Consider the following 72,089-nt stretch of genomic DNA (forward strand, 5'->3'; position numbering starts at 1 on the left):
CCGCCAGTTAGTTTTTTACCTTGATGTTGGCCACAAGCTGAAGAGAGAGGGGGGGGGAACTGAAATTCTATCAGGTGATCTACATGAAATAATCTTGGCTTTATCCGCGTTGTGAGTTTCACCACTTTCCCACCCCCCAGTGGGACTCCAGGTAAGTGGAACGAAATCTCATTTGATCATTTACAAGCTGGAATCAGTTATGTCAGAACGTTTTTTTTATTGCTATTTATCTAATAGTTATTAAATTCAGATTTGTATTTTATGAAAGAAAAAAAATTAGTAAGAGAGAGGCGTGATGTAGGCTGTGTGGAAGAAATCTTAACCTAATTACAAGAAGTCATCTGTTGGCCACAACTGGGCAACTGTTGTCTAATTGAAAAAATAGATGTGCTGCGACTGTTTATGTATGATCTTTTGTTTTGAAGTACAATTGGCAACTAATGAGAACTATTTTCACAATTATTATCTTCTACTGTTTTTCAACTTTTATAATCATTACTAAATTGAGAAATAACCACCTTTGATTTACAAACCAAGTGTTTTATATGAATGTATTAATATGTATAATAATAATGCATAATTGAAACAGCAAAACAACTATAGAATATGTTTTTTCGTATTTATTTTTTGTGGAGGATAATTAAAGAGTTGAGCCTACAATGCGTGGAGAATTATGTCTAAGAAATAATTCTGCGTGCAGCTGCTACTCAGGAGACCCGGTAAAAATCTGTCAATATTTTTTAAATATGGATATAAGAAAAAAAGTGAAATTTTTTAGGGGTTTAAAAGCCACAGTAGATCTTCTGTTTTTAAATTCTAATTACATTCTAGTTTAAATCCCGCCTTCTTTAGGCCAGCTATACCTTTTTAAGTGGATTTTTATTTTTTGTAGTTTGCACCGTTCTGATCCAGTTTATAAAAATGGAAATAGTTAAAAAAAAAAAAAAATGAGGCTGCACGCTGTGCTGCCCAAATTCGTGATTGTCTGCATTCCAGCACTGCCACTGAGGAGAAACATGTCCGAACCACAAAAGGACAAAGCCGCGTTACTTACTGACTGCTTCTCCCGTTCCTTGCGCAAAAAAAGGTTGTATCCTCTCAAATTTACCATCCAGCTCATTTACAATTTGGATGGAGCACTCAGGGACCGGAGGGTTAAATAACTCAACCGTAGCCTCCAGCTTTACGCATGACTTCCCCGCGCGTGCAGTCTTTGTACCGGTGTCCTGGTCACATCGCGTTGAGGCATGGAATACCAAAATCACAGCTAAAACAGAGACAGAGCTCAGACCAATTGTATTTCCTGCCCTTTTCTTATCAAATAGAGGTTTTGCGCTCATAATGGCAATTACGTGCGCTCTGGGGTTGGATTGGAGAAAAAGGTGAGAGCTTTTTTTTTATGCAAGAAATTCAGACTGTAAATTCGATTCGTGCATTTCTTTACTCTTATTTACTCGGTTAAATCTAACAGAAGACTACAAATACGAGAGCATGCATCAATTTATCCGCGCGGTGGAGAGATAATGACTGATGGGTTAGCGCCACGACTACAGGCACACCAATGGCTCATGTGCAGGTTCGCAATTTCTATATGCAAATTATTACCTTCAACTTGAAATACATGGGCAATTAGATATCGAAAAATGGTCAGATTAGACCCTCATCTCTCCGTTTCCAGATATGGCAAAAACAGAATAAAAAATAAATATCATAAACTAGGTTTCGATTTTCCATCACGAACATCCAGGCTAAAAAAAACATGAGAGAGAGAAGAGCAACTTTCTTTGTTGGGTTTGGCTCATTAATTGCTGCTTTGTTCTCAAACGTTTGTTCATTTCAAAATTGCTCACAGTGGAAACTGATTTAGAATGGTAATCTATGTTAGTTGTGTTCTCTAGTCTTTAAATCAGTGAAATGTGTCGTATCCTCTGTCATCTTCTGTACATTTTAGACTTTTAATAAAACAGCTGTATATTATTTAAATGATCTATATGTGCTTATATTGCCATTTGAAATTCCACATAATCGTGAATCCAAAGATATAAACTATAACAAATGTAAATAATTTCTTGTGTCTTTTGTTCTTCTCCCTCTGCCTTCTTCCTTTCTTCTCCTTCTTCTCCTTCTTCTTCTCCTCCTTCTTCAGGTGCTTCACCTCCCTCCTGCCAGTTCTGCATGGTCATGACCTGTCATCACGCCCCTTCCACAGCCCACCTCATTCTATTGGTCCTGCTCATTGTCACTCCACATCTGGCTGGCACCGCCCCTGCGTGGGGTGAGGGAGGGGTGGAGGGGCGCACCCGGACAGACCATAGAGAGGACAACCTCGCCCCCTTTCTCTCGCCCACACCTAAGAGTCTCTCCATCCCTGACAACAGTTCGCTAGACCGGGGCCAGGGCCCGGGTCAAGACAACAAATCAGATAAAGTGATGGACCCTGCGCAGGTGCTGGTTGTGCTTTTGGAGGCCTTGGACCACCCGGGGGAGAGTGCAATCCAGACGAGCAGAGACAGAGTTTGGGAAGAGGATGAGAGTCAGAAACCGCCCTCCATTGAAGGCGGTGGTGAGATAAGAAGAACAGGGAAGACAGAGGGAGAGAAGGGGGTGGAGGAGGAAGAGGAGGAGGAGGGGCGAGGGGCTGATAAGGCTATTGAACAGCTAATTGTAGGCCATTTGACAGCTGCTGAGGGTGAGGACTTAAAGGAAAGGGATGAGGAAGATAAAAACACAAGGTCAGAGGAGAATCAAGGGTGGTCTGTGGACGATGGGGGAGCTGATAGTGTAAACGAGAAAGAAGGGAAAGAGGAACATGAGGGGCAGGAGGGAAATCATTTAGAACGTTTCTTAAAGAATGCCAGACAAAGTTCTGCCTCACAGGGAGATGATCCATCGTTGCAACGCAAAATAAGAGGCTACTTCCAAAACATTGACTTGGGTCTCCAAGATAATGAGATCCTGCCTCCTCTAAAGGGCTACAAAGCATACAACACTCAGCTCGCACGAGCCGGAAAGAAGCACTGGGAGGAGAACCAGGATCGCAACCGACCCGTCAATGGGGGCAACTTCATGGATGACTTTGATGATGAAGGAGAGGAGCTGGAGGAGGAGGTGGAAGAAGAAGAGGAGAGCCTATCCCACATGGAAGAGGAGGCGAGAGCGCGCGCAGAGAAACAGGAGGTTCTTCGGCAGCAGGAGGAGGCGGAGCAAGCCAGAGAGGAGGAGCAGAGGCTGGCAGACATTGCCTCCGACATGCTGCTGCAGTACATGGGGAGGAAGCAGCAGTCCTACATGAAGCCCCGGCAGAAAAGCAGCATGGGGCCCGCCAGCAACACTGCTGAGGACAAACGCTCCGAGGAGGTCATCCCCGACGAAGACGACGTGGACCAGCAAATGATCGACAGGCTGATTGAGATCAGCAGCAAGCTCCACCTGCCTGCTGATGATGTGATTGAGATTATCAGTGACGTGGAGGAGAAGAAGAAGAAAAGGAAAGAGCTGCAACAGTTGCCAATCAACAGCAACCCTGTGGCCCCGCGCTTCAGGCCTCTGGTACCTCCTCCTCTGGCTGCTCCGCCTATCTACCACTACACCGCCTCAAAAAACCCCAAGAAAGCCCCTTATAGATACAACAAGTCCAATAAGAAATGGCACAAGGACAAAGTCATGTCATATAAGCAGGACTATTGGTATAAGCCTCAGAAGCAGCTTGACTACTGGTATAAACCCCAGAAACAGTTTTTAGCCTTCCCCTCCTACCCATACTACCAGAAGCCATATCGAGCATACTACCCTGTTTATTTCCCATATCCCAAACCACAATATTATGGCAAGCCCTCCCCCTCCAGAGACCAGCCGTTCGGCCCCCAGGAACTTGACCTCCAGCCCCCAAGGCGCAGGCACCGGGCTGGGGGTAAGAATCGTGGACAGGGCTGGAGGCAGCAGCCAGCACCACGCCTGCCTCCCACCCCTTACATCTCTAACTATATCCTTCCTCACCCACGGACCTACCAACCCCTACCTCCGCCCAAACCAATAACCCCACCTAGGAGAGGAAGGCGACCCCCTTTCTACTATCAACAAGTCACACCGAGAGATGACTATGAGGAAGATGGGCTGGTGCCTCAGTTGGACAGTGAGGAGGAACTGGAAAACTTTATTGAGAGGATCTACATGAAACGCAGAATGTATTGAGAGACTTTTTGGACATTCGTCAGATCAGATGGACTGACAAGAGGTGGGATAGATATACAGTAGCTGGAGAAAAGCTAAAAGAGAGGGCGGGAAAAAGACTCGGTGGAGATATGTGTATTGAGCCTGATGGAAATTGAAGGTTCCTGAAGTAAAATGTTCGAGTTATGTTGTTTTAATCACTGTATTTCTTTGTTGATTTTCTCGGTCAGGGAGAGGATGGAGCGGTCCCAGTTTAATCTCCCTGTAACCACATTCAGCCTCTTGCTCAGTTTACATTTTGAAACGGAACATACCATGGTGTATGTCTGCCTCCATTCAGGTCAATCTCTGAAGCTCTTGCATTGTTCAGATTTCTAGAGAACACACACATGCACACGCACGCACACACACACACACACACACACACACACACACACACACACAATCACAATTTTGACACATTCACAAGCAGTTGTGCCCATTTTAAGAGAACCATGTTTACAACATCACTTTGTATCTTGTATCACTGTCATATTTCAAACCTATAGTAGTTAAATGACTTCTTAACTACACAAATATAAAAAAAGAACACTGCTATTGTCAAATGTTCAATAACAGTATATTTTTGTTGTATTTGATGTGTGTAGTTGCCCGTCTTATTCCAGATTGGATCTACTTTAAACAGCTGCAATTTTCAAAGGTGTCAAACACACATTTCAGTTTTTCAAAGTCAAGATTCAGATTTTTGCCTTACAAGCAGCATGGTTCTATAAGGGAAATATCATACTGCATAATATTATCATCACAACTGATCATAATGTAAAAACCCTGTGGACTCCAAAAGCACAAACTTAAAACACTAAACACTTCCAACCTGGTGGTCAAAGGGTTTTCAATCATTTTGGGATCTAGATATTTATGACACATCCAACATAATCAAACTCATTGACCTTGTAGGAGTCCTTTTTTATCTTCCTGATCTTTTCTCATTGTTCATCTCCAATTCACATCCTCGCTCACCTATTTAATTTTTTCACACGTTGTTCTTTTGCCATTTTTCTTGCATCATCCATAATCTCTGTTTTTCCTTTCTTTCCAAAAAAAAAGAATACTTGAAATCACACTATATACTGCAGCTTTTTTAAACAGATTGCCACCAAGAGGCTACAAACATTTTGTTCATTTTCAGAAGAAATTCATTGAAAAGTTTCAGGCTGGGGAGTCAGGGATTGTGCTTAAAACCGTTAAATGCACGTCTTTCTACTTGCATCTTAAAAAAAGAACAAAAAAAAAGAACAAAAAAAAGAGAAAAAATAAAACAGTAAAGGGAAATCTAGATGGTTGTTTTCTCTCAATAAACTGTGAACATAAAAAAGAAATCTCAAAAAGGATGAGGGCCACTGTGAGCACAGTGAAGCCATCTGTCTTGTAAAAGGAGAGTGTTGTTGTTGATGTCACCTTTAGCATTGTAAGATGTACAGTGTGAAATAAATATGCCCGTGCAATGTGTAAATAACAGCATGATGATTAATAGTTTTGCTATATGATAAAAAATAAAAGCAATTATTTTATTAAAGTTCAGTTTTTTAATGGCTTTTTGGCGAGTGCTATGTTGTACTTGTATAGCAACACATATAAGAAGAACACTTGATGCTTGAGTAACAAATCCAAAAACACAAAAGAGGAAGACAATCACTTAAAGCTGAGCGACAGAGCGACTCATATAAGTTGCATTAATATAGAGGCCAATCAAGAAGACCAATAGAGGGAGTTTCTTCCAAGACAGCCAAAAATGAACATGAGAAAAATAGCAAAAATGGAAATGAAAAGAAGGAGGAATAACGGAAAAATTTAGAAGGAGGCAGGGAAATGGTAACTGCAGTGATTGATGAGTCATATGATTGGTGGATGAGTCATCCATCTTTATACTTTACTGCGCAGGAACATGCACACACACACGCACACACACAAAAGCACGCACACATGCGCATACACACACACACACTCTCTCTCTCTCTCTCTCTCTCTCTCTCTCTCTCTCTCTCTCTCTCTCTCTCTCTGAGCTGTATAGTAATTTAGCTGCTGGCATTCAAGATAAAGATTGAGTTGTGTTTGCCTCTGCCTCCAGCCAGCCAATCAGATGGTGGAAAGGTGTTTAGTAGATATATATATATTTTTGTACCATATCTTGTTTCCACACCTCCTCTTCACTCTCACTTCACACAGGCAGCATGCCCTTCTGCTATAATTCCTTAAAGTGCTTCTGGCTGCAGCTTATTTGGCATCAAAACAAACCTGACATATGCATTCAGTGTACAAACACTGCAGTGATTAGCAGGCTGTCAATATGGTCAAGTCGCATGTCATCTTGCCAGCTTGCTCACCAGTTGATTGCAACTGTACCTTTCATTGCTGCATCTTGACTTGTTGACTGATTCTTCGACACAATGTTATGAATGAAGATTTATAATTACAGCTTGTACCTTCTCTAAATATCCTATCTTGATATTCATGACTGATTGTCAGAATGAAATGAAATTGATTTGTTGTGGCCATAGTGATTTCATTATTAAGAATGTTTGAGCTCTAAAAACAGCAACGGCAGCCTCATCAACAGAATAATGGGAGCCACTGGCAGCTACGCGAGTGTGTCTGTATCATTACATATGTTCAGCAATGTAACATGTTGCTGTATTGTTGGTATGGAAATGCAAAGGATTAGCTTGACATCGTGGACATTTGCAGAGTTGGAGAATATCAACACCACTCATGTCTGTAGCAGACAATTACTGCACTAATGTGTCTCCAGGCTTGCTGTTTTGTCTTCATATCATGCAAATAAACGGTTGGTGAAGTCAAGTAGCTTCAAGCATCTAGCAAAAGGTACCACAATGAGAAAAACCATTAACGCTTTTCAGTTCTCAGTAAATTTTCTTCAACTCAAGGCATACGAGGTGCTAAGCAATGCAAAACAACACGCCAAATGTTTCACTCTCATTGAAAACGATGACTAAAAAAGCCAACCCAGGCCCAATATGATCTCTGATTTGGTCTCCACCAACTTCTGAGGGAAATAGTTGACTCTAGGGCTGTTAAATGCTGCATTATGTTCACTGGCTAGTTGCTAACGTTAGCAACTGAAAGCACTGCCTGCTGTGTCCAAAAACAGGTGAAGCTGAACCGAAACAGGTACCTGCTAAAAGCTCTGCACACAACATCCAAACACTGCCAACTTTCGATGACTGAGTGAGTTGTACTAAATACTGCTGCCATTAGGAACGTCCAAACTTAAATCACGTTTATCCACATACTGAGGTACCTCCATCAGCTATCATCTTTAAGCTGTGATTCTACAGATCTAAAAACATAGAGAGGAAACATCTGACACAGAGGACTTCACTACGTCTCTACGAACTGCTGTAGGTCATGTGTTACATTGCATCAGTGATTTAGAAAAATTGTAATAAAGTGAGTTCATTAGAATCAAATCAGCTCATCAATAAATCAATAACACCCGCGATGACGGTTTGTATAACACTTTTTGTTTTAATTGGTAATTCTTTAATCAAATCCAAACTAGCTCCTTTTTATGCACCTATATATTGATCAATATTTCATGTCACATTCACTGGCGCAGACAGGTCACCTGTCAACCAGTCATTGTGGACAACAGAAGTGAGTAGTGACTAAATTGATTCAGACGCACGATGTCTTCTATAGCAACAGGGGTCAACCCCACCCCATCTCTGCTGTCCCAGATTATTTCTGTCATCTAGCAACCAGACACCAATGAGAGTCTTTGTGACTGAGCAGTCGTGACTGAGTAAGAGACTTTTGAGTCACTACATCAAAACAGAAGACTTCAGAGTAAAAATTAGCTCTTTTTCATTTGGGCTTTTCTAAACACAGTATAAAACATCAAATGAAACATTACACATTGCTGTAAAGCTGTTCTTTAAGGCTAGTTGTCAGATATTTAAATAACATGAACTAAAAATGAACCCGATAAAGACTGCTAATCTTCTCGATGAGTGTTGCATATGTCCCCAGTTGTTTTAGACTCAAAATTGAAAAGGTTGATGATTTAAAGATGGTAATATGCTACATGTTGGACTTCTAATGACTGGCACACCCAGTCACGGTTGGAAGGCCCAATAAAGAAAACAGGAACTGGACCCAAATGCAGACAGTAGTAGTAGTTTTAATGACATAAGAAACGGTTTGCAGAGTCTAAATGAAGCACGTCCAGCAGGTAGGCAACAGGAAAATCCAAAGAACTGAAACAAGGAAAAAAACAGGAACACAACTCACTGGGAAACACTTAACGAAAACAAACACTAGGGAAACGGCAGCAACACTAGACACGGATGTACTAAGACGAACTAGCAAAGAATAAGGAAACTGAGCTGGTGTAAATAGTGAATGACTGATTAGGGAAGTTAGAACAGGTAAACACACACAAGGCAGAAAGGGGTGAGTAACAAAATACAAAAAGAAACATTAAATATGAATAATGTGAATTTATGAAACAAAGAAAAACATAACCTGAGACATACAACACAATTAACAATTGTGTGTCAACCTTTAGATCATATTACGTCCTTATAGTAATCATTTATAGTTGCCTGGTGGGTGCGCTATAATTAAAATTGAATTAGAATTTTTCAAAAGCCTCCAACTCTCACAGGCACACAATTTGGTATACATCCAGCTCCTGGCACAAAAGGGTCTGACAGCAAAGCAATTCATCAGTAATAGCCCCAAGAAGCCCATGCATTTACAAATGCAGAACCAAAAGAAAAAATGTCCACCATTAGTAGTGTGAATATTAAATTAATACATCTATAAGACCTTCAAAATCTGATTAAATAATAATCATGAATTTCTAAAGCAGTGGGACTTTGGCTCAACCTTTAACTTGAAATACCAGTGGGATATTAGCTAATCAAAATTTGCTATGCATATAAAGTATAGTTACACTAGTTTACACAGTAATACAGAACATTACACACTGAAAGTGTGACATGGCTTAAACTCCCTCCTTCATATTTCCTCATTCTCTCTACACGTGTTGTGGACTCTATTGGGTTCTGTGGCATAATTAAACCATTTTGGCTATTTCGCCACGTCAAAAGAGAGAGATTTTGAGATGATTCAGGTGAAATTGAGATTAAATTAAAACTAACACTGTACATACATGCCATCATACCTTTCTTAGTTGGTTTTAACATCACTGTTCCTCTTTTTCCCCATCAATTTGCCTGTGTTTGCCATTATGTTGATGTGATTTGACTTGATTCTGCAAAGTTTTGGACTGAAGTACCTGTTTGGTCTTGTCAGAGCTGTGTTGCCTCACGTCGCTTTGGAAAACTGACATTAAAGTGCTTATTTCCACCCCTCCTTTGTAATTGAGAAATGCTGCTAATTGTTATCTAACCTGGAACTTTACCCAGCTTTGTGACATTGTTTTTAAGACCATCAAGGCTTACCAGGAAAAAATGTCGCTCTAAATTCACGTTCGGTCACAGTTTACAGTTTGATTTAATTGTTTAACGTGTATTGTGCATTACTGCAGGATTTGAGAATATAAATGTCAATACATGACATTTGAAAGTATTCAACAAAAATGAAAAGTGGAAAACATTTAGAAATAAATACCTTTCGACCAAAAGGTTTAGTTCTGGTAAGTCTCACAAAATTACTTGAAATGCCATAAAACAAGAAAGACCTCAGAGAATGTCCCACATGTAATGCTTTGCGTGCATACTGTTTATTTTACTGAGTCATTGAGCAAGTACATTGCTGAAACATGAATATATAAAATATATTATTTAGATATGAAAGCTGCTGAGACAGTTAAGAACTTCCCCATTCAATGTTGCTCCTGACCTCAGTTTTTAAAAAGAAATCTGAACCTTGTCATCGCGTCACTCTCCTCTCCATGTTTGTCACATTTTTTGTTCTTCATTGTTAAACTACCATTGTTGGACATAATCTTTGCCACATAATATGCTCCATCAACCATGCTTTCACCAGCCATTAGGACAACAGAGGCAGAGCTGCAAAAAGGCCTCTCCCCTGAATAAGCATCCTTTGTTTATGATCTCTGCAACCCTTGTCTTTTTGCTCTCTCCTTTCATCTTGTCTTCCCCATCTTTTATGTCGCTCTCTACCCTCATTCCCATCGTCTCCCTTTTTTCCTTCAATTATCCATGCCCCCCACTCCTTCTTAATGCTCCCTAACACCCAATCTTCCTCTCTTTTTTCTGTATCCTCTCTCCATTTCTTGTTTTGTATGCAAGCCCCAAGGGAGCGAAATGGGTGAAAAGCACTCTCTCTGCACCACTGTCACAAAAGACTGGTGAGTCATCGCCACTTATGTTCCTGTCTCCCTCCTCCCACAATAAAACTCACATACAGGAAAAACACTCAAATTACTCCTTACCTGCCGTGCATTTAAAGGAAGACATGACAGACACACACATCAGTGCTGTCACACAAACAAACAAACAAACACACACACACACACACGCAAACGCACACGCACACGCACACACACACACACACACACACACACACACACACACACACACACACACACACACACACATTCCAAGGCTCTTTAAAACGACCCTGAAATTAAAATCCAAGTCACATAATTTAGTTGGTAATTGTGGTTGAAAATGGCATTCATTCATGTGTGCTGCCTATCATATCTTACAGGAGTATGTGGAGTTTGTATAGTGGAAACTCATCAATGGAGAGTGAAAGAGAGAGCTGTTCATGCAAGAGATGCTCCTGAACTATACGGGAGACAAAAAGGAAATAGCTGGTGAACAAAATGGACAAAAGAGAGAGAGGGAAAGAGGGAAAGAGGGAAAGAAAGACATTCCCCGGGGTATTGTTGTGGTTTTTGGTCTTGATTGTCCACCTATGGTTTATGAACCACAAAGCAAATGCTCTTCCTCCATCTGCTGGACGAATGTGTAATTTACAATGCGGTCATGTTGCTGCTGTGTGCACAAGATGGCAGTCCTGGATGAACACAATGTCGCCTACAACTCGGGAAATTTTTAGAGACTTAGCGAAATTACATAAACAAATGGTTTGGTTGACTAAACAATATATGGACTTGCCTAATTGTTTCAGCTGTAAACCATTACATGATTAGACAATATACAACAAACAAAAAGAAAATGCATGGAAAGACAAAGATCACATGTTAATTGATTAACTCATCCAGAATTTGAAGTGACATTTTGAGTGTGAAAAGAAACATATTTTACTGTGACGTTGTAAATAACATCAACAAGCAAGTCTCTGTATCAATATCTGTATTCTTGATGTAAGGATGCGATGCCGTGGAGTTTTCAGACATTTTCTAAGTGTTGAATTTGTATTTAGTGTTGGTCTTAACAGGCTTGTTTATGTCAAAACGGACTCCACCGCAGAGACATCAGGGTCCTCACGTGATTACTCTTGACAGAAACCTGCTTGTGAGCTATTCAGACACATCAAATATTGAAAGCCTGGAGTTTCCGTTTCACACACAGACAGGGAGGGGAGACGGCAGAGGCAGACAGACAGGAGGACAAACGGGGGCCGAGGAAGAGAGAAAGAAAAGTCAAAGAACGGTGGGATTAAGGGGAAATAACACATCAGGCACCCTGGGAGGGAGACACATGAGCAGGGATGGAGGGAGAGATGGAGGAACAGGGAGAGAGCACCCAGAGGTAAGAGAAGGAGAGTGTGAATGTTTATGCCTAATCAGGTGCTCGCCTTGAGTGTAACAGTAGAAGCTGCACCAGTGTAATCGGCTGCAGATTGATTGGCTGATAACCTTCTGGACAGGCGGTTAGGAAGACACGTTTTTTTTTTTTTCAGTGGGACGACTTCTTCCCAGGCTTACACACTGACTCAGAGCTGCATTGAGGAAAGCGACGAGCACCAAAACCTCCAGGAACCAGGGGAGGACGACCAGGCCGAGATTGGAGCCTGTAATGGAGAGGTAGAGCCAAGTCAGGTCAGATTTGACGGGAAAAATTCATACTAGACCATCAGAGGTTCTTTAACTCAAAGACAATAGTAACGAGGGAAATTAAAGATTTTTGTCCATATGATTGGTGTGATTGATGAAGGTCGGGGAGGATCTATGTATCAGTGATGCAGAGACCTTACCACAGGAGACACTGATAGCCACAAACACACAGGATGTTGCTGACTGCCTCCCATTGTCCCCCATGCCAACAGAGGAAGAGTGGACCCCCCCTTCACTGTCATCTCATCCCTCCAACACACAAAGTAAGTCTCACACAGACAACTGATGTATTGTGTCTGTAAAACCAGCACATGAGAGGTTATTTAAAAGAAAACAGTGGTGTCGTACTTTTGTCTTTGTGTTCTCACAGATCGCCTGTCTGAACCCTGCTGGTATTGCCTCAGGTCTCTTGACTCAGAGTATCGTCCTGAAACTCCTGAACAGGTTTCAACATTTCTAACTACACACATTATTTCACTGAGTGCTCGTCTTTCTCCTCGCTGCAGTGCTAAACCAGAAGAATAGCTGTATGATTTACTTAATTTCGCTAACACAAACGGTAACAACGATGTGAAAATTAACATTGGCGCCAAAAAATGCTACCATCTTAAGGATATGATAGCAACTGGAAAGGTACACTCAGTAGAGTGCCGATCTCCGCCAGCTGTGTCTGCAATAACCCCGGCTGTATTTTGTGGTTGAATAAATGCAACAGAAAATTGGCTAGCCCCACGTCCCCATCACCAATGGCTCTAGAACAAGTGGCAATGTATGCAGGCAATTGGCTCAAACTTGTCGTATAAGACATGTCATACAATATTATCAAAAACTAAATTAAACTGCCTGCCTGCTGAGCAGCAAAAAGTATGTGAACTCACAACCGGTGTTGTACACAGCCAAGGAGCTAAAGAAAAGTGTAAAAAAACATTTCAAGTCAAAAAACAAGAGGTGATGAATGCAAGCAATCGGCTCGAAGTTACCATATAATATTCCCAAACTGCAAACTATCTTGCCAGCATCTAAATTAAGTTGCAGTGAGGTTCAGCAGTATGACTTGTTCATCCAAAACAGTAAAAGTGAACCGCAGAGCTGCAGCTGAGAGATACACAGAAATGTGTGTACTGGTAGTTCTGTTGGCTGTTTGCCAGACACACTGCAAACTGTTATCCACCCACTGTGGGCACAGAGTAGTGAATCAGGGGTCGAAGATGCATTTAGCTGTGTTATCACTAGTGGCCCCTTAAGAGTAGTGAGTGAGGAGTCAGTAGACAGTCAATAGCAATATAAAACAAGCAATGAAAGGTGTTTTGAGAAAGTATGAGTAACCGCAACCATGAGAGGTCCTTGAGCATGCAGCCATAACTAGACACTCAAAATATAAAGCGGTTTGCTGCAGCAGAATATGAAATTAGCTGTGCACACTTATTCACTCACAGCCCGACATATCGCATGATTCTTTTGGTGGAGATAACAGAAAGTGGCCTGATCTTACAAGGAAGCTATAACTTCTTTAAGGAAATAAATAAAAAAATGTCAGTGACCTGTTGAGATCAGAGGAAATACTGTTTGTGTGGTAACAAAAATAAAACATTCATTCATATTTATTTATATGAACAAAAGAACTATAGTTTAGTCCATACTATTGTAGGATGTGTATAAAATGCATTAAAAATCCTTTAAAAGGACAATATGTTATAAAACACAAAATAAAGGCCCAATGAGAAAAATGTAAATGAACTAAGTGTACAACATAGTGTATATGGAGTAAATGATTTATAACTTAGACATGTTATACTAAATGTGGCTGAAATACATCAATTGTTTGTGTTTACATTAGGATACATTACATTTCCAACTATTCATAAATAAATCAATAACTCCAAGAAGAGAAATATGACTCTTTAAAACTGTGAAGCAGAGAATCATGACTAAAATTCATGATGACATAGACTAGAGTAACATTTTCTGTTGGTCCATTGAGACAGAGTTATTGTAATGAATCTGTGGGTTGGTAGAACTGCTTAATATATCCAATGTAGTTTTCTGATGCTGTTAGGATTAAAATCAGCATTGTTCATTCATGTAGTGTCTGTGGAGTAGCTCCATTTGTCATCACAAAAATCTGCCTCATTGCTGTTAAAGACTCAAATGAATATCTTAAAACTGAATTGAAAAACATGTTGTGGAATCCTGTTTATGCTGTGTTGCAGGAAGACTCGGGTCCTTTGTCACCGACGCCCTCTAGTGGCCAGAAAGTGAGCTACCAGACAGACCCTCGACCTCACTTTGGCGTGGCTTGGTCCTCCCACTCCACATGTCGCCCCCTGTGGGGCAGTGAGGGGCCCTGCTGTGGGCAAAGGAACCAGGACATGCCTGATCAGACACACACCTGCCCTCACTGTCATCTGGGGATGCCCCCTGACACACTGCGTTGGCATGAGGTTGGCACAGAAACATGTAAACACACAAAGGCATTAATGGAGACACACAAGGTCACAGTTTCCACTAAACATACCACAGCTTATGTCACCCTACAGAGAGCCTCTGACTATTTTCTTTTTCTCTGCACAGGCAAAGTGTCTACTGTATGAAGGGGTGAGGAACCCAAAGACATAAATGGAGTCAACATCAAAAATGTAGTTACTTTATTTTTATTTTTATGATACTGTCTACTATTAATGCCCTCAGAAGACTTCTCACCTGTGATGTACAATACCTATTTCTGCTCTTAAACAACTCTGTTTACACCTATGTTGATCTTATATCATTTTAAGTTCATGTTTAATTTCTGTGATATTTTCAATGATATGTTATTACAAATAAAGGCATGTGAACAAAGTCAGTTTTTTTTTTTGTTAAATGAAATACTCTTTCTCCCTATTCCGAGTGAAGGATGTCGTATCTTTGGACAGAGAATGACCATATAGTTATCAATGATTCCACACATCCTCTAAGACTTACAACTAGGATGCAAGTGTTTTATTCCAAAGATAATCTACCAACAGATATGCCACTGTCCTGATTATTTGACTTTTAGGGTCTGAGGAACTTCTATCCCTAGTGTTACATCTCCTGTTTGGACTTGAAGGCGTTGTTTTCTGGTGATGTGTAAGTCCATCGTAACTCCAAAGTGCCCTGCATCCTGCGCTACCAGCTAGGCCTCACCAACCTCAGCCTGAGTTAAGTTAGATGAGCTGCTTACATCATTCCAGCACAGACAGGCAAGGATGGAAAAATGTCAACCCCTTTTTAACATTTTCACTGCAAGAGCCCCATGAACAGGTAAGCAAGAAATACATATTAACAGTACTTGCTGAATTGCCAAGATAGATACATCAGCCATTGGCCAAGTGGACTACCCCCAATGACCACATCTTAACTACTTAGATGGCCTGAAGGCTATCATTGAAACATCATAGATGACACACACAAGCTAAATGTTCCTCTTAGTGTAGGCGCTGTGAGATTAATGTTTAAGTCCTGGGTGTGAGTACATGCTGAAACAGCAGAAAGTGAATAAATAAATAAAATACCACTGGTGAAAATGAAACCCCCTCAGGTTTCCTTTGTCGATTTCTGTGTCTGCTTCATCTTCTCCGTCAAGGTGGTTTGTGGTGACTCATGGGCAACTTTGTCATCGAGCCTCCCGGGCCTGAAAGCCAAGCTTACATTGTAGAAAATCATGAACACTGACCGGCTAGCAAGGAAACTGCAGCCTGAGATTCCCCTGACAGAATACACCATGACAGCTTTCTGCTCCCCCAATGAAATCTCATAGTGCTAAGCCTCGTCTCATGCCGCCTCAGTCTGCAGGTCAGGGTGCTGAGCAGGCAGCAGGACAGAGTGCAATGTTTAAAGAGATGGTGTTAAGTAGAAAGTTCAACCATAAATACATGATGTGATGTATATCACTTATATCAGGAAATTGTAAACAGATAAGGAGGTGGGCAGGGAAGGTCAGGTGACTGGGACTGGTGGAAAAGTCTCTGAGCATCTGGTGATAGAGAATAGCAATGAAGGGGTTTGGGCAGGAATGTAGGACCTAAATGTGTCGTAGGTAACTAAGCTTTATCTTGTCTGCCTGTTGTATGAACACAGTCTCCTGACAGTTCATGAAATAGTCACTTATCTTTTTAAATCTATTGATTTGTGCACACATGTTTTCCATATTCTTTTTGTGTTGCTCAGCACAACTTTCAAACTTATGTATTTCAAGTGGAGGTTTACCTTTTGTGCTTACACCAACTTTGTTTCTGTCAGTCTGGACGACATTATAGAACAAAATAGGTTTAGGAAACAAAACCACAGAGTTAGGTTTGGGAAAAATGTAATGATTGGGCGTAAAATAAGTACGTAGACCTAGGTTTAGAAACGACACAAACCCATCTCTTCACAGAAACACTGGTGTCTGGTTAATAGTCTTACAGTATGTTGTATGACCCATCTGTCTCCTCGCCTGGCCGGCCTAACTATTTGTTGGACACAGTTTACTATTTAAATTCCGTGACTATTTATCACAAACTTCAATGAAATAGACACAAAATTGTAATCTATAGATTTGTGTACATGGACACAAATGTTCCTTTTTCAATGTTCCTGACACAAAGGAGCTTTTGGAAGATCAAACATGCACAAGAGCCAGGAGACAAGTGGTCACCAAGAAATAAATAAAAAACATAGCAAGCAAAATAAATTAATCAAATAAACAATAATTGATCATTGTAACTTGGACTCTTTCCACTGACTGTCTCTCTCTGTGTCTTTGTATATTTTTCTCAAAGGGTTGGGGCTTGTGGGTGGAAACACTGACCTAGTTTCATAGGGTGATTGGGGGAGGCACTGTGTGTGTGTGTGTGTGTGTGTGTGTGTGTGTGTGTGTGTGTGTGTGTGTGTGTGTGTGTGTGTGTATGTGTGTGTGTGTGTGTGTGTGTGTGTGTGTGTGTGTGTGTGTGTGTGTGTGTGCGTGTGTTGGCATGGCATGGCGAGAGCACTATTTTAGGGATCAAGGATTAAGAGGCAGAAGCAACATACCAAACTCTTGATTGCGTGGGGCACAATACACTATACTATTGTATGGTTTTAATCTTATTCGTACAATATTCTATGCCTCTTAGAGTATAATTAATAATGTAAATCTCTTTCATGAAACCTCAATATCTTTGTATTATTACTTGCGCGCACATGCACGCACGCGCACGCACACGCACACACACACACACACACACACACACACACACACACACACACACGCACACGCACATATCTGCATAGTATGTCACTGCTACATGTGCAGTGTATTATTGGGTACTGTAAAGTGTGTTTCTTTAGGCACATATTTGGCTTTTATCAGCTGAGTTTTAATTAAATCTTTACTTAGATTATTTATATTATTGTCATATATTTTATAATTCACAATTTTCAAATGTGATATGGCTTTATATATCTTACAGTGTGCAATAATGTTGATTCACCCTTCATAGATTTAGATACACGTTTATTACACAGAGCACATCATAAAATTATCTGACGAGACAAGATATTATTTAATAATGAGAAGTTCAACTTCACCCTGAGGTCGACCCATCCTCTGCATAAAGAACAAAAGAAGAAAAAGGGTAAGGCTGAGAGATCCGAGCACATTGTTCTTGCCAGATGAGCACTGCTTCATCAGTTTTTGTAATGTGCTGATAGCTTAAAAAGTCATCAGAGATGAGAGAACAGGCTGCTGCTGTGCTGTGATTGTAGTGCCGCACAGCGGTTAGAAGTGAGGAGGGCGGTTTGATCAGAGGACGTTAACGTTAACGTGTTCATGTTCACTTTTCTACACAATAAAAAAAACTACATTATTTTATTTATTGACAAAGATTAGTCCTGGCTGATTAAAAATTGTAGATAGCGTTTTGAGCCATTTTCAACCATGTAATGAAGATTTAAGGGGTTTTTTTTTGGTAAGAAATGCCAAAATTAACATTGTGTGTCGTCTTAATATAATTTAGTTTACAGCCTAAAAATACGTTTAAATGTGAAGTTACACTTACAATTTAAAACAAAATGACTATTAAAAATAATATAATACCGGTTGATTGGTGTTTACTGTTTTATCATATTTCGTATTTGACGACGAGGGTCAGATCAGAGTCACGTCAGTAAAACATCCTCCATGTTATTGGTCGCCAGAAGCCACCCACCATCACGTGACTGAGTAATGGCACTAGGCAGCATGGCGAGCCAATGGCCTGCCCCATCACCTGATATCTATTTGAATATTGACGCTCCTCCGGCCGCCACCTTCCTGTGTTGTTATTGTCTGACATTGTCCAAGCGGGACCATGCCTCCAGCTGGGGATTTCTATAACCAAGCCAAGACGACCGACATGTCCCCATTGCTGAAGCCGTTCTCGGTGCATGAAGGACCGTGCGGGAGCTGCTGCGCCCGGAGAGGACGCCCGCGCGCAGCTCTCCATCAGCAGCCTTCACCGCAGCGACTGTCCGCTGCTGTCGCCGCGACGGGGCTGGGCTCTCTGCCGGCCCACCAGCACTCGTACGCGGCGAGAAGAACCTTCGCGGCTGCTGCAGTCGGTGGGAGGAAAATCACGCATCCCGGAAAGGCCATCCTTGCAGGTTGATTTCGCAGACCAAATATTTGTTCAGCTCGTAGATCCCCCACTATCCTCATATTGCTTTCTGCACAGCCTAATCTCAGTCTGCCTGTCGCCCATTAAAGCTATCCATGCAGAACTGGGTCAAAACGCACTCAGCCAGCAGTGATGCAGTCGCATGATGTAGTTGTAGTCCTCTCTGTATTTAGTTATCACTGCGCTCACAATTAAGTCATTTGCATTGATCTAAAAGTGACTATAAATATGCTAAAAAGGTTTATGCTGCGTGTTGAATAGAAGCAAATACATATTCAGCAGCCCTCAGCTATTATTTCCAACTCAGTGCAGTCACTGCTGTGTAATTACACCACATTAGCATGTTATTCAAACACAAAGTCAGGAATGATATAGCATCAGCACCACTCGGCAATTAAGCCATCTCACTTTTTTTTTAACTGATACAAGTGCTGGTGAGTTCCTCCTGCTCCGGGCACATTCAAGAACAATTCTGCAAAGTGAGTCAACAAATCCTCACAGCAGTGTTTGTCTCCTTTCCTCACTCAGGTGGGATTGCCGGAGGCATAGAGATCTGCATCACCTTCCCCACCGAGTATGTCAAGACCCAGCTGCAGCTAGACGAGAGAGCCAACCCGCCGAGATACAGAGGAATCGGTAGGTCACTGGGACAAGTATGACTGCTGACTCCACGTGTGTGTGCTAATCGTCTGCTGGATTACTCACTCATGGATGCTCTGTGTGTGTGTGTGTGTGTCTGTGTGTGTGTGTGTGTGTGTGTGTGTGTGTGTGTGTGTGTGCGTGTGTGTGTGTGTGTGCGCGCACGCAGGTGACTGTGTGAAGTTGACTGTGCAAGATCACGGGCTGAGAGGCTTGTATCGAGGTCTCAGCTCTTTGCTCTATGGATCGATACCCAAGTCTGCAGTGAGGTAAAGTTGCACACATGCTATATTGTAGCTTAGTATCATAGATTTGATGTAAAAAAAAAAAAAAAAAAATGGTGTTGAAATGCCCCTGTGCATCCTTTTGGTTTATAGCATCACAGATCGGCCGGTTTGTTAACTTGACATTAATTTTAACAGTTGACTGATGCCAAAGCGGTGACGCAGCATTTGTTGGTGCTTAAGTCAGCTTTGATTATTTTCATTATCGATTAAGCCGCTCATTATTTTCTCACAAAAATTGTCTAAATGTGGCCATCACAATTTCCAAGAGCTCAAAGTGATCGGAATCCATCACACCAATGTTCCTCTCTGTTTATTTTGTCCCTTGTTGTTCTTGAACGTTTCACCTTCCCACCGTTCACAGGTTTGGCACATTTGAGATGCTCAGCAACCCAATGCGAGACGCCACCGGCCGGCTGGACAACACACGCAGCCTCGTGTGTGGTTTAGGAGCCGGTATAGCGGAGGCCATCGTGGTCGTCTGCCCCATGGAGACGCTTAAGGTTGGTGAAGCTGGATGCCGTTACACATTGGTTGGACATGGACATTGATCTGAGTAAACAATGGACACTTCACCTTCACCCCCATCCTGCAGGTGAAGATGATCCATGACCAGTGTTCCCTCAGACCTCGATACAGAGGATTCTTTCACGGAGTCAGTGAGATTATCAGAGAACAGGGTATGAGAGCAGTTTGGAGCTTTTGTTCTATTTGAGTGGTTTGTGCTTCGTAAAGAAACACTATTTATTTGATTCATTTAGGTGTGAGAGGGACGTACCAAGGTCTGACAGCGACCGTGCTAAAACAAGGAACCAATCAGGCCATCCGATTCTACGTGATGAACGCGCTGCGCAATTGGTATAAAGGTAAGAAAGCCAACTGTCTGCAAAACTAAATCTGATTACTCTTTATGACCAAACATCGTCCTTTTTCTGTCCAATGGAATGATGCGTTCTCTTCCTATTTTCTTCCATTCGCCATGAATCCAACTTTTGGATTTGGCCTCTAAGGTGATGACCCCAGACGAGACATGCACCCGATTGTCACTGCAATGTTCGGAGCAACGGCGGGAGCTGCCAGTGTTTTTGGAAATACACCTCTGGATGTGGTGAAGACCAGGATGCAGGTAGGGAACACACACACCCGGTGCTGATTTTATTACTGCCATCATCAGGTGCCATTTCTAACTCGCTCTGTGCTCGGTAGGGTTTGGAGGCCCACCGCTACAAGAACACAGTCGATTGTGCCTTTCAGATCTTGAAGCATGAAGGGCCACAGGCGTGAGTAACCCTACACCTGATGCACGCTGTGTAACAGTTGTCACAACTGTAGAGAAACCGTCTAACCTCTCTCCTCCCCAGGTTCTACAAAGGAACCGTTCCCAGGCTTGGCCGCGTGTGCTTGGACGTGGCCATAGTCTTCGTCATCTATGAGGAAGTCGTCAAACTACTCAACAACGTGTGGAAGACCCAGTAGAGAGGCCAGACGCCGGCAGAAGTCCAGAGGGAAGCGCAGACCAGTGCCTCATGCTGCGCACAAGTGAACTCCTCTATTGTACTTCTTATTCGCTTTCTGCAACGCCCGGAGCAGATGACCCTTCATAATGACCTTTTTCCACTCTGTCTTTCTGTTTTTTTTTAGGACGTATCCTAAAAAAAGCAGCGAACAGGAACTGAAAGAGAGTAGCTGCTTTCCCTTTTGCATTTCTCCGCTCTCTCTCATGGTCAGACTAAGAAATCAAGAGAGAACATTGTATTTTGAAGAACAGGTTACGGCAAAGACAAATGAAGTACGTACTGAACTGATCAAACGTGGAGACAGTTTTTTTAGTCTTATAACCAGAAACATCGGTGTACGTAGAGAAGAAACATACATATTATGAAGGTTAGAGGGAGGACTTTACACGGTTAAAAAGAGATATTAACAGATGTCTAATGTTTTAGCTTTATATGACTGTTATGGTACATTGTAGAGTGAACACTTTGTACTGAAACCATAAACGTGTCTTTTGATTCACTGAGTACTTATTATACTGAGCGAAGCACAGAGATGCTACTGGACACTAGAGCTGCCCTCTTTCTCAGTGTACTTATCGATTAGTGATTTAATTAACTTATTTGTAAAACTGAGTGTCTCCACAAAGAACAATGCTTAAGCACTTCTGTTAATCTTGTGGTTACCAGAGATGTGCTCGCAATTTTTTCGGGGAAATAAGCATAAGAAATGATGAATGGACTAAATAAATCTTAGTCGACGAGGGCCAAAACAACCATTTAGTCTACTTATCGACTAAGAGGGGGCAGCCCTACTGGGCACAACTGAGCTCGCTTCAGTACTTTCAAATGTCTGTGCAGGACTTCGACACATCTCCGTGTTGTAACTGCTTACCCGACTGTGCTTGTGGAGTCGTCGCACTAAAACATCCGCGGTATCTTCTGGCTGTGTCTTAGCGATGAACTTTAGATATTGTTCACTGTGCATTTCATGGCCCGCCGCCGCTGCCTGCTGTGTACGGCTGCGTGGATCTTTATGTGACATCTGTTACTCGCTGACTTGTCGAGGCAACACAAACTGAACATGGAGTCGGTACCTCTCTCTTGTTTCAGTGTTTTAACCTGACGCAAGCACATATTATGGGAAACAAATCCATATGTAGCACAATCTTCACATGCAGTCTTAACGGGAGGAGATGAGTCAATAATGGAAGTTTGTGAGCTCATTGTTGCATTTTATCATCAGTAGGTGGCTGAGTTCTCTACAGTTGCATGTGGAAGCTTTGTTTGGGCATATTTGGCCTGTGATGCTTTATTCAGACCCTCAGTCAGGTTGCTGTTTCCAAGCTGCTGATGTGCATCCTGAAATATAACCCAGAATTCACTTGTACTTAAGATGACAACATGACCGCCCATGTAAGCCATATGACTTCAGTGCACTTTTCTTGTGCTTATTGATTCACTCATCCAAAAGACTGAGTGAAATCTGCGTCAGATATTATGTCACTTTAACATTTTGTTTACCTCAAGCTAACCTGCTTCGAAAGCCTTTTTGTACGCTAACTGATGAAATAGTTTATTAGCCCTCTTTAAATTCTTGTCTTGGTGTTTACATATGATGAACGACAACAAAAGGGACAGTAGATGTGTCAGAGGCTTGATAGCATAGGTGACTAGTACTGAAGCAAGGGTTGGTTTTGATTGACGTAGCTGCACCACACAAGCCTTGCACAGAAGCCTTTTACTCATCTTTGCCAAACTACTTGCATAGAATCTCCATATAATATTCCTGATAGGAGCAAATGTGTATTGCATTACAAACCAAGAGCAACAGAATATTGCTTGATCTTTGTCTCTACCGTTTTGTTTTCATTCGCTAAAGTACATTTTTATTGTGTGTAACCTTCTTTTTATGCCTGGCTGCTTTTCATACAGGCCAAAAGCGTGTGGACGTCATTGTACAGCTTATCAGATTTGATCGTTCACGTTTCAGAAGATGCTGTTGGGCAGAGGGAAGGATTTGTGTGAAATAACTTGGTATGACATCAGAAAATAATATGGGTTGAAACATCAACTATGATTTACAAGATCAGATGTGAAAACCTCTGGAAAAAAGATTTAGACACATTATGAATCACTGGTTTCAATAAACGGATTGATAAACCCGATCTGTGTGACTCATATGTGACTAAGTCCCTGTAATCGAGATACAATTCATGATACGGGTTTACTTTTATTTCTGTTTTTGTTGTATTCTGTCACTGAAGTGGCACCTGGACTGGAGAGAGAGAGAGAGAGAGAGAGAGAGAGAGAGAGAGTTGTATCTATTTCACACTGACTGAATAGTTATATTTCTGTAAATTTAGGCTCCAGTAAATGTGCAGTAACATAAAATTGCTCTAAAAAGACTGTTTATTGTGGCCGGCGAAAACTCAAAAGTATGACCTACAATACCTTTATGTTTTTGTACTGTATGCAAAGAGAGATGAAGCCTTTACTGTGGGCAACGGAAAAGTAGTAAGACAAAGTATCAAAAAGCTTGTTAAAAACTGAACATTAAGATTTGTTTTTCTTTCTTGTAAATTTAGATTTTATTAATAGAAATCTGTTATGAAATTAATTAGCTAACATAAACAATGTTTTGAGTTGTTGGTTTCCCCCACCACCTCAAGCATTTGCAAACAATACTTATTTTAAAGCTGCTTCTTTAGACAGCGGGGACCTGTAAGGTCAAGGAGGTCATGTCAAATTATGTAAAAACTATTTCTCTGGTTTTGGTATGTAAATATTTATTTGTATCAATGAATGAAAGTATAGTTATTTTTTTCCCAGTGGATGGAGGATCAGGAAGTTCAGAGCTGGTGACACTTGGCTTCACCTCAGCTCCGGCAAAAATCAGCCGGCTGAGGCTTTGCTGACCGCAGGACAGGAGATTAAAGGCTGAAGGTGCAGGGTGAGTGTGGTCGGCATTAAAATCGCAGAGGAAGGTATTAAACGCTCCCACCTGTTGCCGCACTGGTCCACCCTGCAGTATATAGTTCATTCAGTAAAGTTACGTTTTTGTAATCTCTCAATGTATGCATCTCATTATATTCTCTATTCAGAAATGAATTTGTTGTCTGTAGTTTCTGCATGTGGGCGTGGCACTATAACAAGGCTTTAAACTTTAAGATCTTTACATGTCAGAGCCCCTGATATGCACAAAACAATTTGTACATGAATGGAAACCCTTTCAATTTGAGATGCCAACACTGACATAAATTGTACAATGTAGCTGTTTTACGCTCTCATTCCGCTAAACACCTTGACAGTGTTAATATTCCCACATGAGTTTCAAACCTAGGGAGGGCATCTGAATCATCACTCAGTTAGAGCTCCTTGACACAATGACAGTGTAATAAAGCCAAATGGGGGATTAGGTACAGCCTAGCCGCCTTTGCTCCAGCTGTCACGCTTCTTGATCGTAGAAGATCTGTGTCTATCTTCTCCATCTGGAATTATAACACAAGGCCAAAGGGTTACATTACAACATTGGTATTCAACTAAATGACAAAAAGATAAAGATGGTTCATCAGAATCTCACTCACATTCGGAGACATTTGTCTTTCCCGCCACTGACCACTCTTTGTCCATCAGGACTCCAGTCTACTGCATAAACCTACACACCGAAGAAACAAGGCAATTAGACACAAAAATAGAATCACAATCAATACAAAACTATCAGGAAGCAGCACCTCTCGCCCTTACCTCATCAGCGTGGCCAGGCAGGTCCATGTTCAGCTTCCCTGCCTTAATGTCCCAAACTTTAAGTGTGCTGTCGCTGCTGCCACTGACCAGCAGCCTGCTGTCTGACGACCACGCCACTTGATACACTGATGCCACGTGGCCTCGCAGGGAAATGAGATATCTTTGGAAAAGTGGACAAGCAGGCAGATACTTAAATACTCAGTCACACACACACACACACACACACACACACACACACACACACACACACACACACACACACACACACACACACACACACACACACACACACACACACACACACACACACCTAACGTCCACAGCACCATTGCCTGGACAACAGCAGTATTACACAAATTCATTCAGGATAAGAGATTTTCTTACTTTCCAGTGCGTCCGTCCCAGATTTTAATGGACTTGTCGAATGACGCAGAGGCGAGGAGCCTGGTGTCTGGGGAGAAGAGCACTTGGTTGACCAGAGCGCTGTGTCCAGTCATCCTGGCTAGAGGCTTCTTGTCTTCGGCAGGGTTCCACATGAACAAGGTGAAATCATCGGACCCGGACACCAAGCGCTCTGGAGCTGAACCCTGCAGCACGACAACAAGAGTAAGGGTACTGACACAAGAGACACGCAGACTTGAACACATCAGCACAGGCAAGAATCAGTACTTACCCTAACTGTATTATATCTCTGCAAAGCTTTTTCCTTCAGCTCTTCCACTGGGGAAAGACAAATGCTCGTTACATGAAAGCAAAGCATCAAAGCCAGAAAACCTCTTCTTCAAAGACCAGCAAATGATCACACTAGCCCCATTTCCTCAAAGAAAGTTACATGATCCTTACATGATCCAGTGAGGTCCTGGAGGTTGATGGTGGCGGTTGCGGGTTCAAACGCTCCAGTGCGCAGGACATAGTCTGTGCTGAGAGCCAAGGTGTTCACCCAATGCGCGTGACCCTGCAGAGTCCTGCACTGGACACCCTATCCCCTCAAACAGAAGTAAACACACATTAAGTCTGGCTAACATCTATGGATGTCTCCTCCATCACAATCAACTCATTCTGTCTGTGGCAATAAACAATTAAAGAAGTGTCTCTCTCACACACTTACATCTTTGGCTCTCCAGACTTTTATCGTTCTGTCCTGGGAGGAAGTGTAAAGAAGTCCATCTCCTCCCCACTTCACACAGGTGACTGACTGAGTGTGTCCAGTCAGGATCTTCTCACAGCGCCCCAGCACTGTGTCCCAGACACGTATTGAGCCGTCCTTTGAGCTGCTGGCTAGGTACCGACACTCTGGGTTACTGAAGGGAGAGGAAGATCAGAGAAGCAGTGAATCAGGACAGAATGCTTAAAACACACACACACACACACACACACACACACACACACACACACACACACACACACACACATATATATATATATATATACACATACATATATATATATATATATATACATACATACATACATATATATATATGCTCTGGAGTCATTTTATCTCCTATTCCACTAGCTTCTGTTACTCAATGCATTCTCTCATTGACCATTTGTTTCATAGATTGTTTGCTGGAGTCTACTTTGCATATTCTACGACAAATCAGCATCCATTACAGCATTTGCTATTCCAAAAAGGTGACATTTTCCCAATTTGAACAATGTTAAACCACGGTTAATTTGTTAGCATACAAAAAAAAACTACAATTTACCAGCATCGCAATGCAGGTACTTTTGTTACTTCAATTTGGTTTGATCCATATCTCTAATAGTAACCAATGCTCTCTTCTCAAGTCAAATCATAGATTAAAGGTTATGTGATACCATACATGCTTTAACCATTAAGTTCAGTCGAATACCGCCGTATTAGATCCTTTTTTAGTTAAAGATTATGTTCCAAGACTGGATTTTTATTTTTCTGGAACCAATATAACAATGTTTTATTGTTTTGGGAGTTGGTGTAGTACTAGTGTATTTTTGACTTTTTACAGAAGGGAAAGTACAGGTGTACATTATTAAATGAATGATGGCTATAATCCATTGACCTGCTTTGATTTCACCGTCCCTCTATTGTGCATGCTGGCTCACTGTTACTCACTTGAATAGGACTTATAACACCTGTGCTTTTCCTACAGTACAAGTCAAAATGTCTTTTGTACCATTTAGTACTAAAGGTCTGCACTGAATCGACTGCGTGCACAGGTGTTGTTAATAACATTAGCGATGGCTCCTTTCTATTTTAGTGTCCCAGTTAGTCGTGACCATGTGGCAGCATGCACGAGAATAGGAAAGATAGAGTTAGACCCTAAATCTTAAAGCAGCTAAATTCAGCAGTGAAATAGGCAGCAATTTACATAACCAATTAAGAAAAGGTGATGAATTAAGTGCTCACATATGTAGAGGTTCCCAGCTGAGCCAAGTGATCCACTTGGTGTGTCCGGTCAAAGTCTTCCCCATCTGTGTACCCGTCACTGGATCCCACAGACAGATCTACAGAAACAGTGCCACAAAAAGTAAATCCAGCGTACAGAAGATACAGTAAGTCTTTATATTTAAGATGTATGTGTCTTGGAAGCTCACCTGACTGTTCTTGCACCCTGAAGCCAGCTTCTTTCCATCGGGCGACCAGGCGATGCTCAGCACCCAATGTGTGTGTCCTTCAATAAAGTAGATCACAGCGCAATTGTGTGTAAAATCCTGAATCAATCAATGGTATCTAGAAGCATAGCAGTTCATGCTGCCTTTTAGACAATATTTGTATACCTCTGGCAGTGTGGTGGGGCGTTTCAGTATTCAAGTCCCAAAAACGTACTGTGGTATCACCTGAACCGCTGGCCAGATATCTGAAACAAATAGGGACAAATTAATTAGCAGCATGTCTAAATCTACCCCTTGGTGGGTTCAGAACATAATTTATAATTTCATCCCCTCTTAATTGTTGTTACATCGCCAGAAGAGCATGACAAACAGGCAGCTGTTGAACCAGCATTTTAGTTACTCACTTGCCAGTGGGGCTGAAAGCAGTTGAGATGACAGCTTCTGTGTGTCCCTGTAGTGTGCTGGTACAGCGGGCCACCGCTCGAACCCTGAACACAGCCTGAGGCTGGTAAACCACCGGCACAACTTGCTCCGTCTCGAGCCCAAGAGCCAGCAAACACGATCCCAGACTGGACACCACTTCAGCCTCTCCACGCACAAAAAATGCCAGTGGCACTGGCTCATCCTACAGTGAATACAAGCAAAAAAAACAAGATAGTCACTGGAATTTAAATGTCAGCTTTAATATGCATATTTAATAATTGACTGTCTAAAATAGGTTTGAAACAGAAACCAATGTATTTGGTTACCTGAATACCTTTACTTAAATATGGGATTTATCATTTTACATTTACCATGATAACAGTGATAATGGGGCTCAAGACTACAGCATGTGATATTGTCATTGTAGCATAAAGACAGTAATACCTTTCCCCACTTTTAGAATGATAAATGTTACACTCTGATACATTGAGGCACATTGTTAAGTGAATATTGTAAATGCCTGGCTTAAACACATACTAGTGAAATGCCTTCACGTGCAAATATGTACAGCGCAAATTAAACGTTTTTAAAAGGATTACCTTTTGTAGCAGTGCATTGCAGACGAGCTGCAGTTTGTCTGGAGTGATGTCTATAGGCACATCGAAAGGCGAGCCCAGGACCTCCCCTTCTTCATCCTGAAACTGGATCAACAGCCGCTCCACGTCCTCGCTCTTCATCCTCAGATTTGGATCTGAAAAACATTAAGTCCCCTTTACATATAGCGTTACGTATACTCACGTATGTTATACTTATTTAGGTACATGGAGTGGTCAAATCTCCATTTTGTCATGAAGGCAACATTATACCCAGTTAGCAAACGTAAACTAACGTTACCTGACGGAATAACCCTTACGTTAACTCATTAACGTAACCGTAGACAACAGGGCAAAGTGCAACACACTGTATAGGCATGTTTAACATTGTTATTACAAAGTTTTAGACCAAATCGTAGCACCTGAAATTAATTATTAGCTAGCTAGTCAACCAGTAACCCCAAAGCTAACCCCGCTAGCCTGCTGTTAGCTCACATTTTGGACACCTCGTTTCTTTTAGCAGCGATCGCAGAGCAGTAAGATAACCGCCATTTGCTAACACAGCTGTGTCTAGTTGTATGGCATCATATCTGCGCTAAATATGCTAAACATGTACCTTGAGCGAGAAAGCGACGTGTTCAAACTCCCCACGTGTATATCAGCGAAGAGCGTTTACGGGAGAGATACTCCAAGAACACGGAGTAACGTGTATATCAGCGAAGAGCCTTTACGGGAGAGATACTCCAAGAAGACGGACATGGCACTCAGCGGACTCGCGCAATGGTTCATGGGAAGAGATTAATGAAGGGAAGAGCCGTTGTTGTTAGTTTGCCAGTCTATGGCCGTACAACTGAGCTATTTTTTACTTTTTTTTATTCTGTAAATTCTGTGCTCGATATCAACTTTCAGGGATGATTGTTATTAGTGTTTAATTATAACAGTGAATAATATTAATAACAATGATGATGAAAATAAGACTAACAACAATAATATTAATATAATACTAATGACGATGATACAAGTAATCATAATAATAATACATATTTTATAATTATTATCTAAACACCCAGATGACCTACAATATACACACACACACACACACACACACACACACACACACACACACACACACACACATATATATACATATATATATATATATATATATATATATATATATATATATATATATATATATATATATATATATATATATATACATACAATCTTCCTCTACAATGAGTATATCTAGATGCAAGCTCCCTAAATAATAGTTGTTAGATTGTTAGATATGTCTATAGTATCATTGATAATGGATTTGAAAATAGGTTATATTATTTCCATGAGTACAGTCCCAAATTAATTCCTTCATATGCCAGTGAACTCACAGCTTCTAATTTTTAGTTTTAATTAGACCTGACTTTTTTGTGGGGGGGTGTAATGCATCAATTTCACCCACAGACATCTTTGACACAACAATCATCATATTTGCATTGAGATATAGAAAAAGTGAGAAAAAAATGAGAAACTACAGTTAAGAGGTTTAGAGCAAGATAGATACATAATTTATTCAAAATACAATGGTATCATGATTCTGTTCACTGCGTTTGACATAATACACATTACATTTATTTGTGATAATAACATAATTGTTATAATGCTGTATATGACTCAAAACACCTCAGTGTAGAAGTTTGCATCAACATCCACATCTACATGTTCTGCATGTGTCTATTATATTTTGAAATATCTTCCTCCCGTGTATCATTTCACTCGAAGACACCGGAGTTCAATAAACCATAGCAAGAATTTCAAAAACTAAATTATCAGATGCATCCTTCTGCATTAAAGTAACAGCAAGCATCAACATATCATTTCCCATACAGTTCCCTATGATTGGCAGATATTTCTTACATACTTAATGTCAAACCTTGCACTGACACTAACATAGACCAAATCAAAACATAAAAGTGGACTTTCAAATATAACTTGACCAAGGACTTTATTGACCTGCAGTGTGTAATCCACTACAATTACAAACAAAACTTAACTTGTTCCTTTTGTGTTCTTCTCTCTAACAGGCAGAAAAAGGCCTGTGGATAAGCTGGACAGCTACTCGTTACAGCAATACATCTTCTTTGTGGAGAAAGTGCTCCAGGGAGAGTGAATCTGACTTAAAGTGAACTCCTTCAAGGCAAAGTTGGAAAGTCCAGTTCTGTGTCCATGTGATAGCACAGTGTGGAGGCCATTATTTACTGACTGAATCAACTTATCTAGATGATTTACTTGATCGTGTGGCATTTAAAAGACACACAATACATTATGTTTACATTTACAGGGGAGAAGAATATGATCATTTGGCACTGTGGTCAATTTCTTCTTTTTAGTTGAGTCCATTGATATTTTCAGGAACAAGACCTTCCATGACGGCACGCTTTGACTCCAGGATCTGCAAGATCGTAACAAAGAAGAGATCTTTAAACTCAACAGACCACTGCCAAGCACATTTCCTACAGCAAATATTCACTTAATTACACATAATTAGGTACATATGTACACTCCATCCGCTCCTTCTTCAAATGCATGAAACTTTTTGGATAAAAAACATTTTATTTTTTTAACAATTACTCACAAACTGTGCTTTGCCTTTTCTTTTTTTTATACTTTTTTCATCATATATTTAAGTGTTAGACAAATGCTTTCTTTTATTTCTGGAAGTACAACAGTGGCTGTTTAAATGACACAATCCTCTCCTAAGTAAACAACATAAATAAAGTACATCAAGTATTAGTAAACAGCACTCACCTGGAAGTTAGCACTGAGGCCGATGATGCTTTGCATGTTTGTACTGTAATAACCCAAAACATAATGTCCACCCAGCAGAGGGATCTCGTCCTTATCAACAGATAGCTGGAACCAAAACATACACATTCACATGAAGCAAACATTCTTATATTATTTGTCCTAACATTGTTCAAATGTCTCACTTGCACTTTACCTGAATTACTTCATTGGTTTCCGGCAACTCTTCCTCTCTAACCCAAACAAAGGTTTCATAATCAAACGCAGTCTTGAATCCCACCTGCGGGAGAACAACCCCAAGAGTTCAAATCTGTCTTGTATTATATTGTTAGTTAGTTTGTTTGTTTTCCTCTCGCCGTCTGTCCCAGTACCTTGTACAGGCCGATCCAGTCCCACGTGGAGGACATGAAGTCCTCCTGGATGGTGTAGTTAAGAAGTGCATCCTGGTCGGCGCTCCACACACCCAGAGGAGATACGTGCACCAGTGGTGTGTCAAAGCACTTCCTCACCTGGGGGAGGGACAGGAGAAAAGAGAAGGAGCTTTAATAATGCAGGGAGTTGTGGTTGAATCAGAAGGAAAGAAGCAAACTTATACAGTATGCACTGGTTACACCTTTTTGCAATTGCTAAGACACAAAACTGGTACTTGTGACACAAATATTGAAACCACCAACTCATGTGTGTCCTATCTATTGTTCACTTATGCTAAACCATGTATATTGTCTGCGTTACACTAAGTTTGAAATTCTAAAACACACTTTTTGCAAATAACTGAACACAGTGTTCTATGTTACACACTTCAGTCAGAAACTAAGCTTGTGCGTGTTGCTGGCTAAACACTGCCAATGAAATACCACATTCAATTACCAATCCTCCTCCACCCATAATGCACCTGTGAAAACACCTGCAACCAACTGGATCACTTAGAAATTAGAGCTTGAACACTAGGATTCAGGTTTGCTCTTTGGTTGGCACAACAGTGAAGCGCACTTTTGGAGAGAGTTGGAGGACTGTTATTGCAATAGTCTGTTCTGTTTTCAGTACAAAACAGTAACTATGTTCATATCATCTTCAGTTGTGTGATATTGTTGAGTAGATGAGTGTTAAGAATAAACAAGTTAGTTTGTTTTCCCCCTGCATTTGTGTCCATAGTCTGTATTGATAGCATGCAACGAATGAAAATGACAAAACATCTGTATGCAGTTGGCACTGTAGGATGCACTTTGCTTTTGCAAAAGAATGTAAGATATTTCGTATTTGTGTGTGGAGTGCCGACAACAAGGGTCCTAGTTTTTCGAAATTGTGTTTGAGTCCTAGCATCCTACAGTGAGTCTGCTCTCACCTCCAGATTGAAGGTTGCAATGACAGGCTTGTGGTCACTGACTCCGTAGCTCATGTCACTGGTGTAGTTGTCCTGACTGACCAGGAGAGGATACTCATCGAGACTATCATCGATAGAAGTTGACGCCTTCTCATCATCGTCCTCTGATGGCAGGGTTTTGGGTTTGATGCGCCAGAGGATGCGATCCGTCCAGGCCGGTTTCCTCTTCTTGCCACTGAGCAAAGCAACGTTTCTCATGCTCACTGGATATGTCACGTTTCCAACAATTCTCATTCTTATGCAAAAATATTAGAGACACACAAACTACACACACATGCAGTGCAGGGCTATGCCTACTGCATGCTGTGGAGAAATATTGGTTGCAAGGAGACATGGTATTACAGCTTGTGTAGCACTATAAAAACAACACGTGCATTATGCAAGAACAAACAATGGGATGCTGGGTGAAGGGGGAAGTTGTCTCAGGGATAATGAATTTGTAGAATATGTCTGAAATTCACGAAGGTTATTATATTCACTAAACCCCATTTGTGTCCTCTCATTTATATTAGTATATTTTGTGATTATATTAAAGCTTCAAGATGCCTATATCCTATAGTTTAGGGCCCGCTCGTACAGCCCTACAGGGTATATCTATGGAGACACCCACCTTGGCGGGTCTAGCTCCCTGTGCCAGGCTCCCAACCACACAGAGAGCAGCCCCCAGGTGAGGGAGGTGAGGAGGAAGAAGAGGGTGGTGCTGCAGCGCTGAAGGGGCCTGGGTCTGTACATGGCTAGGGGCAGCAACACTGCAGTGCTCTTTCTGAGAGAGACACATACATGGTGCTGGTGTCAGGGATGGATATGACTCTCAGAAAGAGCTGCTCCCAATATCACCTGTACATCAGGGTTTACTGCCCTGGCGGCTTTGGGTTCCTTCGTAGTGTGTCTCAGGGGTTACATGGGATGTTTAGAGACACATTGAACTGTCCGGAAAAAGATAGAAGGGGCTGTGGCTAAGAAATATGGGAATGTGGGGCATGCAACAGAAAAGACAGACTGCTCCTTACGTAAAACCCAACCATGTCTTCGGAGTGCTGTGCAGAATTTAACCGGAAACAAGAGAACAGATGTTTGAGAAATGTGTTGAGTATTTGTGTGTTGTGTATTTGTTTGTGGCATACGTTACCTGGTGTCATAGGTTTCAGAGTTACGGTCAAACTTGTAGGTGGGTTTAAAGTTTAAAGGCCCTTCGTCAAATTCCTGCAGGAAAGCTTCCTTTTTCTTCATCATGGTGAGCTGCAGGAACATGAAATAAATGAGTGAGGGTTCAATATTGTGTGTGTGTGTGTGTGCGTGTGTGCGTGCGTGTGTGTGTGTGTGTGTGTGTGTGTGTGTGTGTGTGTGTGTGTGCGTGCGTGCGTGCGCTTATTTCGGTACATCACCTGGTCTTTGTTCCATAGCAAATTAACCCGTCCACCGTTGATGGCCGAACGGAGGAAGTGCAGGCCGTGGTCTGCAATACGGAAGTTCAGGTCGCCAAACCAGAACACCACCCTGTGTGAGAGGGATGGAGAGCTTATTTTTTACCAGTTACACAACAAGTATTTCAGAGTGTGTGATTATCAACATGTCGTGTTTGTGTGCCTCGGCGTAGCTGCACTGACTTGTGATCCCGGACATGTGGGGTGTCAGAGATGTCAAAGTCTTGTGTCTCCAGGATGTACTCAATCTCATCAACACGCTGCAGAGCATAGTTGACGTGAGCTGCTAGGTGGCAGTTAAGAAAGCACACCATGTGGCCATAGAAAGAAAAACGGACGGTCACTCCTCCTTTATTACCCTGGAACAGATAAACAGAGGAGCACGGTTATAGCATTGATTGATTGATTTCCAAAGTCAAAACATATGTATTTATTTTGTAGGAATAATGATGCAGTAAAAATATGGATATATTTTATTGCAGTAGTTACAAAAAAGTTAAATATACTGTAGTTTCAGCCAGATTATGTTTTCCCAATGTGTCTTGAAAGAGTTTGCCCCACCGCACCAGTTCTACGCTTCTTTGTTAGTGATTTCATTCAGTCAAAGCTGTTGCACATTCCACTACACAAACACAATAGGCCTTACATAATGTATTTAAACAGTATCTGATGTCGATGGGATTCCTGTGTGCAGAATTTAACAGTGTTGCTGTTTATAAGGTCCATAGATAACCAGCTTCATTTATGTAACCTACCCAGTAACCAAAGAAGCCAGTACGAGTGTAGGTGGTCTGGATGTTTCTGATGAAGGGGACATGACATTGTTTGGCAAAAACCAGCAGCAGCAAACCCTGCATTCTCATTGATGTGACCTAGACAGAGAGGGAGATACATTTCATTAATCCTTTTTTATTTAGTGTGTTAACTTTCTTTCCTATACATTTTTTTAACTCAGTTATGCATAATATTATGAGGAACACTGTTTTGCATTAGAGATAAAAGAGTATTTGAGGATGTTTTAGCATCATAGCCCCATGGTTATATATGTTTTCTGAGACAAACCGTAGCCTTCAAAACACTAATTTTCACACCAGCTTAATGGATCTAAATGTGTAACTTCTGCTTATATCAGTCCACACCTCACTATTTCCCTTTTTCTCCCTCCGTCCTCGCTCACCTTGACGAAGCCTCTGGGTGCCAATGTGTCCATGAAGACGTGGCTCCAGGCGTCCTCCACTAACAGGTCAGAGATGAACCTCACAGGGGAGGCATTCACCTCCTGGAGGCTGACACACACCAACACAAACCAATGAAAACATACAAAAACACTCACGTTTGTGACCTTTTCCTTCTTTTCTTTACGAAGCAATAATGAGACACTTTCATCCTTCAGTCCAATTCCTGGCAATGTTTTAAATTCCAGTTTCCATATTGTTATTTCTCACCCAATCACATAGAGGTCTGTGGGGGGCTGGACATCCAGCTGCAGCAAAGAGGTGACGTCTTCCGGGGGCTCCGCTGTGGCCACGTTCCAGGTCACTATGAGAAGCCTGTCAGTGTTTGATTTGAGAAGAAATGACCAAAGTCATGGAAAAAGAGAAAATACTGACAAATCAGTTGCATTCCTATATTTGCCTTGTTGTAAATACACTAGTCTCAGAGTTATTGTCTACTATTGGAGGTCTACAAATGTAATATGATAAACTTGGAAAACAAACCATTTAGATCTTAGCCAATACGTTTATTTTTTATTACTTTAATTCGATTTCTACTTTCAACAACTTATAATACAATATGTTAGTTAAGGCCCCGGGCATTGGAAAATACGAAAGTAAAAAAAACAAAACAGAAGAATACAAACTACATATCAACTTTTTTCAACATCCACATTTTCTTTAATCTCATAATAGGCATTTGTGCAAACTCCTGCATGTGTATGCATGTGTGTATGTCAACCTGAATGCATCTGTAGGAATGTAGCGCCCGCAGAGCTGAAACGCATCGTCCAGAGTGCGTGACACTTCTTCACTGGCTTCGTCGTCAGAGCTCATGTCCTCTATGCAGGTCAGCAGCTGAGACAAACGCTGGCGGAGGAGCACCTTGGAACTCGAGCCCTGAGACATTGAACTACTCATGCTGTCAGAGCGCACGCGTGGGCTGTTTGTAAAGGGGTCCATCTTTAAATCCTGGTGTTCGCTTTGTTACCTGTTTGTCCTTAAGGTCAGTATGGTTATATACAATGTCTAAAATAGAAAATATAGGTGCTGTCCTTTCAGGGCAAACAAGCAAAATCCAGTGGAAGAAGTTCCTCTCGCTTGATTTCTTCTCAGACTTCTTTGGTTGGTTTGGTTGCAGCCATTATAGCGGCTCACTCTGCTCAGACCACTGGAAGTAACATGAACTGATTCCTAGTTAGTCAAATCTCTCTTCAGGCATCTTCTGATTTACGTCCTCCTAACTGGCCCGTATAAAAAAACTGGAAAGCAGAGGGTGAATTATGTCTGCCGCGGTGCAGTCCTCTCTGTGGCAGAGTCCCGTGTGGTCATGCAGCAATCGGAGCAACGACTGACAAAGCAGTGGGGTCGACTCAGGAATGTGGGCAAGAGGGAGTCAGATTTGGACGATAATCGCAAGCAGGAGACAGGCATGTGAACATGTGTGTGTGTGTTTGTCTGTGAGTGTGTGTCGTCACAGTAAAAGTGTAAAAGAGAAGGACTGGAGGCTGATCCAACATCATTGTGAGTATGTTGCAAGACTTAAGTGACCCTTTAGGTCCCTAAGAGGTTTATTACCAGCACTCTCTCTATCAGCTGAGGACACTGAACAATGCATCTAACCCCACAATTACAGTCATGCATTAGTGAGGGGACAACAGCACACAATAGCATTAGCTTCTTTTGGCCTTAATCCAGTCCCTCCTCATGTAGGTGAAAGGTTATCGTTGAAACCCAGTGAGAGATGGGGGGTTAAATTCTGTTTTGTAAACTCTGACATGGATGGTTTTTTTTTCTGAGAACAAAGGTTTAAATTATTCTCATCAACAAGTGTTATAGCACAGTTAATAGTCGACAAATTGTATAATAGATTCATGCACACAATTTATGAAGCAATCTACAAAGTTTAGTTCCAGAATAAAGTATTCATATATTGGAAAATGTGTCTCTTTATGATAAAATAGGAGGATTATAAATAGGAGGATACTGTTTTGCAGTTGCACACACTGGCTTCAATAGTTCAAACTAAATACATTACATTACAACAATGATTAAATTAAATTCAATGTCGCTTCAATGTTGACAAAGCATCAACTAGCAAATATTCTCTTCTGCATTTGCTTGTACTCAAAGAAAACAGTCTTGCCTTGTTGGATCGACTCTAAAACTATGAAAAGAATAATATAGTTCCTGTGATAATTCATAAAAAACACATTGTAATAATTTAAAATGTTATTTAAAATAGACATTGTGTAGGTTGTTGTCACAGGAGTAAAGTATTCCAAAAGCAATGGAAATGTAATTATATTGCCCTATTGGGATTACATAATTGAATCAAGTTTTGGAGTCCTGTATCTAACTGGCAAACACCTTTACAGTATACTCTTTAATCTTTAACTACTCATATGAAATCATTTCTGGTTGAGTCACTGGTAGCAGTGTTCAAACAATAACTCATGGCAGTAAGTAAACAACAGTTTTACATTTTGGAGAGCTGTGGGGGACAATTAGAAAGAAACAACCAGACGAGATTTCCACTTATAAAAAATGCTAATCCTGGGTGCCCCAGTTCTCCCTGCCACTTCATGTAACAGTGTCACATGCAGAGACTTAAGGCACATTCTTTAGCAAGCAGAAGTGTTAAGTGGATGACCTGAGGGGTTCACCGGTCCAGTGAGAAATGCGGAATTGGAGGCTATTTAAGTTTTATCACAAAGCTCTGCAAAGACTCAGCGCCTGCAGCCACAAAGCTACTTATTAAGGTTAGGCAATTCAGATGCCGTACAGGTGGGTTATGCCCTGTTTCTGGACTCTCTGGGTCTCTACAACCTTTTCTGCCTGAAGTCTGTGCTTCTCTCACGATGACTTTCACCACCATTTCCTCTCTCATGCTCCGTCCTACTCTTTACGGCCATTAGAAGACAACAAAGAAGGATTCGGTTTATTCGGGATTCTGATTTTACCTGCACTTGTCTCTCCCACCACTTTGGATTCTTCCAGTGCTCATTTTCTCCCCTGTAGGAACACAGAAACACATGTATCTAACAAAGAGGAAACACACATGCCAAGATAAAATACGTTCTTCTATGAGAGCCAGTTGAAAAGGAGCACAGCCCACTGCCCAATAAAAGAGACCTGACAGGGATGCCTGAAAGTCATTTCTGTAATGGCTTTGTAATCATGTCAAATCCCGGTTAGCTTCATCCATGCTAAAGTGGAAATGCCCTGAAGGTCATTGGTAATATCAGGTAAGCTGTGTACAAAAGGTGCTTGTTCTAGACTAAAAACTTAATTAGTGTTAATGGAATTTTTCCATTTGGGAGGCAGCAAGACAAGCTAAAATCACATTGGAATATTATCACTTTATGGCTAAAATGGCATTAATTTGGAGTTGTGTCTTTGGTCACCTGTACAATACAGAGTAGTGTAGAAATTAAGTATTTTTGTAGGCCAACTCTGGAAATTATCATCGCACTGGCTTCTTCAAAAAAGGCCAGTGGAATTTTTCCATTGGATTTTTGTTTATTGCAGAAAATAAGCTCTGTAGAAATTACAAGTTTATGATACTTATTTTGTTCAGCGAGATAATCTTCTAACCAAGACGTAATACTAAAATAGTGAGCTGAAACATGCTATAATGCTGAGAGCTGAAGGACTGCAGTCACATGATAATTATCTGAGGGTTCGTAATCATAACTCCAAAAGCTTGCACATTTTTAAATCTTAAAATCTTGATTAGTGTAGCTTTACCATTAAACGGCTTTCTACCTCAACCTGACCCCCCCATATGTTATAGTGCTAAACTATCTTCATTTGGGTCTCCAGAAGCTAAATACAAAATGTACACATATATGACGATTATCTTTTAACACGGATCTATTAACTTCCCTTATTTTGTATGAACTGTATAAAATCCATCATCAAAATTTGCTTGATTAAAGATTAACCTAATCTTGGACATGCACATGCAGGCAGGCAGACACACACACACACACACACACACACACACACACACACACACACACACACACACACACACACACACACACACACACACACACACACACACACACACACAGCCATACAGGCACTTAGAGTGGAAGTATGACAGAAGGAATATCCGAATTGTCAACTCTAAAAATGTACCAACTAGATTTTTCCTCAAACCAATTCCCCACAGTAGGTTAGGCTTAATATTGTCCAAATAGTGCCATTTTAACCACAATAAACGCATGTTGGAAAGAAGAAACACATTTGCCCCCTCCACAATGCCCTCTAACTTGCAAAATATCAATGTAATGAAAAAAATCTTAAATTAAAACAAAAACACCATAATCTATATAGTACCTTTATCCGTGTGCCTTTCTTGTGGTGTCCGGAAAAAGCCGCAGACTCCGTGAGCGCAGACGACGTAGGTCTCCAAAGTGGAGTCAAGAGCCTGGGTCTGCTTTCCTCCGGTGAGCCCCGTTATTTGACTTGTCTGTTCTCTTTTTGGTTCCCACTTTGTTCTCAGCTGCTCCCCTTCAATCTCCCTCGCACAACCTGCTCTGGACTTTAAGCGTAACATCGGATCAAGCTATTATCCCAGGTTGGTTAACAGCCCGCTGAGAAAGTATTATCTTATTCATGAATGGACATGTCTGTTTATTGAATGTCGCCATGACGCATGGCATTTGTTGCACCAAAGCCCTCATTGTATATGCAAAAATAATCCTAACAGTATGGAATGTGTATGGTGCTCTGCTATTTCAGTCAAAGCACAGAAACTATAGGTGACTTTAGAAAGTGCCATGCTTAGAAATAATAAACAAGAGTTGTTTTCTTATTTACATTATAAACTCTGGACTTAATAACATTAGATAGGAAAATCCGGAATAAAACACATTTTCTAAAATGCTGAACTGTTACTATATTGTTTTGTTTTTTTACATTAAGAAGACCAATCAGACACATTTTCATCATTCATTACCACCAGTAGGCTATTCATTTTAAAAGTAAAGGATGCACCCCTTCACTGTTTTATTCTCTTAACCTGGTATCAGAACTGAGTCATTAAAATATCCTTGACGGTCTTGGTGGGAGAGGGATACGAAGTATCAGTCGTTTGGCCTGTAATCAAAAGGAGTGGAGTCCGCATTAATGTTGGACACAATAATAGGAACAGGACATGGACAACCCCCATATTCTCATGTATTCTCATTTATGTATTATTTTTGTATTGATTGTTAATTGTTTTGTTTATTCACCTGGCATATGTTCATCTGCAACTGAAATTGTTTAGAAGGTTAATGTTTGGTTACAATGAGTAAAGCTCATACAGGCACTTAAGTCAGCTCAGAGGTCCTTTGGGAGCATTAGCTTGCTTCATTCAGTAGAGCAAAACCGCGTGCGTGTATTTCTGTGCTTTCAGGTGGGTCAAGGTGGTGAAAACTGTATAAAAGTAGCAACACGTATCATAACTGTAATAATAATGGACGACCAGGAAGGCATATATGAATGTATATCGGAGTTTTGTGAGTTGAATGAAAATGAGAGTTGAATTTGCACACTTTTTTGTGGGTATGCAATTTTCGAGTGGAGGCCTAAAAAATATGTTTGTTTTTAAAAGGATGTGTCTAAACCCCCGTTTATTTAGATCTACTAATCAATAGACCGATTTATTCATTTACCGTACACATGTTTTGTTAATATGTCTTTGCTTTATGTCCAACTAATTTATAAATGAATTCATATGTATTAATTGTAAAACGTGTTTTTATCCAAACAATAAATAAATAGTTTTCTATTTATTTGCAAGACTCTCTTGAGTAAAGCCTATGCATCATTAGAGTAACAGTATTTGTAGTTGAGTAACATTTAATGTCCAGTTATTTATTTTTGAGTGGACTTCAGGAGGCTGCGTGGTTAATCAAAGATCCTGAACTGAAAGCCTGTATCATTTCTCTTCTTGACTGCCTCAAAGTTATCGAGTTATACACTTCATACAATCAAGCCGAAAAACACTGGTAAACTTACCAAACTGTCTGCCTGCTAAGCAGTGGCTGAATGGCTTATTGGTCTACACTGGCAGTTCCATGAGCTGTTAGCCAAGCAGAAAAATACTACAAGTGAGCCGCTGATCAGCGGCAGAGAGGTACCTCAGCAGTACTCAGCAGTGTGTGTACTGGTTGTTCGCTGTTAATTGTTAGCCGTCCAAAACAATAACTGTGCAGTCGGTGGCTTATGCCTGGTGGAGATAAAATGTGAGGAGATTTTTGCTCTAAAGTAAAAAGCATTCACATCAAAACATATGTACAGTTGCTTTGCTTCTTTTTATTCATTTCTTTACGTCTCCAATGTACAGTAGTGTTATTGGAAGATGACAAAAAGGCACAAATTCACAATAAAAGAAAGAAAAACAGGAGACAAGTTAACAGGGTGACAGAGAGGAGAGAAAGAGAGAGAGATTTTAAAACAGTTTGGGATGTGGAATCATTTGGTTTCATATTCTGATTATAAATCGGGGACTCTAACAATAGATATCTATGAGATTGTCTCTGTTTATCCATGTTTTCTCACAAGTTTGTATGGCGTCTTCAGGCTCTTAAAATGGACCTAGTGTCAGTATCTGTTTTCAAACAACCACATCAACATCTAATCATCTTTTTCATCTTCTATGTAGCTATAACTCCAACGCTCCAGCTCCCAGGGCTCCTAAATGTAAAATAATTTCCCCTCAATCGCCATCATAAACCATATGAGGGGAAAATCTTACTTCCACCGAGGCTGACACCATCAGCTAATTATGTGGATCAATGGACTGACCCAAGCTGCCGTTTCATGTTCTTTTCCATTGAGAGAAGCGAGTGTAGTTCAGAGACTGACAACAGAGGTACAACAATACTCAGAACAAAAATATATATCTATGCACTGTCCTGCCAATGAGACATGTGAGGGAAGAACAACGTGAGGAGAGGAAATAGGGAACAGAGTTTTTGCTTTTAATGTTTTTTTTCCTTCCAATTATAAACCACACAGCAGCTATTTACTGCTCTGCTGGAGTATCCTAAAATCTGCAACAAAATCATCTATAATATGTTTGTGTATATATATATATATATATATATATATATATATATATATATATATATATATATATATTATATGTCTACAGCTGACAGTATTTCTCAAAATGTCTTGTCAGCACTAAACCTCAGCAATTATGACTTTACAGTTCCTCTCAATGATGCCTTTGTGAGAGCAAATTGGTCACAGTGGTCTGTGATAGCAATGGAATAGGATGATCACGTGTTAAAAGGGTGCTCTGAATACCTGACAGGACAGTCTGATCTATATATATATATGTGTTCATCTACATTAATTAATTTACTATTTACAAAGTCAATACATACAGTACATCCACAAATCTCCATGATTCAGTTGATAGCCCCATCACAGACAGTGAGTGAGATGCTCGATGGACACAGAGAGAGGTGGAAGGGTTGGATATCCAGGTCCAGTGATTTCTTTAAAGGGGAGGCAAAAGGAACGCAGTGCCGGTTTATAAACTTAATCTGACATACAGAAATATAGGGATATGAAAGAAGCCACACAAGATGAAGCAAGTATAAACGCCCATGCTTGAATGGTTGCTAATAATGCCCTGAGCAGTTTTTAATAGCCTTTGTTATGCCTTTAGTACTTATGGCAAGTAAAAGACATTTGGATGTATTGGCTTCTGTGCTTGGGCTTCAGGCGGATCACATAGATGTAGAAGCTATAACACCACTCAAATATCATCCTGTAAAATTATGTGTGTTATAGTAATAATTCAAGAGGCATTGGAAGACTGCTATTGACAGAAAATTCACCCCAATTCTATTAACACCTAAGGGTGCTATAACAAATATATAAAGATATTATAGCAATTAATTTAATGATAATTATTCGCTGCACTGTCATGGCATGAGTTAGACTGAATTTAGCATATTTGTATTTATTCTTCTGAATTCTTCTCAAGACTGAGCTACTACAAACTGAAAAAACAACAATAAAATGAAAAAATAAATATATATATATATATATATATATACATATATATATATATATATATATATATATATATATATATATATTAGGCCAATGCAGACCTTTTATTAAAAGCTGGAATTGATAGTCTTTGTTTGAAAAGCCCTTCAGTGGAACTGATATTCATAGTCTTAAACATTCAATTAGATTGTGTATGACTGTATACTCATTCTGTTGTTTTGGCCATGACGTGATCCAAATGTATAAATCTGGGTGATCTAAATCAGTATTATTTTTTTGACACTCTCCGTTGTTTGCTTTTTAAAGTTTCCACGCTGTTATAAGATGTGTAGGGAGGGTAAACAGAGGATGGATAACGCAAGTAACGGAGGACAAAGGAGGCCAAACAGACGTCAACAAGAGGAGGAAGGTTAGTGGCTGCTGTCATCACACCTATATCTCCATTACTTCCTCCCTTCTTCACAAGCCAGCATCAGATATTTTCAAAGACACTACTGTACGTCACTCATGTACACTCATATACCGAAAAACCACACTACACGTAACAGGCTTCAGATTCCAGTAGGAGATAAATCTGCCTCATCCAAAGACAAACACAATAAAACCAGCATTTAATAAATAATAAGTCAACACCTAAACCATCCTTGACTTTCAGCTTGGGCTCTGCTTTACTGGTTTCAGCATAGGAGCAAACAGTAGACTAAGATTACATTTGTGATGATAGAAGGAGAGACCAACGTGTCATGGTAGTTATTGCTATCGCTGGATAAGACCATTTATCCACTGGAGGTGACAGAATGGGCGACAGGGCAAGAACTGAGGCAGATCACATACAGTTTTACTTTCAAATAACCATTTATCTATCTACAGAGAGCGTCCGGAGCTGTGTAGTGATGATGGCTGCTAATGTTTGAATCACTGAGTTTTTCAGCAAAAATGATGTGAAGTCTGTGACCCATTTTACTTATATATTGTATTCTATGTGTGTGTTATATGTTGTTCTATATGTGTGTACTGCTGTAGGTTTAAATTACATAAATTACTGCACTCCCTACCTGATTAAACTGAAGACCTAGAAATGGTCTAGAGAGAGGAACATTTTAAACATGTCTAGAAACCTTAATGAATTTACAATGCTACAGAACCACCCAGTCACACACACAAACACACACAAACACACGCACACACACACACACACACACACACACACACACACACACACACACACACACACACACACACACACACACACTCCAATGGATGCCTCAACATATTAAGGAAGATACTGGGAATAAATCATATCTGGTGGTCAGGAGTACAGCAGAGACAACATAACTTCTCTGAGCACAATCCCAACCTTACAGCGGTGGTTTATAAACTTGCTAATTGGTTTGAACAATAAAAGGAAACACTGTATATAACATGACACAAATGGAGAGTAGGAGGTATTATGACAAATCAAAAAATAAAATAATCACAGGATTAAAACTCAACACTGAGCAGATAGAGCTTGTTCTGAAAAAAAAAACATCCACAGACTAAGTTACAGACAAAATCTTTTAAAAAACCCTGTTCATATATATTTAAATTTATGTATATATATATATATATATATATATACATATATATATATATATATATATATATATATATATGTATATATATATATATGTATATATATATATATATACATATATATATATATGCATATATATATATATATGTATATATATATATACATATATATATATGTATATATATATATATATACATATATATATATATGCATGTGTATATATATATTTCAATACAATTATTCAGCTCCCCGGTATACGGTATACTATATATATATACACCAATAGGATATCTTAAATAGAAATAAATTCTAGATTGCAGAGATAAATGACATAATTCTCTGTAGTGTAGAACACTTTCGGGACTGAGAGAGAGAGAAAGAGAGGACTGATTGACAAGATCTGTTGCTACTGGAGGCCTCAGAGCACTTAATAAGATGAGGACACTGGATGGAAAAACAAATTATGAATGGGACTCGAGGGAGGTGGGATGTGGTGGAGGAGATCATCTGAAAACTGGGAGTTTACTGGGTCCAGGTCCCTGAAAACCAGATTGTACCGGGGGAAGGAGGGGCAAGCGGGGAGTTGGACCAGCCGGTCAGATGTGTCAGTAGGAATAGACGTAGGATGTGAATCCGCTGGTGTCTGGGTAGTCTGGTCTGAAAGAGACAGAAAGAGGTAAGAGCATACACACACAAAAACTTTCCACTATGTAAATAAATAATCGATCATAACGGTATGTGTGTACAGACAGACAGTCAAACAAATACTTGAGCTACCATGAAACAAAACAGTTAAATTCCTGTAACCTGATTAGCAGCAGCATTCACGGTCCAACACAACCTCAGTCCTCTAGAGCCACCATCCCTTTCACTGGGTCCTTCACTCTCATCTGACGCACACAAGACAAACAGATCAGACACAGAAATGTTGTAGCTGAATGATAATTCACATTCTCATTCAAGCATGAGCTTGTCCTCAGAGCCTGTCCTGCTTCAGGAATCTAAGACTATAATGGATTTACTAATTGTTGTTTTACTCATATATCTACTGACTTAGGAAAACCTATTTTTCTCACCTCATCTAGCTCCTTGCGTGTCTCCTCCTCCATGCGACGAATGTCTTCCATGTTCAAGTCAATCCACTTGTCAATCCAGCAGAACAGCTGACGGTGGAAGTTAGTGAACAAACGCTTCTCTTGCTGTGAAACAACATGTGAGAATAAAGAGAAAGTCATATAGTGTTTTGAATAAAGTAAGCTGAATTATTTAGTCAAAATGATAAAGTCAAGCTGTTTAATTCCATCCTGCTTTACCCAGTTTATCCACTAGAGGCTGGTGCAGCCCATACGTAGTAGTACATAGTAGTGGGTGGTACTTTTCCACTGTAACCTCAAGCTAGCAAGATGTGAGACACTGTATGTACTGTATGCATGCACAGGATATGACACACACACACACACACACACACACACACACACACACACACACACACACACACACACACAACCAAGGTCTGTCCTGCAAGATCATGTTCAACAGTTTGCCAACAATCCCTCCTCAGTAGCAGACGTTGACCTGGGACTACCTGGATGTCATAATGATCACGAGATCCACACTGTAAACCCACCTTTTGAATGAAGCTCTCCACTTTATTTTGCAGGCCCCACCACTTGAATTTGACAGTGACCAGTTTGTAGGCACACATGTGTGGGCAGTCTGTCTTCTTAGGAAGTTCCTTCTGCAAGTGCACAAATATACATAGAGGGATTTTTAAAGTGATAACAAAGATGTCTGGGCTATAAAATATATTTTGATTTAGTTTTACAGTCACAGTCAGAGCCACGACTTTGGAAATACTGACGACCTGTGTTTACTTGTTTGTTGACCTACAATTCTCAAATTTAAATTGAGTAAATAACAATACTGGAATATCCACAAAGTGCTAGTGGGTAGTTGTGCTAAGGCCCTGACTCACCAGGCCAACGGACGATTTTGGGCTGTGAGTGAGCGTCTGTGTTTCTAGTTTATGCAGTGTGTCCCGCAACGTTGACACTAATCTGCTTGTCGGCGACATGTTGGATATTTTAGCATGTTGAACCACGGTAAGACAAAATAACTCTGATGTTCAGTTTAAGCAAATCAGTGCACGAGAAGAGAAACAGATGCAATTGGCAACGTAAGTAAAATGAATGCTGGATCCAACTCCGGAGACATCGGTGCTAAGAACACCTGCAATGTGACGGGTGAGTTCTCCGTCTCACATTGCTGAGAAAATAATGGGCAGAGTCATGATTTCTATTTTGTTGTAAAAATGCAAGTGGCAGAGTTTGTGGAGGCATGTCGCTTCAGGTACAAAGACCCAGGAAGGCCTGATAGGACAATTTTTCTGTTGACACTTATTATTGGCCTGGCCAATATTTTCTATCATTCTGATAAATATATATATATATTCTATTCTGTTCAGTTTATTATTGATGTATTTACACAGGAGGGGAAGGAGTCCAAATAGGTATTGGCAACATCGGTAAGATGACAGCTGGATCCAACACAGGAGACATCGGGGTCGGGAACAACTGCAACGTGAACGGTGAGTTTGGGGGAGGGGCTTGTAGCGGACACTTTCATGATATCTGACCAATGTATGAGACTAGAATATGTACACGACAGTTTAAAGATGAACCTTTTATGTGATTGCATTTGATTTATTTTCCTTTGTAAACCGACAGGAGGAAAAGGAGTTGAAATTAATATTGGCAACGCAACCAACACAGAGATTGGGTACAACGCAGGAGGCTTTGGTGCCGGCAACATTGTTAACATCAACCAATGTAAGGAGAAGTTTTAGTTGTCGCAAAGATACAGTTTGGATGTTAAAGTACATGTTTAAGGTTTGTGGTTGTGCTTGTAAAAGCATTGTTTTGTAACTGTGTTTCTCCATCTCTCAAGAAGACCAGAGTTCAAAAGACCAAGGACCACCACCAAAAAAAAAAAAGAAGATTCAAGATGAAGAAAAAGACAAAGACAAAGACTTCTCCTCTGTTGTGTGCATTCAGTTGTTTGACAATAAACAGTGTTAGAGATTAAACTGACCAAAAAAAAAATGCATTGTTTCATCTATCACAACGTACTGTATGTCCACGGTCCTACCCCCACAGTTGGCTTCAAATGTGTCTCAACCAACTGAGAAACTAACAACAAGACACTGTACCTTCCAATCTGGTCCTAGAGGGCCTCGTCCTGTCTTCACTGACTTGTACCTGCAAGGGTCCTCCTCTGGCTTGTAGTCCTGGAGAGAGGCAGGAAAAAAACAGAATAAACAACATGGATGAGGTGACACCAAAACTACGAGATCTAGACGCTGTAATCGTCTCAATGTTAAATGTTTTCACCTTCGAATCCACTTGGCTTCTGTCTGCGATATCAATATAGACTTTATCCACTTTCTTCCAGGTTTCTGCATCCAAACCGTGTACCTGAAACAGCAGCACAGAGCACAGCTGGATAGAGGCACAAATCTCTGCAGGCAGCCCACATCCAACAGAGAAAGGATAAATACATTTTGTAAGCCCATATAATACAAGTACAAATATGCATGGGCGACAGATTTCTCTGGTAATTAGTGGAGCTCTTTTTTGTAGTTTTGCATGCTCACTGTTTTTTTCCATGAACATGTCCATTTATATATAGTAGCACTGTCCCAAAGTAACTATGGAAGCCATATAACTAGGGGTTTTGGTTAAGTCCTGCACAAGTATTCATAGAGCAATTTTTAATAAGAGGACCAACACAGACTGAAGTAGTGTGAAATATTTTCACTAAACTTCTTGCATGAGAGGAAATGGAAATGTAATATTTACCAATAGTGGAATAAAATGAGCACTTCTTTGCCACGTGCATTGTTTTAAGTCATCCCAAAAACATAAAAATCTTCATGCTACTTAAATACATGCATGCACCTCCTCAGCTCAATAAAGTCTTTACTCATTACATTTTCGAGGTGTCCCGTGTCAGGTTTGTGCCATGTCTCAATCTTGATCAGGAAGTTATCTTTCATATACTCGTTCTGCAGAGAAAAGAGAAATAATCCTGAGTGGCAAGGGAACAGTACAACTTCAGAATTAAATGCATGCAAGTGAAAAAACATTAATACAATTGACACAGGTCAGTCTCTCATACACACACCGACACAAACACAGATCCCTGCTGCTGCTGTTGTGTCGCTGAAATAGATAACATTTCTTTCTCAACTTTCTGCTTAATTTGTTGCCTCTATTGGCATCCAAGTTCCCTTTATGTCAACACACATGCAATCTGTGGGTGGAAAAGAAAAGAAAATACTTACAGTGATAACTGCAGAGCCAGATGAAAGAAAGCGGAGGAACAAACACAGAGAAAGAAATAAAGCAATGCAGTTGAGGAACATTTGAGAAATGTAATAGCATTTAGGGTATTGGACAATGTACAGAGGAAGAGGAGGGGAATTGTGTGTAGGTTCAGGTTGTGTCTTTGACTGTCCCGTGTGTTTGTATGAAAGATGGCTGTCTGGCAGCTGTTAGTGTGTGTGTGTGTGTGTGTGTGTGTGTGTGTGTGTGTGTGTGTGTGTGTGTGTGTGTGTGTGTGTGTGTGTGTGTGTGTGTGTGTGTGTGTGTGTGTGATCTCATCCTTAAAGGCTTGAGTGATTGCATGGCTCTTCTCACTGGACATGCACAGTTAATAATTCAACTACTACTTCAAGGTGACAGAAACCCAGAGACAGAGAGACAGAGAGATTCAAACACAACAACAATCCCCTTGACAGATCAGCATATATCTGACCCCTAAGTAATTTGAGTCAACTGTGTTCACACATAACAGTCCATTAAAGTTTATGTGCATTGCATGACGTCAAAATGTGGGTTTTCAGTTATTTTGGTCAGTGGAGTGGAAACCGCCTTGATTATTTGAAGGCATTGGAAAACTCTCCAGATGACAAAAACCTTTGGTCGATGCAATAGAGATAGCATCCTATGAATCCATGCTCAGTGGATTAAAAGGTAGTGTGGGAGATGTGACTTCCTTCTGGGACCTTGATTGGACCTTCAAGTAGATCAATGGATAAATGTTTAGATTTCAAGCATAGCAAAAAAATAATGTGACTGTGAAATGTATTCTTTTAATTGTATTATGGAGTCCTCACACTTCTTATTTTAAATGTGTGTGTGTGTGTGTGTGTGTGTGTGTGGTTGTGTGTGTGTGTGTGTGTGTGTGTGTGTGTGTGTGTGTGTGTGTGTGTGTAGGCTACCTGTGCGACAGTATGGGTATGCGTTCCAGGCTTTCTCGTGGATGTTGAGAGCTGAAGCTGGAGCCAACATTCTGACGAATGACGGCACTTTACTGCAAGACAGCGAAGTGAAGAGAGAACAGACCAAGGTAAGTCAAATAGTATTTTAATTATCTATTATTTCTATATTTTTTATCAGAAGGTATTAGGTTAAAGCGGTCCAAGCATAGTTATTTAATAAAATCAAGATTTGATTTTGATACACAGTGTGATTAAATGGTGATTAGCTTAGCTTAGCTTAGTTTGGAAGCAGGTGGGAACAGCTAGCACGCTAAACTAAGATATTGAATATGGTAAACATTATACCTGCTTAGCATCAACATGTTAGCATGCTAACAATAACATTTAGCTCAGAGCACCACAAAGTACGGGCCAACAGAGCCACTAGCATGACTTAACAGCTAGTCTTATTTAAGGTTTGGGCAGAGCCAAGTTCCCCCCTGCTTGCTGTCTTTATGCTAAGATAAACTGACGTGGCTACTGCCGGTATTCAGACACACCTTTTAATCTAACTCTTGGTGACCAAGCAAATAAACAATTTTCCCGAAAATGTCGAACTATTCCTGAAAAAAGTAGTTTAAACTTACTAAACTGCTCAGAGTGAAAGAGGGTGTTATCCCACCACTTTAAAGTGGTGGGATAACACACTGAAGCGGAGAAATGTACAAAGGGAGAAGAGCCAAGAGGTGCAGCCTCGAGGGAGAGATGAATGAAGTAGTCTTCCTGAGTGAACTTTTAATCCTGTCAGACAACTGCTTACCTCTGCAAATGGTAGATTTTGTGTGTGTACTGTCCCTTCTCTCCATCTTTCTCGTAGGGCTCATTTTTTAGCACCTCCACTCCTTCTCCTCCACCCGTCTCATTCTTACTGGCCTCGGCTACAGAGTACAGTTGGCCAACCTGGTACTAAAAACAGAGTGAAAAATAGGTTAGAATGAGGAATAAAGTGTGTTTAAAGGGAGAAACAAGCAGCTTTCCAGTAACATATATCTTTTTTTCTTTTTCAGTCAAAAGTGGTGGATTACTTTTTCCTCTGATCCTTTTCCTGATCTCTACCTTGTCCTTTCCTTGTCCCTGCATCCTCATAATCTCTCCCACACACTCTTGTTCTTGCCTTCATACTCATCAAAATGTTTTTGTTGCACCCAGCTTGTTTCCTTAAACTGGCTCCAAACTGTACACATTATCCTTCTTTCACCCCTGTCTTCCTCCTATTCCCCATCTTCCTGGTCCCGAGTGTGCATGCGAGTGTTTAAACACAGGACAATGGCTCCTTTCATTTCTTAATCACCTCTAATCCTCCATATAACCTCTGCACAAAGCTGGACCAGAGCGCAGATACACTTACAACATCACAAAGATGAAACAAGTCAATGTAGTCTTTACACATAATTTTCACGGGAGAAGGATTACAGATATTCTTTCTGTTCTATTGTTGTTTCTACTTTAGAAGGTTGTATGTCAAATCAAACCATGAGTTACATGTGTGTTACTTTTGTAACACACATGTAACAAGCCAACACAATTCCCAGAGAAAACCCCAAAACTATCTCGGTACTAGAATGGATTTTTACACTGAAAAGTGTGTCGTCATTAGTTATGTAATAAGTACTAAGTAATACAAGCAGTGTGTGAGTATCCTGTTTTAACTAACTTAACTAAGTCAAATGGTGATCAAAAGCACATCACTGATAACTGTCAATACATAAAACAAGGTAAAATGGAAAATAACAAAACATTATAAAGGTTCTAAAAATCCACCTATTTACCTGCTTTAGTGTTTTTGAGAAGCACAACAAACGCACACATGTCGTAAAGAAATAAACTGTGATGAAAACAATTAAAAATAAATAAGAAATGGACAGTTTGTTTGAACATTGGTACATATTTACTATTCCAGAGAGATGGTTTCTCTCTCTCTCTGATAAAACACCTAACATTGATGTTTTGGATTGCTGACATGTTTTCTATTTAACTCCATCATAACTACAATGTTTTTACTAGAATAAGTGCTTGACTTGAAGGATATGGTGGATTTCTTCACCTTGAAAAACAGCGAAATACTCACATAAAATCATCTCCTATGGATACATGTAATGTTTTTACTTTTTGCAACACATCTTTTAATGTTATTGAAACTGTTAAGTAGATTTTCCTCCACAGCCTAAGGTTTTCTCCTTAAATTGAGAGGAGATTTGGACACTCGGACACTACTGCATCAGTTGTTAAGCTACCTGAGGACTTTTGGATGTTAGGAAGATGACCAAAGAAAAGCCTGCTCCTTTCAACCATGACCTTTGGACCTTCTGTGCTCATTTAAAAGGTTATGACTCCACAGGAACAGCAATGAAAGGCAAAAAGACAATGACCAAAATAACCTTTGCCAAACTGATTTATATGACCTTCACTTAATGTGAACACTAAGATGAAATAAAGACGGAATAATTGTGATCGTGATGGTCTCTGGATTCAATTTCTAGACACTATTTCTAATGTAGAGCAACAGAGAGACTGTTCCCTCAAGTCAGCTGCAGACACAGAAACTGCCGACTAAATAAATAAGATGTAGGACCAGCAAAGCCTCCTGGGTAACAGTGTTGGGCACATACAATTCAACCTTGCATTGTGAGGTGAGCCCATGTTCAGTGACCAGAATGACCAGAAATTCATTTGTTCACAAAATTAAACACTTTAGGTTAAAATCTGCTCCTGGGAGGGAGTTAACCTAGAGGCGATGTAATTCAGTAAACTCTCCAGGGGTATCAACAGCTGGAGCAGATTCATTCAACAGGTACACCACAAAAATAAAACGGATTCATCTGTAGTCATCCCATTAGTCTTTTTTGTTTTAAAGAATCAAATTCAAGCAGTGAAAGAAATGAAAGAAAGAACATCATATTTGATGATGGCTTAAACCTCACCCAAAAGAGTTGGGATGTAGAGAGGAAGACAGAGAAGATGAAGCTCTGGAGGGACGTGATTCAAGGGCAGAGGGAGCACACGTGGTTCAAGAGACAGGGGACGTTACTCAACTGTATTCAGGCTGTGTGCGTCACATTTTAGTCAAATAATTCTCTTTTAGTATGTTGTTCGGCATCTAATTGTGACACTGCATGCTGACCGCCACACAATTTCCGGGCTTCCTGCTCAAAGGAAGGAAACCTGCCTCATTACGTAGAGATATGATTAAGATCTACAGGCTACAAACACACACAGCTAATGAGAAGTAACATGTGTAGACCTAAAGCCTCCATGAGCCAGAGGAAATGCAAGGAGAATACATCCGAGGGACATGTTTCTCTGTTCACTGCCTCGTGCTTTTGAGTCACATTTAAAATGAGTGCATGCACAGATCTGAGCAGTCGCAAGATATTTCTCAGGGCTTCCTGTGGCATTGACGTGGCACAATGCATAGGGCCTGTGCTGTCTTATTTATCATGAATAGACAGCACCAATCAAATATCTCTACCAAAAGTGGATTACTCTCTGGTAAGTACATAAATATGTGGGCGACAGCGAAGGATGGGTAGGGAATGATGTACAGAGGAAGTGCACAGAAGTAGTTTCAGGTGACTCATTTACGATGCAGGTCTGAATAGAGCAAACTGCAATGGAAGTGAAGATAGCAGGGGACAGAGAGAGAGAGAGAAAAAGAGGACAAGGACAATGAAAGACTGTGCTCACTCCGTTGGTTCACAGCTGGAACCCTCTTTAATATGATGAAGAGTTTCTCTCACAAGGTGATCCCTGATGCATTTTCCTACATATGCAAAGAGTGGACATATGATACATCAGATACAAAAGGCCTTATGTGTGTGTTAGAGCATACATATAAACACATGCTAGAGTCCAAAGGCCACTCAGAAAAGAACAGCTTTACTGATGGCAGGCACTTGTGCTTCACTCTTGCAAACTAAAGAATCAGATAACAAAAGCTAAGCCTTGAGCCATTTTAGCTAACACACACACACACACACACACACACACACACACACACACACACACACACACACACACTACACACACACACACACACACACACACACACACACACACACACACACACACACACACACACACACACACTGAAATATACTGAAATGAAACTTACCTCCTCCACAGAGATAGGAAGAATCACTCGACTGGTAGAGAAGGAAAAAGAAGGTGACAATCAACAACAGGTTCCCTGTACTTGCACAGCATATGATTGATTGGCCTGTGTGAGAGAAAGAAAATCTGTGTTCCTGAATTCCTTATTGGCATTATAATATGACATTAATCATGCTTTAATTCGGTATTAACACACTTGTGAAGCGGGTTAGCCTGGAGAACTCTTGTGAGTGACATACTGACAACATAAACTGACATCTTTAAGCATTCAGTTCAATAGCGATCTGGACACCAATTATCTGACAAACATGCGTCCCCTCTGTGATGCTGATCTTAGAGAGCGCTTCAGCGGAGCTGGAGGAAGCCCCTCATTTGTAATGAGGAAATATATGAGCTATATGAACACTATATGACAAGGAAAACGTTGTTTTTTTTTGAGGAATTTTACTTCTCACAGAGTAATGAGTATACTTATGATGTTTCTGCTCAATAAATGTCAAGGACGTGATTCTGTTCTTTGGCATGACACATCTTTTATGAATAATCGTATAATCAAGTCAAGCGTAGGTTCCACACTGAATGGGAAAAAAATATAAGATTCACATATTTTACTTTACCCCTGTAACACTGAGTCACCAGGAGAGGATACATGATATATTCTTTACTGTTCTCAGGAGGAAATGAGAATATACTTCACTGAAGCAAGACAACAACGAGATAAAATGCAAAAACCGAGCTGGTTTTCAGGCTGAGAAGTTTCTCCTAACAAGGTTTAGAACAGTTTCTATCAGAGGTTATATGAGGGCATTGATGGGATTATTTGCTCTTCTTCCTAATGTTTTAGGTGTTGTCTGTGGATACTGCTGCTGAAACCTTCATCATTGTTTTCTATAATTTTCACAATATTTATGACTGACATCTGACAGCGGCTCTACTGCACCTAAAATGACGGTGGGCAAACGCACTACAGTGGCCTAAAACATTTTCATTAGAAAAACTTGCTGCACAAAGCCAAACCAAATACAATACAGAAACAATGCAGCCATAAACACGCAAACCCCAAAATAAATGGAGCAGAAATACATAGTGAGAGAGAGAGAGAGAGAGAGAGAGAGAGAGAGAGAGAGAGAGAGAGAGAGAGAGAGAGAGAGAGACAGAGACACCAGACAAAAGAGAGTGTATGTTTTTGATATGTGAATAATAAACTTTAATTACTTAAACTTACTAAAGAGGCTACATAAAAAGGTATGCACTAATTTTTTATATTTGGTCTTAATCTTTTACATTAAAAATGAGCAACAGATTTACGTATATTATTGTAATAGATGAAGTCCAAATGTACAAATTTAAGCCTTTCTACTTACTGCTCCACCTAGAGGCCTGGACACTTTTGCTCTGTGGCGTGGACCTGCAGTGCTTTCTGTTGTCTTCTGTTGTGTGTGTTTGACTTTACATTGTTTCTGTATTTTCAGCATATTTACTTTTACTCTATTTGTTTTGGCTTTTTTTCATTTGCAGCACCATACTGTTGTTGTATTTATATTGGAATTTTGAATGTGTTTTTGAATTGTCATTGTTTCTGAAACTGCAGCACGTTTCCCCTCATGTAAATGTTAAAGACTGCATATGATTATTCATCCCATTCAGTTTGTGTTCCGTGTTTTGTTTTGTATCAAACATTTTTCTGTTTCACCCAAATCGAGCTGGCTAACAAATGGCCACATAAATTGCACACTACCAACACAAAGATGGCATCCATGCCATGCAGCACTCTTTCAGAAGGAGCCAAGAACACATGTCTTTGTGCACAGTTTGACTGTGTGGCAGCAAGCCCAGTGAAACTAAAATATAAGAATAAAAGATAATGATAGAACATACAAATAAATATGTATAAATGAAAAGTGACTCAGTAATCCATTATCAGTGAAGTGAAGACTAATGCACGAGGACACATCCCCTACTGGTTTTTATTCTGTTTAATTTACATGTATGATGTACGGCAGCACAATTTAGTAGCCATTGTTATTTTTACTAAGAAATTGGTAGAAATTAAGAGCAGTGAGGAATTAAATAATAACATAATAATAATATTAAATATTAATAATAATATGTTTTTCAGTTTGGTGCATTAGAATGATGAATATATTCACAATTTGACAATCCTTATCCATAGAGAAATATTTCTGGTTACAAGTTATTGATGGACCTGTACTTGTAGAGCACTTTTCGTCCGACCACTCAAAGCGCTTTCACACTACTTGTCATTATTCACACACTGATGGGAGGGGCTAAGGTTCCACCTGCCTATCAGGAGTAACTAACATATACACACACATTCATGCACCGTAGGCACAGCTACGGGAGCAATTTGGAGTTAAGTATCTTGCCTAAGGACAAATGGACATGGGCTAGCAGAGCCGGGGATCAAACCGCCGATCCACTGATTGAAGGACGACCCTGGGTCTGGTCACCACTGAACCACAGTCTGAACCACAGTCAGTGGTCAAATAAAGAGTATGGAGTATATATACAATATTGATGGAAGCAGCATCTTAACCACACTCCCCTGCCTCCTTTCTCTGACACATTGTGTAGCACATAATGCACACGTACAGTATGCAGCTTTGTGGACGGTTTTGTATCTGTGTGATGTATGCCCAAAATCAGATAATCCCGCATCCCACTTGCTGCTACTGAATGTAATCTGGGTCTGAGTCCCAGCCAGACGTTGGATGGGAGGCCAGATGCTGCAAGGAAGGCAGTCTGTAATGTCAAATGACAATATTAAAATAGGATTTAACTTACAGTATCTAAATACAGATCTCCCAAAATAAGTCTTTTGCATGGCTTAATATGAGGTAAATGTTAAAAAGAGCTACATTTAAATACTTAAAATGTAGGTTTAAGTGAAACAAGGACTAAAGTCACCTTTCTGTTCTCTCTCTTTCTCTCTCTCTCCCTTTCTCTCTTTCTCTCTCTTTCTCCATCTCTCCCTTTCTCTCTCTCCCGTTCTTTCTTTCATTCTATCTCTCTCTCTCTCTTTTTCTCTCTCTCTCAAATCTCCTTGTTCTAAAGGTCTTGACAGAAAGATCAGGTGTCTGTCTGTTGCTCCAGAAAGCAAACACCCCTCTTCTCTCCTGCATTGTTCGTCTTTCCTCTTTCTTATCATCTTATCCCTTTTTCAGTCTCCACTCTTCCCCTGCTTCTCTGCCATTATCTTCATCACATCACGCATTGTACAGTGGCTCATGTGATGCTGTACACCTGCCAAAGCTCATGGAACAGGAGAAAAAGTGTGGTGATTTAGGTCAGTGCAGCAAAAAAACTGTCTGTACTACAGGAGTACATTGATCAATTCACTGTGTCTTGACCCCATGCATGTGTGTGTGTGTGTGTGTGTGTGTGTGTGTGTGTGTGTGTGTGTACGAGTCTCTTCGTGTGCCTGTGTGTTGACTGCGTGTAGAAGTGCATTTAGCATTTAATCGTGACCGATTTAATTAATTTCCAGGCAGACTGCTGAGACCCAGACTCTCCCTAATCACTTTGAATCTTGAGCCAAGCCATCATTCTCATTCTGAGCTTTTTTTATTCTATGCTATGGGTCATTAATTGATTGAATACATTTGGTGAGAAATCAAGACAATAATGAGTGTTGATTAATGTATGTCCATTTAAGCCAGACTCTGATCAGTATAGATTTTTTTTTTTCTAGATCAGAGTGTTTTAGGCTAAAGCTCCCAAATAGCTGAACATGTGTGCCAATGTACAGTACAGTGGAGCTCTGACCTTGCCATATAATTACAATAAACAATACAAATGGAAAAAATGCATGTATTATGAATACATTTAGATATTTCGTAGAAAAGAGAGTGCAAAATCATCTAAAATTATACTGTAACACAATTAACGTGGAAGAAACCAGGCTGTTGACTTTTTTGTATATATATATATGTGGGTCACTCGCTCATAAAAGTCTGGTGTACAGGCGCTGACACCAGTTAACAGCATGAAAATGAAGGAACCACCATACTGTCGGAAGTCCACAACCATGACTAATATCTTGTTTCATAACTCATGGACATTATCATCCCAATGTATCTGCAATCCATTGGCCTTCCCCTTATACCAACCACCAGCTGATTCTGAATAGGCCTCAGTTACCCAGAACACTGGGGCCTGCAAAAGCAATGTGTTAAAGTAGGCTAACGAGTGAAAAAACCCTGAAATCTTTCCGTCTGCATGCGGGCTCCCACTTGATGTGCCAACCCGTCCCCTCGGCCCAGCTGTCAAATTCTCAGAATTGACCGGTGCGTCAAAACCTCGCCATTTGCAGCCGTTGTTTTTTGTGTGCCAAAAAGCTGTGCAACCAGCTCCCTTATTCCTGCCCACTCCCACCCCGTTACCCCACCCGGGGATCCCTCTACACCTCGCCATCTCCATTCCACCAGAGGTAAATGCCGGAATGCTCCATCAGTCGTTTCACCTTCACCGCGCATCAATAACATGGCCACAGCGGCTTACAGGGATGGACGCTGGCACGGCGCGGCTTACACCAGCCATTAGTCCCCCAGCACCACCACTCCTATAGAGCATCCGTTATTTTAACACCAGCGCAAAGGACGTTTAGCCTCCCGATTTCAGTTGACGGATCGTGATGCAAAATGTGAAGGGCACAGCCATGCATGCGCCGGCTGCTGGTGCATCGACAGCCTCTGCATCTACTTTTATATCCCTCGGTTTATTCGGGTGAATGCTTTTTTGGGTGATGGAGTGTCGCATGGATGGAAATGATGACGGACACGGGAGTCGAGAAGATACGGGATGTCGACATCCCCCTGGCCGCACTCTTGTAATTCCACTCTCAGGCGACCGGCCACAATGTCAGCGCTGCGAAACCTGACGGATAAACGCGCGCGCTCTCTCTCTCACACACACACACTCACACATGCACACACAGCTACTTACAATTCCTTTATGAGCATTTTTTTGGCGGTGTGTTATGCCCTATATCCAAGAGGGGAGCAGCTCAATACAGGTCCAGAAACAGGGTCGATCCCTCCCTCCGTTGGTCTCTTCTTTCTCCGCTTGCTTCTCTCCCACCTCTCCCCCTCTATGTCATTCTACCTCCACAGTCGCTTATTTTCTTCAAATTCACTTCCTGGTCGGGGCCGCGGCGCGGCGGTGCTGTTGCGCGCAGAGCAGCGAGGCCTGTGCAGAGCAGACTACACACAGAAAGGGATGGTTCACCAGAGGGTGCTTTGTGGACGTTGTGGTGGGTCTATAACGCCTCGACCTAATTACTGAGAGAGACTAATTGAGCCATCCCATTTTCGAGATGGATCATAAATAAATATGCTTGATGTTATCAATGCATAGCCTATACACATTTTTAATTCTGTTATTTTTTTTGGAAAAGCTCACCCTGCAAAACGCCAGCCGTTTTGAATTTTTTTAAATATAATATTTCAAGTGCATTTGTAAATCAAAGGCTCTTTAAAACTCAAACTGAATTGAGTTCCTCCATGCAGGAATACATTAGGCGTAATTATATATTCGAACACTCATAAACAAATTGTAATAATCCTTTCCAGGAGGGCCAAGACAGCAGCACCAGATCCTAAAACATTTAAAAACATATAAAACAGACTTAACTCAGATCCTTTGAACCCTTTTTCTTCACAGTGTGCTCCACCCTCTGCGTCATCGCAGTCATGGTGACGTAGAAACGTGGTCGTTCATCGTCAGAGTATAAAGAGTTGACACGGGGACCACCACCGCTGGCACAGACGCATGGCGTGTCAGCTCTAAAGCCCTTTAACAAAGTCCCTGCATCTAATGTGATTATCTGCCTCCGGAAATTCCCAAACCCACTCCTGCCCACTAGATAACCGACCTGCCGGATGACTGTCATTATGTTTTACACTAAAAACATTTCTGTCGGTGTACTTCCAATAACGATCACATATGTAGCCTAAATGCGTTAGAAGATGAAATTGCGAAGGCCAGTCTGTGCAGTCATCCTCATAAATCCACAAAGGAATCGCAGGCTGACCTGTTATTCTGCCAAGGACCTCTGGAGGTCCACGCTTTGGTCCACCACCCACGGGTCTAAGATTGTGTTGGCACGTGATGCAATGACAAGGAATCACAGGTCCCTAATCCAGCCCCGCGTCCCGGAGATGGCAGGATGTGAGTGTGTGAGTCTAAAATTATGTAACATCGCACTGCTGCTGTATTTATAGCGCATCTGTATCCGCCTGCCAACATCCGCTTATCATTCCTCTGTCTTCTCATCTGTATAGGACCCTTTATCCCCCCTGTAATATATGTGCAATAAAGGGTACAACTATCTGTATGTGTGTCTGTCTGTCTGTCTGTGAATGGCCCACTACTCGCTTCTCAGTGACTTTATCGGGCAGTGGTTTTGTGTTGCCGAATGTGTACCTGAATACACCACAGGGGTCGGTCAGCCAACACACCGTTGCAGCAGCAGCAGCAGCAGCAGGCCAGCAGTGCTCCAGGAGCCACTGTCCCTGATGTGAGTGACGTTCAAAGGTGACAGGATGGGCTGAGGTGTCAAGGGACAAGGGATAATCATCTGCTGGAGTGGTATCAGATGGTAGAGTGTAGTGTTGACAGACTTGGTAAAACAGATAGCGAGAGTGTTCCGGGAACATCTGGTGGGAATCAGAATGACTCTGAGTAATCTCACCTCCGAACAAGCTTCCTGGGGGACATGTAGTCAGAAGACACCCTGACTTGCTCTTACAGTAAACACTGTTGTTAGAGCAGATCAGCCTTTGGTATGCGGGTCATTTCTGGATAAATATAACATATATATGAAAAATGTGAAGTTACACAGACAGAAGTGTATGTGATCAGTCTCAGTACCCATATCTTTGTAGGTTTGGCTTAAATGTCTGTGGATTGAGTTTCTGTTCTTTGTCAGTGTGTCTCGAGTCTTGTTCTTTCTGTTTTATTATTTCTTTTACAAAAAGCGATTATAATTCTGTTGCAATTAGGCCTCAAATAAAGCAGAAATGTTCCACTTGTTTCTTCATCAAGTGTGACGGCCCTCAAAAACAGGCTGCCAATACTGACCTCTGTTGGTTGGTTTCACAAGATCCTAAAAACTCAAATCAGCTGCATATTTGTTCTATTATAGTTGTTTGCCTTTTCTGATTCACAAAAGGGAAAAATCTCAAAAGGCCACTGTTGTCTTCTCAAACCTGCATTTAAAATTAAAAGCTATGAACAAACTAACTAACTATAAACCGTTAACATTTCAGTGGGCTTACACCCGCATTTTGTATTAAAACTTTTTAGAAACTTGTAAACTGCATCCATAACAGATGAAAAAAAGGAATCCATATCTGGGATAAGATCTAATATAATGTCATCGCACTCAGAAGGTGAGTGCTACATGTCTGTGATCGCAGATAAAGATTACACAAATACACTTACACAAAGTAATTTAATTTAGCCTGGTGAGCAGTAAAATAAAATATGAACAAGAACGACCATTTAAAGAGATCAACTCATCTTTATTTACTCCCACAAATTCTTCCATTTTCAAAAAAGAAGGCCTGCATGAAACAACATCTCTACATTATCTTCAGCTGTAGAAGAAGGATCTCCATGCGAACAACAGTATACGGTCAGACATATGACACGTTGTCAGCACAGCATGATTTAAATACGGGATGAAAAGTGAACGTAAAATGAAATAAATACACGTAAGAAGGTAGGAGGAGCCCAAAATGAAAGTGGTACTATTTCTCGAGAGGCTTCAGGAGAGAAGTGCTGAAATGAGCTGTGTGATGTGTGTGTGTGTAATTTACTGTAAAGCGGTTAATAGGGTGTAAAGTGCTGAACAGTATGAATCATGATGATGAGTTTATGGATACACTGAATGGAGAACATGATGGGGAAACTATTTTCACTGATTTGTGTAAATCTTTTCTTTTACATAAAAGTATATTCACAAGGCAATCCTGGTAAACTTAACATATAAAAAAAAACTAAAGAAAGCAAGAAATAAAATAAATACTTCTAAACGTACATGAACATTGTGCTTTTAGCAAAACATACCGCAGCTAGATCGACGCCCCTCTTTCAAAATGTAGCCCTAAAAATGCTGACATTCATCCATATACGGTATATTCTAGGCTACAGCCATTTTAGACTATAATAAGATGTTAGCCTGGTAAAAAAAAGAAAACAATCCAGCCCCATAATCAATCATATTGAGTCTCTTTAAAACGTCAGCAATAAGGTTCTTCTCTCCTTCCTGTCGCTCATTAATGCCATGTAGTCCACACTTACCTTCCACCATCTATCAAAATCCAGTTGATGAATAGACCGGTAGCACCAAGTTATGGGATTTACAATCAGGATGATATAGCATCAACATACAAGACAATGACTAATAATGGTGAGGTCATTTTGAGGGTGACGTTTAGTAGTCTTGATGCTGTCGTAGGGAGGATGTTCATGAGCTAAACAAACTCTTCTTTTCTGTTCATTTGGGGAATATTAAAACAGTCCTATGTGGAACGGATTTGCGCTGATGGGAGGGAATAAAAAGAGAAGTCAGAGGATTTGGGGGAGATGCAGAGGGCTCATGCCTCTTTCCTTTCACAGTCTTCCCTCTTGTTTTTTCTTTTTCCCTCCGCGTTTCACTTTCTTCCTTAGCAACTGACACGTTTCTGTGACAACCGCAGCATCAGTTTATCTCGGTTCAGAGTTTGGAAAAATGACACAACAGTCTGTTTTTGTGTGTGCACTCGGGACCTATAACAATTACACAGTAGGTTTAAATGTCTTATTCTAAATAGTTGCTCCATTTCTCTGCATTGACTTTTATCTAGACGTAGGCCTCGGGGATGTCAGAGCCGTTGATTTTCATGTAGATCTTAGCGTTGTCCCTCTTTTGCTGTTGCTGTCTGTCAAGCGTCCGTCTGTAGCAGATCAGGTAGAGAGGCAGCAAGAAGCCCAGCATACTGAGACCAAAGAGTCCAATATTGACCTGCGGGATAACACCAGAATTAGCCACGTCCGATGGTTTGACTCTCGAGTTTTGGAGTGTGTGCATGTGTGTGTGTGCATTAAATACCCAGAATGGGTCTCCCTCCAAGGGTCCCATCATAGCCAGAAACAGGGGTTGCTGCAGTAGAGCAAACACAGCACTGACCAGAGACTGCATGCCTGTTAGACTTCCAAACTGCGAGGAGGGATACCTGCAGAGACAGAAGCAGTACATTTAGTTTCTCAGCTAGAAGCTGCATCCACATACAGGAGACAAAGGCGATGACGATGATGATGATGTGTTTGTGGGTGATGTGAGGTCAGAAGCACATTGAGACTTACACAGCAGCATAAAGGCCCCCAACCGCTGAGTGAAGGAATCCTCTCACCACAGTGTGTAAGACAAATGACACAATCTGTGGAAAAGATGAAAGTAGAAAAGTTTAATACTCATAATCATTTAGGTCATTACTGTCAGTCGGTTCATCAAGGTCTTAAAGGAATAGTTAGATGAGAAGATAAATACCACTCTCATGTTTATCCAATAAATATGAAGCTACAGCCAGCCACCGGTTAGCTTAGCTTAGCATAAAGACAGGAAACAGGGGAAAACAACTAGCATGGCTCTGTCCAAAGGTAAATCAACAGCCCCTTTAAAGCTTACCACTTAGTTTAATCTGTATCCAGTGCATGCTAAAATACAATAGCTGTCTCCTGGTCAGGCTAGCTTGTTCCCCTGTGTCCCGTTGCTACATTAATGGTAATGTAATAATACATTAACGGTATTTAGCAGTCACTATATAAATCAAAAAAAGGATTAAACTGAATAAAACACCACAAATGAACCAATAGGGTTAAAGTCCATTGTCTTGCTGAAGCACTTTGAAGGCCTGTTTGAATCTCTGACAGCTGAAGAGGACCACTCACCTGTACGGGGAGATTGGGCACCAGGCAAGTGATCCCAAATCCCACTAAGAGGATGTTTGTGAGGAGGAACGCTCGCAAGGCATTGGTCACCTTCTGGGTTTTTTTGTCTCTGCGCTTAATCTTTTTCTCTCCCCTTGTGGAAAATATAAAAAAGAGAGATCAGATTATACAGGCACTGGTATCGCAACTTTATTTCACAATAAAGGTTAATTTCGTGGTTGTATTCGTCAAATATACATTACATTGCCACAATGTCTGAAGCTATAAATGGTGAGGATTTGAGGCAGTCTAAGGCACAAGTTGACTCACTTGCTGCAGGGCTCCTTTTCCTCCTCTCCATCATCACAGTCCTTTAGCTTCCAGTCCATGATCTGACCAATCACAGGAGTGGTCATCAGGCAAAGCAGCTGCAGTATGCCGAAGATGGAGGAGTACAGACCCACTGAGAGAAGGGTCAGAAAAATGTAAGAAAAAAAGAAAAGAAAAACGTTCAATGAGTATTACAAATTGAGAACAAATAAGAAAGGAGAGGTTGTTCGAGGAAAGGCTAAAACTGTGACAGATAGTGAGGGGTCGGGACCTTTTTATATCTGGTTAATGATTATGGCGGTACAGATGATACAGGCACAAAGCTAGTTAATGAGTACAACAAATGGTACCTGGTGGTTTCAGGTTAAAGCTGAATGACAGCTGAATGACTCTATTATTAACATGGTGAATGGGCAAGGTCAAACAAAGGTCAAATGAAATAACAACACAAGCTATGAAAAAGCCAGGGAGTAGTGTTAGTGGATTTAGTACAGTATTGTGATGGCAAACCTACGACTAGAGGTTACATTCTAATTGTAGTTAATAATCTAATGCTTCAGCGATCTACTGATGCAAGCTTTTATTCTTACCGACTTCCATTCTTTCCACTGAAAATACAATTAAAACCCTTGTAAGTCAAGCTGCTTTTAAGTCATGAAACAACTTGATTCAGGGAAATAAAAATGAAACAATGAGGTTCATATTTGTCTCCGCACACAGATGGAAAGGCACTCAAAACAAAATGCAGAGCCACTGACCTATGTTGAGGTCTCCATCACTGAGCGACTCCAGAACGCTGTTCATGGCCCCCATGTAGAACAAGAGACGGAGCTGAGTGATGGACATGGTCACCAGACTGAGCAGGAAGATTGGGCTGATGATGGTTTTTAAGAATGACTGGGCTGCAGGGGAGAAACAGGAACGCAACAGAGGTAAACAACACGCATTAGGGCAAGAAGAGCACAAAGAAGGGATCAAAGAGGGGTTTTGAATTCTCTTACACTCTTCTTTTGTATTGCTCTTAATTTCCAGGTCCATGGTGGAGAGGCAGAGTTTGTTTCCGTCCTTAGTGGTCAGCTCCTTCTGCTTCAGGTTGTCGCCCACACTTAGACGACGTCCCACTGTGGTCACTTGGTTATAGAACTGCTTCCCTGTGATTTTATGGTCGAAGCCCAGCCAGCTGAACTTAATCTTCACGCTGAGAAAGCAGAGGAGATGAGGATGGAAAGAATAAAAGAGAATGTGAGTTGAAGAAAATGTGTGAGGGAGGACAGAGGTAAGTGACAAGGGAGAAGCTCATGGACAAATATAAATGTGTAAAAATAAATACAAAGTAATTATCAATAGAAAACAGTGACATACAGGAAACATGCATATGCCCTGCGTGAAAGTGTTTCACTGAACAAGCAAGTCAAAAGTGCGATTCTAATTAACAAGAATTTTCCACAGGGATGAGTACAGTTGACAATTGTGATCATCAGCAGACAGACCTTAACCTGCAGCATCAGCCTACACTGCACATTCTGCACATGTTACATAAGTATTTGTTAAACAGTGTCAATGGTGTTGAGTACTCCATATACTTTGGACCACATAGTTTACTAGCATGTCCTTTGGTTTATAAGTGAGCATACACATATGTGGGACTTTTACTGTCTGTACGCCACTGTGAATATCTATGGTACTAACCTGTAGTCCATGTCATCGGGTCCTGGGAAAGGCTCCATTGGCCAGTTCAAGAAGCAGTTCAAGAAGACCACTCCAGAACATGCAGCCCACACCACCAGGATAGTAATGAAAGATATGCCAAGGTCGTAGATCACCTGTACGCATCAGAACATGACCAATAAACACAAAAATCAGATGAGACAACAAACACCTGAAATCCGAATACAATGGAAGAAAGGTATGCTTCTGTCAAGACTACACAGTCCTCCAAATATGTTGGCTAAGAGTAGAAGCTAAATGTGGCTGCACATTGCATTCAGGAGGTAAAGCAGTTCATGCGAAATACAATAATTTGGCAAATAATTCTAGGACAAAAAAAAAGATTCATATGGGGAGAGGCGAAAAAACTGGTTACTTATAGTGTCCGTACAGGTGTGTAGATGTGTGCAGGCTGATTCAGTGTGTGTTACCTTGACACCAGGGAAAGTGACAGCAGAAGAGGCATAGGAGCCAATCATCAGGGCGATGAAGGTGGAACGGAGGTCCCCAAACATGTTAGGGAGCTAGAGGGAAAAAAAAGGAGACAGGAAAAGAGACATCATCACAGCTTGTCCTTTTGTACTCGCGATGTCATTGTATAAGCAAAATCAGAGACATTACATTGTGTATATAAGTATAAAGGTTAAACCATCCTCTGCCAAGATCATGGTGATCTCAGCTGCAGAGTAGCTGCTCGAGGACAGATTGGGGACACTATGAGGATGGGGCCTTTTGACATTGAGGTCAAAGTGGACAGTGGGAACCAATTAGCAAGCAGACATTAGAGGAACTGAAACCCAACTAAGTGACATGGAACACGAGTAACAGCAATATAAAACAGCATGACACACGTCCACCACACGACATAAACGCAACAGGGTGACAGAGGTGAGGGGACATTTCCTCTTTTACATGCTTTACTCCCATTTGAGTACTGAGAAATGATAGCTGGAAGGAGAAACAGGAGAGACAGTGGGTGGCAAAGCATCCAGATATAAAGGCTGTTTTCAAGAGACTGGACAACAACAAGCACATTCAATTACATAAGACTGGGGGAAGCTGAGGAAGAGGTATATGTTTGTGTGTGTACTAAATTGAGTATTGAGTATGCATTTTGAAGCACCGAGCATTTCATTGCAGTCTCACAAAGATAATCTGGAGAGAAAAATGTCTCTAATAGGGGTTTAAACATAACAAACATTAGTGGTTGAAAGGGAAAGGTGACCTGACAACCGCTGAGGGACGCTGAGTATTACCCGACACCTGTCAGCTGAGACTGAATGCCTGTATGATGCGGTCATGATCAAAGAGTCAAGGAGCACCATATAGGCTAATGATTAACCCAACATTGAGTGTTTCAAGTATTGCATATCAGGTTGTGGGGGAGATGGAGCCAAAGGTGGTTTCAGTGTAAGATGTGGTTTAATGCACAGACTCTTGGGCCTCCAATACAAAAGAGCAAACAAAGCCATATGTTATGGTTTTACTACATCACTGACAACAACAACCAATGATAGATTTAGGTAGATGCAACCACATGGAAGATGTACTTCACCGTAACAGCCTGTGGTGGTATAGAAAAGGGACATTCATTGGGAGATTTACTGGAATAGAGGCACTTTCTAGTGAACAGCATCACCATGGTACGGCCCAGGACTCCTGTGAGTCCCGTAAGACTGTACTGATGACAAGGGGATGGAACAGTGAGAGGAAGAACAGCAGGGAAAGAATGCAAATGAATGGTGAGGGGTGGATCCTGCTAGTCCGAAAGAGCATCAGTTGTTTTGTCCTCGTGCATTTTTGGCTCCGTGGCTCAATCTTAAGGGGCAACTCCACATTTTTTACATATCAAAGTATGTTTACAGATATTAGATATGTCAAAAATAAGTTTAATTGCAGAAAATTGGTTTGGGGCTGAAGACTACATGAATGAAACAAATAATCTGGGGGTGTGGAGTTAGAAAGAAGTGAACTTAATACTTAATACTTCCCTGTGAACACAAAATAAGGAACTCTAACCGGCAAAGCATGCTGCACAGCAGCTTTAACTTGAAGCCTTATTATTCACTTCTGACAGGAATGCTGCACTGCTACTTTTTACGTGATGGGTGTCTTTTTTGTGTATGTACATTACAGTGTGTGCATGTGTTTGTGAAAAAAAAGAAAGACAGAGCGATGAGCAGCTCCAACACCCAGCAGTTGCTATGATGTTCTTGCTGAAGCACAATAATAGATGCAGCAGAAAGTGATAATGAACCATCGAGTAACTCCCTCTCTCCCAATAAACCCTCTCCACCCCCCTCCTGTTAGGAACACAGAGTGCAGTGTAAGAAGCCAGAAAAACAGAATGCCAGACAAGAGGGGAGGAGAGTGTGAGCAGGCAAGGAGCCAGCAAACTATTATAACAGGGCACTAACAGCCACACAAAGACCTATGATAGAAAATATACATCTGGACAAACATTATGCAGTGGGTGCAGAGGCTCTGCAGCAGGAGAAGAACATGTAACCGGGCACAAACTTACTGTGAGAGAGGTGAAGGTCATGCACATGCCCCCAAAGCCATTAAATGTCAGGGCAATGAAGATAAGGACAGAGAGTTCTGCAAAGGACACAGATGTTAGCTTACACCTGACTCCGTCAACAACCAGACTATAGTACATTGTTTCAAATACAGTAAAAAAACAAAAAACAAAGATAGACATGAGAACTCTTCAGGCCAACTCACCATTTGGATTGTAGGATCCATAAGCAATGAGTAGACAGGACAATCCAAAACACGTGCTGGAAATACATGAGGATGACAATTTAAGTTGAAGCCTATTTCTGCCAGTTTCTTAAAGAGTTCACATATTCCAAAACAACAGAAGTGTTGACAAAAATGAAAGGAAGTAACATCGCAGCTGGATTCTTGTCTCCTTTGCTTACCTGCCCAGCAGACGTAGCTTGCGAGGCCCATATTTATCCATGACGATCCCCAGTGGCAGTGTGATGGCCGAGAGCAGGAAGGAGCCCACTGTGAACGCCAGGTTCAGCATCTCATCCTGTTCTTTACAAATCAGCCAGCCGTTCATCCTCAGGGGCCCATCCATAGGAACCAGGGGCCTCATCTCCACTCCGTCACCCAGACCAACCATGCCAACCTCACTTTCATAGTAGTCAGCATATTCATTGGATGTCGGCGTTGCTAGGGGTAAGGATAGATTGTAGCTGGAACTGTTGAAGCCTGGAGAACAAGATTACAGAAGGTAAACGATGAGTCGTGTGAGTGGAAAACTGCAAGTCTAATTTAGTCTTACTAGTACACAAAAATATCATCCAGAAAGGTTGAGTGCCGTGAATAATCACATGACTGTGTTAAGATGAGTTCAGCTGGGTGCTCCTGTAAATGGTTTAATGCATGGGAACCTGTGTCTCTTCTTGGCACACAGAGGAAATCTGGAGGCGCCTGTTCTGCTTATTCACAGGGTCTTGATATGTTAACACATCGTGGCTACATGTGCACTGAACATGTGCTTGTTATAACTAGAAACCTATGTGTAGCATCATATAAGGGGCAGAAGCAAATCATTATTGGAAACCAACCTGTAGACCCACAGAAAGCCAACTGTCCTTGACTGAGATGGTATTTGGATTTGATTAGTAAGTTAGAAAGCATGCAGGGATAAAATGTGATAAGCTGGCACTGGCAATAAACTTCACATTATCATCAGAGCCTGCACGGCGATAAAGGTACAAAAGTCCAGGAAAAGGCCATGTGATGGAGAAAGGGAAGCGGCAGTTTGAGAATTTATTCCCGCCTCCCGACATCTTCGTAGTCACGGGAGGCAAGTACACCATGACACGCTTCATAACAAAGTGTCAAAGTCTACTTCAGGAAAGCAGATCATACAAGTATTTGTCTGTGCGTGCACATAATACTTGTTGTTATTTTGGCTTGAGTTGAAAGAAGATCGGATTGGACAGGATGCTAACAAACTAACAGACTGTAACGATCTTTGTTTCTCTTCCGTGGTGACTCATGACCACTGACGCACCCACATAAGATACAGCTTTCATCATTCCTCAAATATGTCTGCTGCATGTGCACAAAAGCCTAATCTGCTGCATCATCATCATCATCATCTTGTTTTAACTGTGAACCTCACCAGTTGTCTGAATTATACTATTCATCACTTTTCTATCAGTCTTCTCCTCCCTTCCTGTCCTTTATCAGTGGACTTTCAACTTCCATATAACCAGTCATAAAGTCTATCCATCTATCACATGTCACATGCCTGAAAAGAGCTGAGCTGGTGCTCCGGTCCTCTCTCTCTTACATCATCAAAGAGAGATAAGACGGCTGCGGAAGCTCTCCAGGAAGTCACCCCTCAGGCGCAGATGCTCATTTGCTCCTTTAGCGGTGAGTCTGCTTCTCGCCTCACAGCTGACATGACTGGAATAATCCTTGAGTAATTGTTAGGTTCATGGTCAAATGTTAGGCTACTACTATGATGCTAAATAATTTTAAATATCAAACAAGACACATAATCACTTACAAATACAGATTAATAGGAAGACTGTTGGAAATACATCCTCCTACAATCATCAGCCAGATAATTGTGTAATCTCACTAGTTAGAGGGGGAAACTGAATCCAACCAATAGTTTAGTGTCTGGACATGGGGCACGACACATTGTCACCAGAAGTCCAAAGGATAAGTGTGGCCTGATTCCTCCCTTTAGTTCACTTTTCCTTACTCTCGTCTATAAGACCTGACTGGGGCCACTGTGTGCATCCATTCCACCTTTGTACTTAAAAACACAAAGCACCTCCCTGACTTTGCTCAAAGTGAGGGATGAGGAGAAAAAGAGTAGACGGAGGAGCGAGGGCAAAAGGACAGCTGATGTAGTCCGTCACTGGTTTATCAGATCCCTCTCAATCAGTCTGCTGCCAGGACTTCAATTTAGTTGGAGCCGCTGAAAGTTAAAGCTCTCAAAGGGGCAAGTAGAGTGTTTACGAGAAACTGGAGCCTTATACTCTTAAACTTTGGACCATTTTGTCAACTTGAAAACCTGCTCTCTCTTTAATTTAACTGGTCAGGTTTAATCTCCTGAGTCCCGAAACACCTTTTCTTCTCAGAGAATAGAGGAGGCAAAAAAGGCAGCGGTGTTAAGTTACATCTATTGAATAAAAACTTGCTCCCTTTGCCGGAATTCACAATGCCTCATCACCAATCCTACTTTTAATAGCTCATTGTAGTGCATTACAGGAAGAAAGAGTTCAGCGCCTCATGAAGACAGATGCTCAAGACTATTTGCTTTTCCTCAAGAGCAATCATCATCAGGGCAAATTAAGGCAAAGTTGTGGGAAGCATAATGGAACAAATGACTCACCTTCTTCGTTGCAAAGGTAGGAGTAGAAGCCTTCGGACTTGAGCATGATGAGGAGCGATCCCCATCCCAGCAGCACGGCGGAGAAGAGCAGATTCTCAATGATAGAAGTCACTGCCATCCACCAGCGCCTGGCGAACGCCGTGGCCAGTGTCGGAGGCATGGTTGAGGGATATAAATTAGGGAGAGAGGGACGAAGAAGCAGAGGAGAGAAGTGTAGAGTGTAGATCAAGAGAGACCACAAGAGAGGAAGCGAAAGCACAGAGAGAGCCTCCC

General features: G+C 41.0%; 6 protein-coding genes across 6 annotated transcripts; 2 read left to right on the forward strand and 4 right to left on the reverse strand.

Annotated features, from left to right (window-relative positions):
• Positions 1–2,175: 2,175 nt before the first annotated feature.
• On the forward strand, positions 2,176–4,191 carry LOC306753924 (uncharacterized protein; the record flags this gene model as incomplete). Its single annotated transcript, XM_079237837.1, has 2 exons — positions 2,176–2,514; positions 2,614–4,191. The coding sequence occupies 2 exons, from the start codon at positions 2,176–2,178 to the stop codon at positions 4,189–4,191; spliced, it is 1,917 nt and encodes a 638-aa protein (XP_079093963.1).
• A 14,391-nt stretch (positions 4,192–18,582) lies between these two features.
• Positions 18,583–21,242, forward strand: slc25a1a (solute carrier family 25 member 1a; the record flags this gene model as incomplete). The annotated part of the gene is made up of 9 exons (XM_079214394.1): positions 18,583–18,829; positions 19,372–19,479; positions 19,652–19,751; positions 20,131–20,269; positions 20,362–20,446; positions 20,528–20,632; positions 20,777–20,892; positions 20,973–21,046; positions 21,128–21,242. The coding sequence occupies 9 exons, from the start codon at positions 18,583–18,585 to the stop codon at positions 21,240–21,242; spliced, it is 1,089 nt and encodes a 362-aa protein (XP_079070520.1).
• Positions 21,243–24,842: 3,600 nt separating this feature from the next.
• Positions 24,843–29,254, reverse strand: nle1 (notchless homolog 1; the record flags this gene model as incomplete). Its single annotated transcript, XM_079237424.1, has 12 exons — positions 29,234–29,254; positions 28,624–28,775; positions 28,006–28,226; positions 27,767–27,846; positions 27,584–27,660; positions 27,396–27,493; positions 26,115–26,307; positions 25,850–25,985; positions 25,680–25,726; positions 25,391–25,593; positions 25,007–25,166; positions 24,843–24,917 (listed from the first exon to the last, which is right to left on the reverse strand). Exons 2-12 carry the CDS (start codon positions 28,759–28,761, stop codon positions 24,843–24,845), a joined length of 1,428 nt encoding a protein of 475 aa, XP_079093550.1. The 5' UTR covers positions 28,762–28,775; positions 29,234–29,254.
• Positions 29,255–31,000: 1,746 nt separating this feature from the next.
• Positions 31,001–36,401, reverse strand: inpp5kb (inositol polyphosphate-5-phosphatase Kb; the record flags this gene model as incomplete). The annotated part of the gene is made up of 13 exons (XM_079214337.1): positions 31,001–31,066; positions 31,423–31,527; positions 31,616–31,699; positions 31,791–31,928; positions 32,762–32,975; positions 33,811–33,837; positions 33,930–34,039; positions 34,186–34,297; positions 34,408–34,583; positions 34,980–35,096; positions 35,402–35,510; positions 35,670–35,774; positions 36,181–36,401. The coding sequence occupies 13 exons, from the start codon at positions 36,399–36,401 to the stop codon at positions 31,001–31,003; spliced, it is 1,584 nt and encodes a 527-aa protein (XP_079070463.1).
• Positions 36,402–45,884: 9,483 nt separating this feature from the next.
• On the reverse strand, positions 45,885–59,454 carry pitpnab (phosphatidylinositol transfer protein, alpha b; the record flags this gene model as incomplete). The annotated part of the gene is made up of 10 exons (XM_079234800.1): positions 45,885–45,932; positions 46,119–46,241; positions 46,670–46,780; positions 48,251–48,328; positions 48,432–48,515; positions 49,031–49,128; positions 50,324–50,415; positions 51,123–51,268; positions 54,474–54,504; positions 59,438–59,454. The coding sequence occupies 10 exons, from the start codon at positions 59,452–59,454 to the stop codon at positions 45,885–45,887; spliced, it is 828 nt and encodes a 275-aa protein (XP_079090926.1).
• A 3,884-nt stretch (positions 59,455–63,338) lies between these two features.
• slc43a2b (solute carrier family 43 member 2b) lies at positions 63,339–71,976 on the reverse strand (the record flags this gene model as incomplete). Its single annotated transcript, XM_079238025.1, has 14 exons — positions 63,339–63,500; positions 63,588–63,711; positions 63,842–63,915; positions 64,427–64,559; positions 64,736–64,868; positions 65,326–65,343; positions 65,494–65,637; positions 65,737–65,933; positions 66,425–66,558; positions 66,874–66,966; positions 68,967–69,043; positions 69,170–69,225; positions 69,370–69,667; positions 71,817–71,976. The coding sequence occupies 14 exons, from the start codon at positions 71,974–71,976 to the stop codon at positions 63,339–63,341; spliced, it is 1,803 nt and encodes a 600-aa protein (XP_079094151.1).
• Positions 71,977–72,089: the final 113 nt, after the last annotated feature.

The sequence above is a fragment of the Taurulus bubalis genome (assembly GCF_910589615.1).
Source record: "Taurulus bubalis genome assembly, chromosome: 2".
Classification (NCBI taxonomy): Eukaryota; Metazoa; Chordata; class Actinopteri; order Perciformes; family Cottidae; genus Taurulus; species Taurulus bubalis.